General features: G+C 47.2%; 1 protein-coding gene across 1 annotated transcript; it reads right to left on the bottom strand.

Moving 5' to 3' along the window:
- Window positions 1-35,927: 35,927 nt before the first annotated feature.
- ST6GAL2 (ST6 beta-galactoside alpha-2,6-sialyltransferase 2) lies at window positions 35,928-63,460 on the bottom strand. The gene is made up of 5 exons (XM_027128678.1): window positions 62,548-63,460; window positions 54,934-55,031; window positions 53,422-53,523; window positions 50,878-51,052; window positions 35,928-40,725 (listed from the first exon to the last, which is right to left on the bottom strand). Exons 1-5 carry the CDS (start codon window positions 63,413-63,415, stop codon window positions 40,472-40,474), a joined length of 1,497 nt encoding a protein of 498 aa, XP_026984479.1. The 5' UTR covers window positions 63,416-63,460; the 3' UTR covers window positions 35,928-40,471.
- Between the last annotated feature and the right edge of the window lie 7,981 nt (window positions 63,461-71,441).

Genomic DNA, 71,441 nt, shown 5'->3' with positions numbered 1-71,441 from the left:
CGGGGTGTGGGTTTGTGTGGGTAAGGCACATGGAGTGCGGAGGGCGCCTGTGGACAAGCTGGGGGGATCTGCAGGCAGAGTATCCCCTGTGGCTCATGGGAAGGCTTCCTGTTGGAGTTGGCCAGGCAGAGAGTAGGGTCTGCACCCTCCTGACGCTCTCTGGGAGCTCTGGGTGCTGTTCTCCCAGCCTCTCTTCACCCTCGATCACGCAGCACACCTTGGTGTCTGCAAGGGACACACAAGAAAGAGACAGGCCCCTCTGGCGGTGCTGTGCACACATGTGGAGCCCAGGCACTCACGCACATGCTCCCCTTCTCCCTTGGGAGAGAGCGTGCCACCTTGAGGAAGGGGTGATTTGGTAAAGTAAAACTGTTCCTCGTACTCAGTGTGCCCACTGTACCCAATTTTTGCACCAAGGGTGCACTGGAACTTCTCTGCCTGACTCCCACAAAGGTCCTGTCATCAGTGGGTAATTGTTACGATTTGTGTTCTTTGGGGAGAAGATGTTAGAAAATGCCTACTCTGCCATTTTGATGATGTCTGTCTCCCATATATGCTTAGTCATTTCTTTTAAAAAAAAATAAATTTATTTATTTTTGCCCGCACTGGGTCCTCATTGCTGCACGCAGGCTTTCTCTAGTTGTGGCGACCGGGGGCTACTCTTGGTGGCGATGCGTGGGCTTCTCGCTGTGGTGGCTTCTCTTGTTGCGGAGCGCAGGCTCTAGGTGCACGGGCTTCAGTCGTTGGGGCACGCAGGCTCAGTCATTGTGGCTCATGGGCTCTAGAGCGCAGGCTCAGTAGTTGTGGCGCACGGGCTTAGTTGCTCCGCAGCATATGGGATCTTCCCGGACCAGGGCTCAAACCCTTGTCCCCTGCATTGGCAGGCGGATTCTCAACCACTGTGCCACCAGGGAAGCCCTGCTTAGTCATTTCTAATATTCTCCTATGAGAAAGAATGCTGTGCTAAGCCCTGCTGTGTCTAGAGCCTTTCCCTGTATTTAGGGTTATTCCTCTAGAACATTTCCTGAAATGAAACGACTAAGTGCAGAGGAAGAGCAGTTTTAGGGGTGCTGGGATATCCCGCCACATCACTCCCGTAAAAGGTTGTGCCAGTTTTCAGCTCTGCCACCAAGAGGCAAACCTACTTCCTTCATTTCCCTCCTTATCACTGAGTATTACCTGAAAACATTTGCTAATCTATGGGCAGTTTCCTATATTTTCTGATTTCAAGTTTGATTTTCCTTAGCATCCCACTTGTCCCCAAATAGGCGAGCGTGCATATCCACACAGCACGGAGAAAGGACACGTCTCACTTTGCTTTTGTTTAGAAATTATTTAAAAAAAAAAAATTTTAAACACACTCTGTTCCTTTCCCTGGGATGTATAAAACTATTTTTATACGCATTTTCAAATCAAAATCATTAGATGATTATGTTGAAAATAAACAAAACATTCAGTCAGATGTCATTAGTATTCACAATGGAACAACCAGCATCTTCATGGTGAAACACTGAGATGCCCAACCTGCAGGGAGGAGATGGCACAGAGGTAATTACTCAAACTAGGAGCACAGCGCTTTCAAAGTCCCATAAAAAGCACACGTTTCTGCTTCCTGCACACCTGTTTTCACTCATGCTTTCACAGTGAAAGAAGTTTACGGTGAGCCCGGAAGCAGCAAGGGCCGGGTGTGTGAGACAATCGTTGCCTTAGCCTTTGGCTTGCCTGGAAGAATTGTAGTCGATAGATGCCATCTGACAGTCTGCAGTAGGAGGGAATAAGGGCAGCTCTTCTCTTTGGGTGTCTCCTAGGCCTCCCCTGCCCCGGCACCTTGGCCTTGGTATCTACACAAACACGACCTGATAAGTAATCTGGGGAAGCAGGCCCTAGTAAGGATAAGCATATGCTAATGGTTTAAGCCCAAACAGGGGTTTTCTTTTTCGTTTTCTGTTTCTGTAAATTGTCTCCTTTAAGCCTTGCACCAGTCTCTGGGGAAGAAGGAGCCTCGGAGGAGACAGAGGTGAACCCAGGACAGTCCCCTGGTTTGTGGTTATACAAGTTAAGCTCTTTAAACCCAGGGCTCTCGCCCTTCTGACCCCAGGAAGTCTGCCCTCTTTTCTCAAATAAGATCCACCGGCAACGTCTTTCTTCGGCTGCGCTTTCCCTGGCAGCTGGGGGGGTGCTGTGCCTTCAGCGGGTCTCATGACATTTCATGGACTTATACCTCCGTCCAAAGGCCACCTTTTTGCCCACGCAAATGCGCAGCCCAAGGACGGGGATGACGCAGGTGTGCGGCTTTTCATTTTGCGGGGCTGCGTACATCTGACTGATAAAAACGGTGTGGTTTGGCAAATCATCTCTATATCAATTGGAAAGCCAGTTGGCATCTCCTCTGCCAGGATTCAGGTCTGGGTTCATTCTCCTCTGCTCCTGGCCGTGCAGCCTCTCTGAGCATGTGGCCAGCCACTCACTTTGGCCCCAGAGGATGTAACCACTGAGCCTGCAGAGAGAGTAGGGCAGTCAGAGGTGACTTCCACTGGGAAGAGGGCCAGCATCGTGGGCACCTGGAGCTTATCATGGGGCAGAGGGGGATGGCTTCTTTAAGAAACGAAACAACAGGAGTTAGTGATAGGAGAATTCAAGACTGTGTCAAAACGGATGTTGGTCCTGGCTCCGTATTACTTTGCTTTCTGTTCTGAGCAGCCCTCTTAAATGCGCCCTAGATTTTCTCAAGGTCTGTCTTCTTGTCTGGACAACAGCAATAAGAAGTTTGACAAATTGCACAGTTTTTTTGTATCAAACGAGATAATGAGAGGGAAATTCTTTGTAAAATTCAATCTGTGTGCAAGCCTGTCGTGTGGGTATGTTTCCTTAAATCTTATATCCTCAGCCCTCTTCCCTGTGACTCCTCATGTCCCTCCCCCAAGTGTACCATGGAATTCCTTCAGAAGTGTTAGGCGAACTTCTAAATCTTGACAACATAAAATAACAAAAATTTGCAAGTTTGGGAAGAGAAAACGAAAAGAATTTTAAAGGTGCTAATGCCATCATGTTTCATAACAGGGAGTAATTCCATACTCCTAGAATAAAAACCACTAAAAACTACAAAAAAAATAAAAAAGTTTAGGCAAAGGTGATTTCCCTGCGGAGAGCTCCCTAGGGCAAACACTGCTGGGATGGAATGTTCTCCGTCCTGTAGAGAGTGAGTGTCTGAATCGTGGAAACTCACACCCCTTAGCTGCTTCCGTCTCGGACATTCAAGCAAAGAATTATCTCTGCGCTGGTATCAACTTATGGGGAGGAAAGTGCTGTTTTGTGGTTGTTTGGAATTAGGCAGCAGAAAAGAACACATTAGTACCCTGCTAGGCAAGCCATAAGATGGGATTTAGCCCCTCAACCTATTGTAAAATTTGCAGACCATTAAACAGGGAGCAGAGAACACAGTTCATAGGAGGGAATATCAGAGCACATGGTAATGGGGCGAGTGGTGGACGGCAGTGGTGTGGGAGCGGGAATTTCAAGAACGTCTAATTCAGGACCCTGACTGCGCCCTTAGGACTACGTGACTTAAAGACAAGTTTTCAAGCTGGTTTTTAAAATGAACAAGGCAAGAATGATCCTGGAATGGACACAGCGTCATTCATTCCAGCTATCCGCTCAACAGTGCTTGACTCACTTTTAAAGAAATCTTTAAATTTTGGGCTAATTTTAAGCTTGCAGAAAAGCCTAAATAATAGAGGGTTTCTATGTATCCCTCACCCAACTTCCCTAATGTGGACATCTTACCTACCTGTAGAACAATTACAAAACTAAGATATCAACATTAGCATGATAAAGACTTGATTCGAAGTTCATCTATTTTGACTCGGTAACTGACCTTGGCCAAAAAAGGTCGTAGGGGACACTTGAAAGTAAGGGGATGGACGCTCCTCGTTACTGAGTCCAAGCTCTGCTCGCTGCACGACAGGCCCATGAATCGGAGACGAGGTGCTGAGACAAGGAATACGACTTTATTCGGAAAGTTGGCAGACGGAGAAGATCGCAGACTAGTGTCTCCGGTAAACCATCTTACCAGGGTCCGGATGCCAGTTTCTTTTATAGAATCAGAGAGGGGGAGGCGGTGAGGAAGTAAAGTAAAAGGGCCACCAGTCTTGCAAAACACCTGGAATGACCAGCCTCGGGGAGGGGATGTGTTAATGTCTTCTTTTCTGCAGCCATTCACAGGAGGGCAGGGTTCCCTGAAGCAGGCCTTTACGTATGATTATAATAACAAAAGCAACGAAAAGCCAAGGCCATTCATAGTATGGAAAGACTTATTGGTCTATTCAATCCTACCCTCAGCTTTGTAATGTAAGGGACGTGGCCTTGTTGCAGATCTCCTCCTATCTATTTATGTATACATGTGTTTCTTAGAGTCTGCCCAGTGGAGATAGGATTTAAGGTGGAATTTCTTCCACTCTTCCATCTTCCTAATCTTTTCATAATTCTATCCAGAGCACTAGGTGGCGATGTTGTGTTTTTAAAAGCAGTTTTCTTTTTAGAAGCGATCATTGACCAGTGAGATGACACTTAAAAATAACAATTATGTTTTCAATTTTAGCTAATTTTGGAATCGTGTTTCCTCATTGTTTAAAATGCAACAAGAACCTTAATTCTTTTTTCTTTGAATTTTGTTTTATTTTTTATACAGCAGGTTCTTATACATATGTCAATCCCAATCTCCCAATTCATCCCACCACCACCCCTCCACTTTCCCCCCTTGGTGTCCATACGTTTGTTCTCTGCATCTGTGTCTCTATTTCTGCCCTGCAAACCGGTTCATCTGTACCATTTTTCTAGGCTCCACACATGTGTGTTAATATACGATATTTGTTTTTCTCGTTCTGACTTACTTCACTCTGTATGACAGTCTCTAGATCCATCCACATCTCTACAAATGACCCAATTTCATTCCTTTTTATGGCTGAGTAATATTCCATTGTATATATGTGCCACGTCTTCTTTATCCATTCATCTTTCGAAAAAGAACCCTTAATTCTTAAGCTCAGAGGCACTGGGGTTTTTTTGTTGTTGTTGTTACTGTTCTTCAGGATAACTATCCCAATATTGAAGTAAAATAAAATAAAATTAAAATCTATCCAAAGGTAAAAAAGGAATTTGAATTTTCCCTTAAAGGAATTGACAATTTATGCTGAAAATATTTAGCGAATTGACAGAGAGATTTCTATTCTCATGGAAGTCTGTGCCAAACCCAGTATTAGCTGTTTTTCAGTATATCTGTTTTCAGAGAAAAAAGTAAAGGCTATTCTAAGAAGCAAAGATAATTTTAGGTCATTATAATCTTATGATTTGGGGAGAAGAAAGACATAAATCTGACAGATAACTCTTTGCAACCAAGAACAGTTACCCAGGGCAGCACTTTCTAGAATGAGGGTAAGTGACGTAAAGAAAGAGAATTACGTTAGACCAAGAATTTTCTCCTGAACAACGTGAAGAGTATGGACTCACCTCCCCCACAGATACAGGCTCTAGAAACTATTAGTTTAGAGGAAAAGTCATCTGTGTGTCAATGATCTGAGACTGGCTTTCTACAAGTCCAGTTGTGTTGACATTGGGCAGGTAGGGGCCGGAAGGAGGATGGGTGAGGTGATACTAATCTTATTTGCCCCGTCATTTAGGTCACAAGGCCTCATTACTGATAAACACATACCAGTCACAGTTGCGGAGTGCCTGGAGTGCCTGGCCGGACAGTTTACCGTGGGCCGTGCTGGCTGCAGAGCTATAGGGCACCAACCTTTTGGCATTTGGACTCATTCATCTGTTAAGTGGAGACTCCCATCTCTTAGGATTGCTCTGAGGACTCAATAAATGAGGATTAAAAAAATAATAAAGTACAGCGCTTGGGACATAGTAGCTACTGTCATTGTTCTGCCTTTTTTCTAAAGGTTGACCAAAAACGATCCTAAATTCACCCAACCTGAATTACTGGGCAAAGTAAGTAAGGTTTAGATGTCAAAAGCCAACTCAGACCTTAAAAATGGGCATAACTATATTTAAATTTAATGAATGTGTATATCTTTCCCTATTTATAGTTATTTTTATAGCAAATTCAAATGTTGTTTTACATGCAAAATAAGCCCCTGTTCTTTTAAAAACCAAGTGAACCTCTGCCCCACAAATAAATAGCAAAGCAAACAAGCAAACAAAAACTCCCATCTGTGAAGCAACAGACTCTACAAGTGACTTAATTCTGTAGTAAGCGTTTTTAAAACTGCTCTGGCTTAGATGTTCAGAAATTCTCAAGAGATAAGAAAAGGAATACAAATGTGAAAATTTGGTTTTGATTTGATTTCCAAGACTTAATCAATTTTTAGATGTAAAGTCTAGGTGAGCATAGATCATTTCCATTTACTTTGTCTCACTGAACAGGTAAAGACTGAAGTGATCATCTATGGTGCTACACAGTATTCATCAAAATGATTGAAATAATGAAACTTTGTGTCCTGTATCTGTGAATTTAAATTTTTGTTAGATTTGTTAAATTTTGCTTAGCCTATTATTTCATATATACGTGTTTGGATTACTGTTTTTTTAATATGTGTGTGTGTGTGTGTGTGTGTGTGTGTAAATTGATGGTTCCTAGAACCAGCGCCTGTGAAAGAGGTGAATTTTCTCGCTGTCATACAGAAGAAAACATACTCCTTCTAAATCCTTGGTCTCATATACTTTTTTTTCTTTCAAGTGCTGACCCTTGCTCTGGAAAGCAACGCCCTGGGTGATTCTCCCTGTCTGCAAAGAATCGTCTCTCAGATAGACTGATGTCTTTTTTCCTCCTGAAGCATATGACTTGAAATAGTGAAACCTTGAGTTCAGAAGGTGCTTTCTTGTGACAAAAATGCTAAAAAGCATAAGCACCCTAAGCAGCTGGGATGGTAAGATGGAATCCTTTGTTATGGAAGGAGGGGCTGGGAGCAGGGTCGCTGAGGTGTAGAAAAGTCATGGTGATGATGATGGTGACGGTGGTGGTGAGCATGATGGTGGTGATGGTGGTAGTGATGGTAGTGATGGTGGTGGTGGTGAGGGAAGCCAGCTGCTCTCCTGGGGACCCTGACTGTGCCCCTAGCCTGTGCCTGACATCAGGTCTACATCAGTGTTCCTTGGTCAGCACAGTGTTTCTCAACTGGGGACAGTCCCAACTCTTTCCTCCGTGTGACACGTGACAATGTCTAGAAACATTTTTGTTTGTTTCTGGGGGAGGGGCACTGCTGATATCTAGTGGATAGAAGTCAGGGATGATGCTAAACACCTACAACGTACAGGGCAGCCCCCAAGAAAAAGAACTTTCCAGCCCAAGTGTCTCTCATGCTGCAGTCAGGAACCCTGGCCCTAGTGTGGGGCGCTGGCCCCCATTGTGTGGGTTAAGATTGTGAGGTAATAAAAGACATCTGGGCCCCAGGTAAGCCCTTTAGGATCCCTGTAATGAAAAGATACAGTTTTTCACTCTTTGCTCTTTTTATTAGTGTGTCCCCAAGATATGAAAGCTCATAACTTTTAAAGGCTTTTTTAGGGCTGTTTTAGAAGGCATCAACGATCTTTTTAAGAAAATTGCGCAAATGAAACAGTGTGTGCTACTAATGTTATATGACTAACCTAATGTGAGCTGTCATTCCGAGTGAGCCTGTTAGAAATAGTGTTCTCCTGCCCATCAAACAAGAGAGAAGTGTTTTTTAAAACCAACGTTCAGTGGAGGATGTGCTACTTTGCAGGCTCCGGGGACACGCTGGTAGGTGAAAAGACGCGCTCGCTGACTTAGGGGAACCAGTAGTCTCAGTGCAAGGACACCCTTGACTCAAAAACCTTGATCTGTATAAAGTTGCAGCGAGCCAGGTGCTGTGACGGAGAGAACACTGGTCTCCAGGAGGAGAAGGTGGAGAGATTTTGGGTGGAGACAGACGAAAGCACAGGTCAGGAAGGACCAGTGTGGCTGAGGGGGCGGGGAGCAGCTGGAAGGTAGAGCTGGGGAGCAGAGGGGCAGGCCCTGCTAGGACTGGCGATCTTTATCATAAGTAGGAAGAAGCATTAATTTAATTGGAAGCGTGTCATAATTGGTTTTTTCTTTCTTTTTTTTTTTTTAAATCACTCTGGTTGCAGAATGGAGAATAGATGAGGGAAATCATTTTATTGTTCTTATTCCCATTATATAAGTGATATCCAGTGTCTCTCCCCAAACAGGCTTTGGTCAGATGATGGAGAGACCTCGCCTATAATATCCTGGGTGTGAGTGAAGTGGCTTCGTAACTGGTTGACGTTTGGAACCAACGCGCAAATTCTAAACGCAGTGTCCTGAAGAGGGAGCGACGTCTGAGTTGGGGCAAGTGATCCAAAAGCAAAAATCCAGGGTTTAGATGAAAAGCAGAAACCCGGGTGGGCACTAAGGCAGGAAACTCAATGCTGGAGGACAGGAAACTCAGTGCTGGAGGACACATGAACAGCGGAAGAGGAGAGCCTGGAAGGGTCCGACTGTGGCGCGCACGTTCCCCGTGACTTTCCCTGGACACAGCAGGGCAGGTTCCCTTCCCCCAGACAGCCTCTGTCTCAAAAAGGGGGAAACCAGAGGCTCCTTGGGTTTGAGCAACAAATCCTCTTACTTAGTTCTTATAAATTTCCAGCGTGGAGTGTGAATTTCCCAAACCACCATCCCCGCCAGCACCCTCCCCATTGTGCCCGTGCAGGACCCGGCCATGGTATCACCATGTAGAAACAAATAACAGAATACAAATCATGTGAGTTGGGATCCAGGAGTGTGGAAAGTATGGAGGGAAATTATTACTAACCTTTTTGTCCTGTTTGGGAAGACAATAGAGATATTGATTTATTGATTTATTTCCTCTCTGACCTTTATTATTTCCATCCTTCTGCTGACTTTGGGCTTTGTTTCTTCTTTTTCTAACTTTTTTAGGTGGTACGTTAGGTTGTTCATTTGAGATTTTTCTTGTTTCTTGAGGAAAGCCAGTATCGTTATAAACTTCTCTCTTCAAGTTGCTTTTGCTACATCCTACAGATTTTGGAAAGTTCTGATTCCATTGTCATTTGTCTCAGGTATTTTCTGATTTCCTCTTTGATTTCATCATTGACTCCTTGGTTTTTAGTAGCATGTTAATTGGTCTCCACAGGTCTGTTCTTTCCCCCATTTTTCTTTCTGTGGCTGATTTCTAGTGCCATACCATTGTGGTAAAAAAAAAAAAAAAAAGCTTGATATTATTTCTGTCCTCTTAAATCTGTTGAGGCTTGTTGGTGGTCCAGCATGTGATCTATCCTGGAGAGCATTCCATGTGACTTGAAAAGAATGTGTATTCTGCTGGTTTTGGTTGCAATGTCCTGTAGACATAATATTACATCCAACCAGCCTACTGTGTCATTAAGGCCACTGTTGCCTAGATTTTCTGTCTGGAAGATCTTTGATTTCGGTAGTGTGTTAAAGTCCCCACTATTACCCTACTATTATTGTCTTATTGTCAAGTGCTCTCTTTATGTCTGTTAGTATTTGCTTTATTTATATATTTAGGTGCTCCTGTAATGGTTGCATATGTGTTAACACGTGTAATATCCTTTTATTGCATTGATCCCTTTATCATTATATAATGCCCTTCTTTGTCTTTCTTTATGGCTTTTATTTTAAAGCCTGTTTTGTCTGATATGAGTATTGCTACTCCTGCTTTCTTGTTGTTTCCATTTTCGTGAAATACCTCTTTCCATCCCTCACTTTCAGGCTTCGTGTGTCTTTAACCCTGAAGTGAGACTCTTGCAGGCAGCATTAATAACTATTAATGTATTATTATTAATAATAAACACATACCTTTATAATATAGTATATAATTGTATACCGGTACAGTATATACATTTTCTTGAGGGCCTTTTATATGAGTTGGGAGGAATATATCTTTACTGTGTACGTAAAGAATTTGAAGCTACGGATCTAATAATGACAAAGAAGCCGGAATAGGTACACCTGGTACATTCCAAACATGGTCTGTAAATCACTTGTTTAAAATTTAGCATGTATTTTTCCAAAACAAAAATGTTATAAAAAGCTGTTGGGTTCCCCAGCTAACTCAAAGACACTAATTAAGTTGTTAAGTTTGGGGAACTAGAGTAAAGACTTATTAAACCAGACTAGAATGGACTATAGAATTGGAAGTACTAAAACCGAATTACCCTTCACAACAATTTATTTTTAATATTTATTTATTTGGCTGCGTTGGGTCTTAGTTGCGGCACATGGGTTCTTCGTTGCGGCACGCGAGCTTCTCTCTAGTTGTGGTGCGGGGGTTTTCTCTCTCTAGTTGAGGCGCGTGAGCTCAGTAGGTACGGCGTGTGGGCTTAGTTGCCCCATGCGGCATGTGGGTTCCTAGTTCCCTGACCAGGGATCAAACCTGCGTCCCCTGCATTGCACGGCGGATTCTTTACCACTGGACCACCAGGGAAGTCCCACAACAGTGCTTTAGATTCCTGCGGGGACCAGAAATTGATTTCTGCTGACACATCTTCCTTCTTATTTGTTTCCTGATGAAAGGCAGAGACGATCCTTTGGGGTGTATTTTCTTGCTTTGGAAGGAAAAAATGAGACATTCTCAATGTGGGAGAGGGCTGGGACTCTGGCAGCTGGGCTAAGAAAGAAGTACACCTCACGGTCCAAGTGGTAATTTCTCATTACAGGAGTGACCAAGTAGAATAAAGCTGTGGTGAGAATCGTGAAATAAGAAACACCAAAAGAGGACTTCCCTGGTGGTGCAATGGTTAAGAATCTGCCTGCCAATGCAGGGGACACGGGTTTGAGCCCAGGTCCGGGAAGATCCCACATGCCCTGGAACAACTAAGCCCGTGAGCCACAACTACTGAGCCTGCACTCTAGAGCCCTAAAGCCACAACTTCTGAGCCTGCGTGCCACAACTACTGAGGCCCGTACACCTACAGCCCATGCTCCACAACAAGAGAAGACACTGCAATGAGAAGTCTACGCACCGCAACGAAGAGTAGCCCCCTGTGGCTGCAACTAGAGAAAGCCCACGTGCAGCAACGAAGACCCAATGCAGCCAAAAATAAATAAATATCCTTCTGGAAAAAAAAGAAAAGAAAAGAAAAGAAACACCAAAAGAATTGAAAAGCAGTGAAGTGGCTCAAAATGTGAAGTATGAGGAGTAAAAGGTATTGAGCGACTTTCTGGAAGCAACTATTCCTTTCTTTATGAGGTGGTAGAGATTGCCAGTGAAAAGCTCCTGTCACGCAGAATACGGTGTCCGGTCCCGGAGTTCCTGGTGTTATCAACAGAATTTTGTAGCTGCATCACCATTTCTATTTTAGAATGCACACCTGTAGAGTAATTAAATCTTATGAAATCAGTTTGAGATTATTGGCGGTTGTAATTGTTGGTTTCTAGGCACTGTGTAAAGTCTTATCAAACCACAGGCTTCTATAAGTGTGTTTTAGATGCCTCTTTCCAGAGCGCACACACAGAGTCGCCGACACCAGGGTGTTTGGAGCCTCCACTTCTTCTAGGCTTGGTCTTATAGGACCAGACACATAGCTGATTTGACTGTCCAGCAGAATAATGAAGTGAATTCACTTCTGGATGACTAGCAACTTTTTGTGGTGACTATATTGGCTTAACAAGGACGGGAAGCCGTATGTGTGTGAGCATCTGCATGGATAGAGATTAAGAAAATGGGGGAAAGCGAAGGCTGTGTTATGAGACTGGACTGTTTTGAATTCATATTATCTTCATTCCACTCCAAGCAAGAGACTGGGCTTTGAATAGCTCAGCTAATCGGCTTAGGTAATAAAGGTTGTGAGTACTTATCTTACATTTCATTCTTCCAAAACAGAAGTAAACAGCCGTGCTGCACCCTATTGTAATTATCCACAAGAGCCCAAGAATCTGATGCAAGTGAAAATAAATGACAATCAAATAACAATATCATTTTATATTTTCAGCAGACAGTTGGGGAAGACTGTATGGTACATTTTCTCTCAAGTTTCTAGAATTGTAAAAATTTTATTGACTCTTGACGAAGCATGTTGTTATAGACCTTCCATCCTTTGATATGTGACTATTTGATTATTTATTGCCATGTTTGGCTGTGCGTATGTTCTTTTCTTTTGTAATCTCGTGGGTGGATGGGGAATTGGTTATAATTTCGTCACCTCTAAGACCTTGAAACAAAATGGAGTCCCCGGTGTTATAGCTTGTTCTTTTCTTATTTTTTAAAAATTGACATATAATTGACGTATAACATTATGTGGGTTTAAGGTGTACAATGCACTAATTTGATACAATTATATATTGCAATATGATTAACATCTTAGTGTTAGCTGGCACCTTTATGGGGTTACGTAACTGTTATTTCTTTGTTGTGGTGAGAATAGTTAATATAGTCGCTTAGCAACTTTATAGTACAGTATTGTTGCCTGTAATCACTACGCTGTGTTAGCCCTTCAGGACTTATTTTCAACAAACTTGCAACTAGTAGATAAACGAGTCCTGTTTATTTACCAAATAGTACTTCTAGTTTGCTTTTACATTCTTTTTCCTAAGCATTCTTATTTTGACGTGTGTGTGTGTGTGTGTGTGTGTGTGTGTGAGAGATAGACACTTGAAACAATAATTTAGTAGGCTCTGAATACAGAATCTACCTTGTTAATGTAGGAATTTTCTCAATTTCTTCTGTATTTGAGTTCCCTTCATGTTTAACAGGGCTCTAATTGTGCTAAGGCTTTATTTATTTATTTTAAAAATAAACTTATTTTATCTATTTGTTTTTGGCTGCGTTGGGTCTTCGTTGCTGCACGCGGGCTTTCTCTAGTTGCCCCGGGTGGGGGCTGCTCTTCGTTATGGTGTGCGGGCTTCTCATTGCAGTGGCTTCTCTTGTCACGGAGCACAGGCTCTAGGTGCGGGCTTCATTAGTTGTGGCACACGGGCTCAGTAGTTGTGGCTTGCGGGCTCTAGAGCTCAGGCTCCGTAGTTGGGGCACACGGGCTTAGTTGCTCCGCAGCATGTGGGATCTTCCCGGACCAGGGCTCGAACCCGTGTGCCCTGCATTGGCAGGCGGATTCTTAACCACTGCGCCACCAGGGAAGTCCCTGTGCTCAGGCTTTAGAGGAAGAACATTCCTCTGGTACAAGATGAAAGAGTGTGTATTTGTGTTAGGGCTGTGTCTCTGGCCGGGGCCATTGAATTATGCATATCCTGTTACACCAAGGGTGAAAGATTTATTTTTTATCTGTTAAATTGCCACCATATTTCTTTGTGACATATTAAATGTTTAATATATATTTTTGTTTAAAATTTAAATTGTGGCCTGAGTTAGAAGCCCAAAGGATTACATACCCATTTTTCTTGGGGTGGGGGGAAGGCATACATTCAAGTCAAGAAGTAGAATCTCAAAAAAAAAAAAAAATAGAATCTCTCCAGCACCCCCCCCAAATCCACCACGTGCTTTTCACTAGTCACCACACCACCCACCCCTCTAGATGTGACTGCTGTCCTGAATTTCATGGCAATCTTTTCTTGCTTACAACTGGATAAGCTATGTATAAATCTGAAACCAAATAGTTTATTTTGGAACTTTCTATAAGCGGACTCATGCTAGATGTATTTTGTGTATCTCGCTCCTTTTAAAGTTTTATTTGCAAGTTTCACCCATCATTGCATTATTGTATTGCATGTAGCTGTTGTTCATTAAATTGTATTATTCGATATTGTTCCATTCTGTGCCTTTACTGCAACTCAGGGGTTCTTTTGTGGGTGCACACTGGCCTGGTTTCCATCTTTTGGCCATTATGAGCCCTGCAGCTGTGAACATGCCAGCAAAGTACTGGCCCCGGCTCCTCTTAGGTTGAAGAATTGGCAGCCGTGACAACCACTATTTTGAATGTTATCTTTGTCGTGTCTTTGATTATCTCATTACATTTCAAATTTATTTCAACTCCCTATCAATTATGTGATACTGTGTGTTTACCTTTTTTTAAATTAATTTTTATTGGATTCTATTAATTTTTATTGTATAGTTGCTTTACAATGTTGTTTAGTTTCTACTGTACAGCAAAGTGAATCAGCTATACGTATACATACATCCCCCTTTTTTTGGATTTCTTTCCCATGTAGGTCACCACAGAGCAGTGAGTAGAGTTCCCTGTGCTCTACAGTAGGTTCTCACTAGTTATCTATTTTATACATAGTATCAATAGTGTATATATGTAAATCCCGGTCTCCCAATTCATCCTCCCCTGTGTGTTTACATTTGCTTCTTATGTTTTTCTCTCAACTTCATCTACAATGTATACAGTTGTTGTTTTGTTTCCACTGAAATAAGTTATTCTGTGCAGATTACATTTTATGACTACAATACAATTTTATTCTCCTGTCCAGGGACATTTGGATTATTTGCGGGGCTTTGTTCCATTACAAATAATTTTGCTATGAACATTCCTGTACATGAAAACTTTGGCACCCGTTCAAGAGGCCCTCAGGATGGAACTAGGAGGAAAATGGCTTTTCAGTGTAATGCTTGCCTTTCGGCAGCAGCACAGGGTGATGGGCTTAGGTGCTCCGTTATTTATTTTTTTAATAAATTTATTTTATCTATTTATTTCTGGCTGCGTTGGGTCTTCGTTGCTGCGTTCAGGCTTTCCCTAGCTGCGGCGAGCGGGGGCCACTCTTCGTTGCGGTGCGTGGGCTTCTCATTGCGGTGGCTTCTCTTGTTGCGGAGTTCGGGCTTTAGGTGCACAGACCTCAGTAGTTGTGGCACGCAGGCTCAGTAGTTGTGGCTCATGGGCTCTAGAGCGCAGGTTCAGCAGTTGTGGCGCACAGGCTTAGTTGCTCCGCGGCATGTGGGATCTTCCCAGACCAGGGATCAAACCCGTGTCCCCTGCATTGGCAGGAGGATTCTTAACCACTGCGCCACCAGGGAAGTCCCTGGTTAGTACTTTCTTCTGCCACCCTTTATTTCTCAAGTTTCTAGTTACGGGTAAGTTTGTTCCTGGTGCCCATTACGTGCCACTGGTCCATTTTTCTGTCTCTAAGCTGATGTGACACCATTTTAACTATTGCTTTAATACATCTTGGTATTTGGCAAGTTCTCTGATCTTGTTCTCCCTCTTGGTCTGAGGGAGGACATGGCATATTTTGCAACTTTATTATAACTGCTAGCATTAACCTGGCAAGTTCCACGAAGAACCCTGTGTGTCGTAGCTTTCAACATGGACACACCTGACAACAGCATTCTAATTTGAGGTGATGGGTACTGACTTGTACTGACGTCATAACCTCCTGATAGGATGTGCTCTCTGATCCATCAGCCTCCCGTGTTGCCCCATCCACACCCTTCCTTCCCTAAAGCCGGTGGTTCCCTATGGCCTGTTTGGAATCGGTTCAGAATCCTGAGTCTGTCCCTTCAGGCCGTCTGCGGTAGACCTCTGCTTATCTCTCCAGTCTCCCATCTCCTTCCCCCTTCTCCTCTAGCCACACTTTGAGTTCCTTCCACTCCTGCTTGGAGCTCTGTCATGCCTCAAGCCCCCAAGTTCCCCTCTGGAAGAGCTGGGAGACTGTTGGTCTTTCTTTAAAGCACCTCCCGTCTCTCCTCCGTCCTCCTCTCTGCTCCCTATCTCCCTTGTTTCTCACACTACAGCCTTGTCCACCAGCAGGTGCTCTAAGGGTCTCATTCAGTTTGGAAACAGGATTGTAAGCAACAGGATACCAATGAAACGTGGCTTCAACAATTGGGATTTGTTTTTCTCACAAAATTAAAACCCCATAGGTTGGTGGACCCAGGGTTGAATTCAGCTGCTTGATGATGTCAGGGTTACGCTTCTTTCTTTTCACTGTTCCCTCATGGTGACAAGAGGGCTGCCAGTGACAGGAGGGCTGCAGCAGCTCCCTGCATCAAAAAGAGGAAAAAGACCTTCTCTTCACTATAATTCCTTTTATCAGGGAGGAAAAGATTGCCTCAGAAATCCACCACGAGACTCTCTTTCCTGTGCTATTGGCCAGTGTCCCAACTGCAAGGGTGGCTGGGGCAGTTTGTACTTGATATCACACACTGATGCCAGCAGGGAGGAGTGGACATTGGAAATAGTCTGACTCAGGACCTTCCTGCTTATGAACACAAATGGGCCTGAAGTTCACAGGTGAGTTTGCATATTACACACCTTTGGACTTGGGGTGCACTGCATTGAGTGTGTGTCAACTTTGCTGCAGTACAAAGAGCTGTGTGGAACCGTTGAGTTTACTGTTATACAATAATTGAGTTTTACTTCCTTTTTTTCATACTTATACATTAGTAAGGATAACTTCAACTCTATAAAATTTTTCGTACTTTTTTGGGAAAAAATATGTTTTCCTCCTTTTTGCTGTTCTCTTTCTGGAAATCCTATTACATGTTTGATCTTTGGTGTTCATCCTCTATGTCTTATCTGTCTTCTCAAATTTTGTGCCGTCTTGTCTTCTGGTCTATTTGGTAATATGTACTACACTGTCCAATATGGTAGCCATAGACACATATAACTGTCAAGAATTAAATTTAGATTAATTAAAATTAAGTAAAAGTTACAATCCAGCGTCTTAGTTGTAGCAGGTCATATTTCAAGTATCAATAGCAACAGGTAGCTACTGTGTTGGACACCACGGATGAGAAAGATTTCCACTGTCAAGGAAAGTTCTATTAAATATCACTGGTTCAGAGCCTACTTAGAAAAGCTTTCTGAGCACGGATCCAGACAGAGTCTGTGAGAGTTTCTTCAACAAATATTTACTAAGTTAAAAGAAATCAGAAAAATTGTGTAAAATAGATTTAAAACACCGGGGTCCACCGCTCTTTGCTCTACTTCGTTATAGGAAACTTTGTTCTAGTAAATTCCCGTTAATAAGTAATCATAAAATCAATCACATGACATATTTTATATCTGTTTCTTCTACTTTGTTATTTAGTAAACAGCAATTTTAAGTGGTCATACTTTTGAAAGATTTAAATACAAAATTAAATTGTCAAATAGTGGTGACTTGCACTGCAAGCAGAATTACTGTAAAGATATATATATATGACAGTTAATTATTCAGAACACTTAATGGGTTCCATTAATGTGAGCAAATTCAACTCATTATTTTCCCAGCAGTTATCCTTACTAATGTGTACGTACGAAAAAAAGGAAGCAAAACTCAATTATTGTGTAACAATAAACTCAGTGGTTGCACACAAGCTCTTTGGACTGCAGCAAATTGACACACACTCAATGCAGTGCACCGAAATCCAAGGGTATGTAATATGCACGCTTTGCGTCTTCATTATTTGTTTGACTGTTTTACTTCTAAAAACCTTAGTTTTAGGGACTTCCCTGGTGGTCCAGTGGTTAAGACTCCATGCTCCCACTGCAGGGGGCATGGGTTCAATCCCTGGTCAGGGAACTAAGATCCCACATGCTGGGTGGCATGGCCAATAAAACAAAAAACAAGAGACCCCCAAAAACCTTAGTTTGGAATCATTACAGATTCACAGGAAGTTTCAAAGACAGTACAGAGATGTCCTATGTACCCTTCACCCAGATGCCCCCAATGGTTACCTCTTATAGAACAGTATCAAATACTGGTAGTTACAGCATCACAACCAGGAAGTTGACATTCGCACAATGTGTCATTTCATCCCATGTCTAGTTTCACGTAGTTGCTATAATCAACTATTGTACTAGATTACACATTATACTATATTAAGGCTACTCCATCACCACAAGACTCTATTGTGTTAGCCGTGTGTGGTCCCCACTGCACCCTGACAACCGCTAATCTGTCCTCCGTCTCTGTGACTGATCTCGAGAATGTTACGGAAATGGAGGCTGACTGTGCAGCCTTCCATATTAGCTGTTCACTCGGCATACTACCCTTGAGATTCGTTCAAGTTGTTCCTTCTACAAAAGTTTCTTTTTATTCCTGAGGGTCACGGTATGCATGTCCTACACTGCGCCTAACCTTTTGTAGGACGTTTTAGTTGTTTCCGGTTTTGGGGCAATTACAAATAAAGCTGTGGTGAACATTCTGGTAAGGATTTTGTGGGAGCCTAATGTTTCAGTTCTCCAGGATGAACGTCAAGGAATAGGATTGCTGAGTTGCGTGCTAAGTGTACATTTAATCACTAAAGAAGCTGCCAAGCTATTTTCCAGGGTCGCTGTACCATTGTACGGTCTCAACAGCAAGGTGTGAGAGGTCCGGTTTCTCCACATCATTGCCAGCGGTAGGCACTTTCACTGTTTTTAATTTCAGCTACTCAGTGGGTGTGTAGGATAGCTTGTCATGGTCTCTATTTGCATTCCACTAAGGGCCAGATGTTAAACATCTTTTCACACGGTTCATTTGCTATCTGTACGTACCCCTGGTGAAATGTCTTTTAATGTCTTTTGCACGTTTTCCAACTTGTTTGTGTATTTGGTTTTTACTGTTGAATTTCTAGATTTCTTTATATATTCTAGACGCAAGTCCTTTGTCAGATATGTGGTTTGAAAATACTTCTTTCACCTTCTTAACAGGGTCTTGACATAGCAAAACATTTTAATTTTGATGAAGATCAATTCAGAATTTTTAAATGGAGCATTCTTTTTGTATCGTGTCTGAGAATTCTTCACTAAGCCCTAGGTCCCAAAGCTTTTCTCCCATGTTATCTTACAGGAATTTTTTAGTTTTATAGGTTGATATTTCATATTTTAATCTATGATCCATTTTGAGTTAATTTCTATATAAAGACTAAAATGTATTGAAGTTCATTTTGGTGCTGATGGAATTACTCTGGCACCATTTGTTGAAAAGACTATCCTTCCTCTGTTGAACTGTGTTTGCACATCTGTCAAAACTCAGTTGACCATACTTGTGTGGGGCTATTTCTGGGTTCTCTCTTCTGTATCTTTGATCTGTGTGTCTATACCCTTCACTAATGTCACACAGTCTTGATGACTATAGCTTATAGTAAGTCATGAAATTGAGGATACTTTCTTCTTAGATCAAAATTGATTTAGTTGTTCTAGTTCCTTTGCCTTTCCATACAAATTTTAGAATAATTTCGTCTATATCTGCAGAAAGTTTTGCTGAGATTCTGATAGGAATTTCATCAAACCTATATATCATCTTGGGGAGAATTACCCTCCTTACTACATTGAATTTTCCAATCCACGAACATGGCTCGTCTTTCCAATTATTTAGATTTGGATTTCTAAATTACTAATGGATTTCTTTCATTAGTACCTTACAGCTTTCAGCATGCAAATACTGTATGTGTTTGGGTAAGTATTTTTAAGTATTTTAAGTATTTCTGAGCAATAATAAGGTGTGTTGTATTTTAAAATTCCACATGTTCATTGCTAACATATAGAAATACAGTTGAGTTTTGCATATGCTGATCTTCTGCAAGACTTGATGAATGCACTTACTAGTTCTATGAGTTTTTGTAGATTTCTTGGGCTTTTCTACACAGATCATGATGGCATCTGCAAATGGATATCTCTTATCTGTACACCTTTGTTTTATGTTTTCACCATGTTTCCAGACCTATGTTGCGTGTGGGTGGGAGAGCGGACACCCTTGCTTTGTCTTGTTTTGGTATCAGGGTCATACTCACATCACAGAATGAATTGGGAAGTGTTCCCTTTTCTTCTCTTTGCTGGAATACATCATGTAAAACTGGTGTTAATTCTTCTTTAAACATTTGGTAGAATTCTTCATTGAAGCCATCTGGACCAGGAAATTTCTTTTTTAGTATCTTAAATTATGAATTCAATTTTCTTAATAAGACTCTTCAAATGATTTCATATTGGGGAAGTCATTCTTTCCAAAAACGTGCCTCTTCCTCTGGCCTCTGTTGCTTCCAACAGGAAATTTGCTGTCATTTTAATAGCTTTTCTTCTATAGGTCAGGGGTCCTTTCTCTCTCACTGTTTTCTTTATCTTTAGTTTTCAGAAGTTTGACTGTGATGTGTCTTGTGTGGATTTCTCTAAGTTTATCTTGCTTGGTAATTGCTAGGCTTCTTGAATCTATAGGATTTTGGCTTTTATTACATTTGAAAAAATTTCAGCAATTATTTTTTAAATGCTTTTCAGCCCCAACCTATTTCTCCTCTTCTTCTGGGGCGTCAATGACATGAATATGAGACTTTCTGTTATCAATCTGCAGGTCTCTGAGGCTTTGTTCAGTTTTTTCAGTCTACTTACTCTGTGTTCTTCAGATTCGGTCATTCTTATATCTGAACAGACAGCAAGGGTCACCAGACATAGGCGGAGGTCTGCAAAATGAGAGAAAAGCGAACAGAAAGAGAAAAGCAGAAAACTAGTAAGAACTTAAGGAAATGATTAATGAGTGAGGGAAATTCCAAAAGATATTATGTCCATTCAGTAAGCAGTGGGCGCTATAGAAAGAAAGGACAAGAGAAAACTCATAGAACTTAAAAATATAATGGTCAAATAACCAAATTCAGTAGGAGCCTGGAAGGTAGATTTAAGGAACTCTCTCAGACCAGAAGATGAGAAGGTACAAAATCAGAGAAAGAAGATAAGACATCAACACCAAAGATCAAAAGTGTGATAGGATTTCTGGAAAGAGAACAGCAAAAAGGAGGAAAATATATTTTTTCCAAAAAAATAATACAAACATTTTTATATAGTTGAAAGTAGCCCAATTTCTCAACTGGAAGGAACCTACCATGTTTCAAATAGAACAAAAAAGCCACAGGCTTAGGCGCCTCAGAATTTGACTATCAGGATAAAGGCTTTTTCAGGAAAGAAGGTCACCTGAGAATCATTTCTGACAAGAGTTCTCATCAGGACATTAGCGGCTAAAAAAGGGAGGGCGCTTCCTTTTTGTTTATTTCAAGATTTTGCTGGTGTTGTTCACTGTTTTGTCTGTTGTTTCTGAACTCTGAGGAGGGTCCGTGAGTACTTGAACGTCCTTTTAACAAACAAATGAATGCAGGAGTTGAGTGAGGGCGGGAGAAGTGTACACCTTCCCATCAGGAATGAGCTTCTTTGTCAAGCCAGCGTTCTTTAAGACATGTTGCTCCCATGGTTCCCCCTCCTGTAACAGGGTGTGGGTCTGGCTGGAGTTCGCTGCTGGGTGGCTTGATGGGACAGTGGTGCCGGTGTCCGTCCTGCTCTGAGTGTAAAGTGAAGAACCTTTGTATCCTATTACCAGTTAATCACTAAAGGGATGTTGCCTATAAGCTTAACTTCTACACAATGGCCCATCTCTCCGATCCCTGCCTCCGAGAGATTAAGGTAATGAGCATTCAGCTAAAATACCTGTGTTTAGTTCCCAGGAAACCTCCTGAGCAGGCCCACCTGTGAATGACTGCACGAGGGAGAAATTAACACCTCCCCTCCGGAGGCTGCCGGGAACCAGGAAGTGCTTGGCTTTAGTCCCGCCCCTTTTGGTATAAAAGGAGCCTGAATGCTGACTCAGCAAGACGGTTCTTTGGGCGTCCGGCCCGCCATCTTGCTCTGCTGGCTTCCCAGGTAAACTCACTCTTCTTTGCCCCAGCAGCTCGGCTCTCAATTTATTAGCCTGTCGTGTGGCGAGCAGTACAAGCTTGGACTTGGTAACGAATTTTGATGAAGCCACCCAGGAGCCTTGCTGCTCGTGGCCTGCCAGCCCTGGCTGGGGAATTCTGGGGTAAGACCCTAGCAGCTGCCGGGACCCCTTGTCCTGGGGATCTGCCTTCAGAGTTCTCTGAAGCAGCACCGGCCGCCCCAGCGCTGGGCAGTGGAAGGAAGGAATCGACGTTTGGGAGCCGACGGGCTGCGTACGGTAGGGTAAGTGGCTCCGGTGTGTACAGCCGGGAACTTGATTCCTCTCCGTTTGGGGCGTTTTGTTTTGTTTTGTTTTTGCGGCGTTTGGGGCTTTTTCTCTGGAACAAGCCAGTTTGTTTCGTATTGGAGTGGGGTGTACCCTGTTGGAGAGAGGAAAGAGTTGTTGGACTTTGACCCGATTCGTGAACTGGTTCGTTTGCTTCTCTGAAGGCTAGCACTTGTATGTGCTGTTTGTGTTTTATCTTGAATTTCTGTCTCCAAAAATGGGGAATGTTTACTACCAACTAAAGATTCTAAAGAACATCCATCGCCCCCGTTCAGTAGGAAATAGCCCGGGCAGCCTTTGTGCCTCTTCCCACAACTGTGGACTGGACGTTGACAGTGGGTAACGGTAATCGGGAAGAACCTCTGTATCCTGTTACCAGTCAATCACTAAGGCGAGGCTGCCTATAAGCTTAAATTCTCCATAACGGCCCATCTCTGGGACCCCTGCCTCCCAGGTAATGAGCATTCAGCTAAAATACCTGTGTTTAGCTCCCAGGAAACCTCCTGAGCAGGCCCACCTGTGAATGACAGCAGGAGGGAGAAATTAACACCTCCCCTCCGGAGGCTGCCGGGAACCAGGAAGTGCTTGGCTTTAGTCCCGCCCCTTTTAGTATAAAAGGAGCCTGAGTCTGACTCAGCAAGATGGTTCTTTGCGGGGACGAGCCCGCCATCTTCTTGGTCTGCTGGCTTTGTGGATAAAGTCACTACTCCTTTCCCCAGTAACTTGTCTCTCGATTTATTGGCCTGTCGTGCGGCGAGCAGTATGAGCTTGGACTCGGGAACGTGAGGTCTGAGAAGAGCGTCTCACGGCAAAGGTGAGAACCGAGCTGAAAGGGGGCTCAGCAGAGAGGCACACCTTGGCCCCCGGTGCGGTTCCCACAGCTGGGCCAGTGAACGGGAGCTGGCCGCAGGGAGAAGGCAGAAAGGACCCCAGGGGTTCCTCTTGGTGCGGGGAGGTGGTTGCAGGGGGCTTCCTTTCACGAGGCCCTTTGCATTTTAAGGGGATTGGAAGGCGGTTTTAGGGGGTCGTGTTTGTTCCACGTGTCCACCCGTCACACAAGGGAAACGCTTCAGGAGAAGAGCAGGGATGCTCGGCTGAGGCTGCCGGAGAGGAGGAGCTGAAGCCAGTGTCTCCCGGCCAAGAGCCGTAACATCCAACCAATGAATGACAGGCACGGGGCTCTGATGCCCACGTCTAAGTCTTTCCAGTGAAGACCTAGTGCGGCCTCAGCAGATAGTGATCCCTCTTCCACTTCAGTGCAGATTTATTTTATTACTGCGTAGTCTGGGTTTTGTTTTGTTTGTTTGTTCCTTTTTTTTCTGTACGCGGGCCTCTCACTGCTGTGGCCTCTCCCGTTGCGGAGCACAGGCTCCGGACGCGCAGGCTCAGCGGCCATGGCTCACGGGCCCAGCCGCTCCGCGGCATGTGGGATCTTCCCGGACCGGGGCACTTACCCGTGTCCCCTGCATCGGCAGGCGGACTCAACCACTGCGCCACCAGGGAAGCCCAACTTTGCATTTTTATGTAGGTCTGTGACCCACTTTGCACTAAATTTTGTGGAAGGTGTGAGGGCAGTGTCTAGATACTTACTAATAGTTGTTTGGTCCGTGGATATCCAGTTGTTCTGGCACATTTGTCGAGAAGCCACCCCACCCCCGCCTTCTCATTCTGCTGCCTTTGCTTCTCAAGGGTCAGTTGACTACTGCTTGTCACTGGGTCTGTGTCCAGGCTCTCTGTCCTGTCCTGTCCATCTGTTTGTTCCGTTCACGATTATGTAGCTTTACAGGACATCTTGAAGTCAGGTCCCACTGGTCCTCGTTAGAAGCTTTGGTTCCTCCTGTGTAACTCTTGTTTCCTTCTTTAAACTCTGAGATGACCACAGGGTGCGCGGTGCGGCTTCTTTTTTCTTAGCTTATTTCCCACTGTTCATTCCATAGTTAAATTCCTTGTAGATGTGTTGTTGCAACTTTAATTGTGGTACCCACCCCTGCCTTACTGCGTGGTTATTTCTTCACGGTCAGTGCAGAAGGTACGTGCGTTTTCGGAATGGACATGTCTGAGCACGGCTGTCGTGAATGGTCTTGGACAACCTCAAACAATTTCCTGTGTTTGCAGAGGGCCAGCGTGAACGTGGCGGTTTAGCATAACCAAGTGTAAATCGGCAAACTTCTGCAGATGAGCTACAATATATCCTATTTCCTCTTTGATAGTTGTGTTTCATAATATATAATACTATTATAATTTAAATGACATCGTACATGTTCATAAAGTACTATTGCATACCTAATGTTAATATAGACAAAAATCAATGATGTATTCAAATTTGAAAGGGATGGAATATGAATCTGATTTCTGGGGCGATGACAAGATGGATCAATAAAAAGTTCCAAAGATGGCATCACTTCACTGATACACTCCATGTTACTCAGAATAGGTCCCGCAGTTTTTGAGACACAGATGCAGATGCTAGAAAAGCCTGCTGAGATTTGCATTTTAATATTTCCTGAAGATTCAAGTACATCCAGCTAGAATTTGCAGGAAGAGACTTTCATTCGAGCTATGCTTTATCCGAAGGTCCCTAGGCCTTCAGTGTTAATAGTTGCTTTGAACATCGCTGCGCTCTCTCCAGTTGCCTTTTAAATCACCGTTTGTGCAGCTGCATCATCATAGCTATTTGTCTGCTGCTCTTTCAAGCTGGAACACTTCAGGCCCTCTCTCTTTTTATTTTGTTTTTCAGAGTCAGCTTTGTGTTTGCAGTGTCAAGATTTACATTTGAAAGAGACAGGCAGGGAAAGGAGAGAAGATAAAACCCTCTTTTCAGAGACCCCTCTTTTATTTTAATTGAAGTGTAGTTGATTTACAACGTTGTGTTAATTTCTGTTGTACAGCAGAATGATTCAGTTATATATATATATGTATATTCTTTTTTGTATTCTTTTCCATTATGGTTTATTTCAGGCTACTGAATATAGTTCCCTGTGCTCTACAGTAGGACCTTGTTGCCAAGGGGGAGGGGAGGTGGGGGAGGGACGGACTGGGATGGTTAGGGGTTAGCAGATGCAAACTATTACATAGAGAATGGATAAACGACCTCATTTTCTTTGCGACGAATTTCACAGTGACAAGGATGTTGGGCACTGCTCCTTTTCACGTCTGGAAGCTTTCAAGAGTGTGATTTTAACAAGGTCTCGTTTTTCTTATTGTCTTTTCCTTTTTTATAAACATGAACGTAGCCGGATTAATTATTTCATTCTGTCAAGTGAACATGCAGGACCAATGCCTGGATAACATGCTGCAGAGTATTTTCACAGGGCTGTCACCTGTCTTTCAGTCCCTCAGGGTGACAGGTGTGCTTTAGCGAGTGATGGTGTTGCTTCTAAAGGATGCCATTTATACCACTGACAGCGTGGATTTTCCTATTTTTATAACAAGAGTTTTCCAGCTGGTGGAGGTAGTGTTTTATCCTAATAAAATTAATATATCATGGGAAGTTTCCAATTGTGGGAGTAAAGTGTCTCGTGCAAGGGGCACCTCTTTTTAAATCTGTGCAACTAAGGGGATGATTCTGGTCATCAAGGTGAGGCTTACTGGAGGCAGAACAATTTTGGAAAAAAGGAAAGTTCTTGGGTTCAATTTTTTTGAAATAAGTTTTATTTATTTAATTTTGGCTGTATTGGGTCTTCGTCGCTGCACGCGAGCTTTCTCTAGTTGTGGCGAGCGAGGGCTACTCTTCGTTGCGGTGCGCAGACTTCTCATTGCAGTGGCTTCTCTTGTTGTGGAGCACGGACTCTAGGCGCGCGGGCTTCAGTAGTTGTGGAGCGCAGACTCAGTAGTTGTGGCTCGTGGGCTCTAGAGCGCAGGCTCAGTAGTTGTGGCGCACGGGCTTAGTTGCTCCGCGGCACATGGGATCTTCCTGAACCAGGGCTCAAACCCGTGTCCCCTGCATTGGCAGGCGGATTCTTAACCACTGCGCCACCAGGGAAGCCCGGGTTCAATTTTGATCTGTTAAAATTGTGCAGTGGCAAAGTCAAATTGAATATATTCAACTCAAATTCAGTTAGAGATGAAGATATAGGAAGAAACAGCACCTAGACAACGACACTGATGTGGTAGCGGATGAAACCCCCCAGGGGCAGAGTGTAGAGTCGCAGGAGAGGTCCAGCATTGGAGGAAATCCAGAGTTTCATATGGGCCAGAGGAGAATCAGCCAGAAGACTGGGGGGGGGGGGGGGACCAGGGTCAGGAAGAAGGGTGCAGGTGTGTGATTTCAGGAAAGTCAGGGAAGAGCGAGCTTCCAGTGGGAAAGAGGCATCCTAAGTGTGAAGGCTGCTGAGGGGCCAGGCTGAGAATGGCAAAGGGTCCCCAACATTCAGGAGCCGCTGTGAAAGCCAAGATGCAATGTCCTGGGAAGTGCCTGAATGGTGGACAAGGGGAAACTCTCAGAGACAGTCACGTGCGGGGGAAGGAGAGTGAGGGGTGGTGACTGAAGGGGGAAGGGGGTCAGGGGAGTGGGTTTTCTAAGCGATGAGAAAGATTGAAGTAGCTGTTGGGAGACAGCTCCTTACGTACGGCTCTCTCAAATGTCTCATGTCTGCAGGCAGAGGCGTTGGCTGCCTTTGCTCTGAACTGAGTAGTGAAGAGCTTTGCAAGGTGCAGCATTTTCCTCTGAGCCAAGGACAGATCTGTCCAGTGTCCACTACAGAAGGTAATGTCTCCCTCTGGGACAAAGCTCAGGCAGGCGTCATGCCCATCATAAAATACCTGGGCTCCTGAAATGCATCCTGGGATGAATGCAGGTATTACTTGAGCCTCTTCACCTGGCCCTGTGAGAATCGGGGTTTGGGGAACAAAGGCGAGTAGGCCAATGTTTACGTTGCTTGCTGTGCTCTCAGTGATAAAATCGTTTGTCTTGGACCCAGGAGTTTGTGTCTTCTTGCATCATCTGTAAAACTGTGGTAAGCTCCTCGTTTGTTTGTAAGACGGTTCTAGTTATAGAAAGGGTTTGGCATTTACTACTTCAAAGAAATAATTTTCCCTCAAAGTCTTATGTCAGTATTTGTGTGTGCACGTGAACGTCTCATTCTCCGCCAACCGGATTACTCGGAAGGAGGCGCTCTTTCATGTATTGCACATTCTGCTCTTGAATTAACTCTTCAGCCACTGTAGAAAACAGTATGGAGGTTCCTCAAAAAATTAAAAATAGAATTACCACGTGATCAAGCATTTCCACTTCTGGGTTTGCATCTGAAATAAACAAAAGCACTAGCTCAAAAGGATCTCTGCGCCCCCATGTTCATTGCAGCGTGATTCATAATAGTCAAAATGCAGAAACAATCTAAGTGTCTACCAGTGGCTGAAAACACACACACACATATGTATAGATATATAACATTTTCTTTATATATATGAATATTATTCAACTATAAAAAGGAAAAAGTCTTGCCATTTGTGACAACATGAATGGAACTTGAGGGAATTAGGCTAAGTGAAGCAAGTCAGAGAGAGAAAGGCAAATACTGTATGATCTCACTTTTATGTGGAATAAAAAAGAAAGAGTTCATAGACACAGATTGGTGGTCGCCAGAGGCAGGGGCTGGGGGAAGGGGGTCAAAAGGTACAAAATTCCTGGGGCTTCCCTGGTGGCGCAGTGGTTGAGAGTCCGCCTGCTGATGCAGGGGACGCGGGTTCGTGCCCCGGTCCGGGAAGATCCCACATGCCGCGGAGCAGCTGGGCCCGTGAGCCATGGCCGCTGAGCCTGCGTGTTCGGAGCCTGTGCTTCGCAATGGGAGAGGCCACAACAATGAGAGGCCCGCGTACCGCAAAAAAAAAGGTACAAAATTCCATTTACAAAATAAATAAGTCATGGGGATTTCGTGTACATAGTGACTATAGTTAATACCATCTTACATATTTGATATGCTAAGAGAATATGTTTTTGAAAGTTCCCATCACAGGAAAAAAATGTCTAACTATTTGTAGTGACAGCTGTTAACTAGGTCTATTGTCGTGACCGTTCTGTAATATATACAAATATCAAATCGTTATGCTGTGCATCTGAAACTAGTAATCCTGATCCTGCAAATTCATTCCCCCACAAAATTTATCATTTGCCTTGAACTGAGAAGTACTGTCATAATTTTCAGAAAAATAAACTTTTTTGTTCATTTTCAGTCAGAAAAATAAACCATTAAAAAATTTTTTTGCTTTCAATTTGGAGTTTATTTATTTAGTTATTTAGTTATTTTTTGTGGTACGCGGGCCTCTCACTGTTGTGGCCTCCCCCGTTGCGGAGCACAGACTCCAGACGCGCAGGCCCAGCGGCCATGGCTCACGGGCCCAGCCGCTCCGCGGCATGTGGGATCTTCCCGGACCGGGGCACGAACCCCTGTCCCCTGCATCGGCAGGTGGACTCCCAACCACTGCGCCACCAGGGAAGCCCTTAAGTTGATTTTTCTTACTTGTGAAAAGTATATTCAGTCACTCAGTAATACTGATTTCTGTTCAAGAACCCTATAGTCGAGTTGGAGAGAAAAGATGAACACACAGGAGGAGAGGCAAAGAATTTTCCTCTGAAAACTGGTTGGTATAGCGTGCTCTAGGATCTCAGGGAAAAGAATCAACAGAGGGTAGTCCTGGAGGGCTTTACGGAGGAGGTGGGAATTGAGCTTGTTCTTAGCGGATGGTTAGTATTGGAGCAGCTGGAGAGAACAGAGGGAAGGTGTTGTAGATGTGGAACAAGATGGATAAAGCGTGGAGGTGAGTAGAGGGCTGCGTGCTTGTCCCAGCCAATCCTGATGAACTCAAGTGATTAGTTCAAAACCGCTCCCATGGGGGTGTCATCTCCATCCTCAAGGACCCCAGGAGTGGAGGCAGAGGACAGGTGGTGAGGAACGAGCGCAGCCCTGTGCCACGGGAAAGGTTCACCCACTGCACCCGGATTCCGAGGGGGAGGGGCTCCGTGGAGGGAGGGATGCTCAGGCGGGGACAGCGCCGCCGCACAGATGCAGGGAATGGGGGGCGGGGCTGGTGTGAAAGCTATTAGAGCTCAGCCCCGCGCGTGCCCGCACAGAGAGAGGCGGCCCCACTTGGGTCCCTGCGCAGGACAGGCAGGTGGAGCGGGCCAAGCCAGAGACGCACGCCCAGTACTAGGGCGCGCCCCTGTATTTCATTAATCCTTTAGCACTTCCCCTAAACAGGTCAAGTCCCTCTCCCCCAGTCTGCGGGGTTTACCGATTTTTGTGGTACAGAATTCTGCTGAGTTACTAAAAATCCATTTCCAATTTATAGGAGCAAGATACGAAACAGCTGTCACTCAGCGTTTCTTTATTGACCGAGGAAGTGGAAAAAAGGCTTCAGAAAACAGAGGAGAAAAGGAAGAAATTGCATGAATTCTTCAGACCGTAGCCCCTACAGAGAAAGCCTTTTTCCTGCTGCACTTTCCAGGTGTTTGGTGGAGGGCCAGGAGATGAGGTTTCGTCTGCTTCCATTTCATTTTCCCTGAGTCTGTTTGACTCGGGTGCTAGAGGTGGGCTGAGCTGGTAATTTATGCTTTTGGAAGAACATCAAACATCAAGTAGCTCGTTCCCTTCGTCTCTGAAAGGACCAGGCAGTTCATTAGGATGGGCCTGTGGCTTTGATGTGAAGCAGGGAAATCTTAAGGAATTCAGGACTGTTCAATACAGAGAATTTTTCAGAAGGAGATCTGGTTCACAGTTGTGCTGTGAGTGATTCTAAATAGCAAAACCAGCTGGACCATCAAGGCCACTGGATCTGAGAAGTGCGGCTTTAGATGTGGATGGCGGCCTGAGCGCTCATCCCTAAGGCTCCCTCCACCTCCAGCCCCCTCCCTGTGCGAGCCTGTGGTACTTTGTGTGTCGGTGTGTCGGGCTGGTCGGGGCTGGTACGTACATCACGGGAGAACTGGACACCGAGGCGCTTCCTTGGAGGCCCACAGCTTGGGACAACCGCTTGCCCACGGGCCGGCTTGTCCACTGCGGCTCGTAGAGTGGAAATCGCCTAGCCTCCCAGCACTGGCTGGTTTCTTGAGAGGTGGTAACAGCTGAGACTATTAATTCAGGGCTACATCCAGCTGTGAGTAACAGAAATCTGATCTAGGGCGGCTTAAACCAATTAGGGGTTACATTTCCCCTGTAACGAGACGACCAGAGGCAGCATCCCAAAGCTAGCCCAGAGATTCACGATGTCATCAGAGACTCAGGCTCTTTCCGTTGCTCTGGTGACCTGCGCAGAGCAGGTGACGGGCTTTTTCCCTGTGCTTAGAATGTGGCTTCTCTGCCTGCAGCATCGGGTACCATTCCTGCTGGTAGAAAGAGTAGGGAGCCAGCACCTGCCAGCGATCTTGTCCGCCCAGCACTCCCACTCTCACCCGCCGGCCAGGACGGCGCCTTCCCTCCTGAGGCAGGCTGGGAAACTTGGTGCCTTGGGGGCGCACACCAGTGCCCCCAACAAAACGAGGCGGACACAGGGAAGGCAACTAGCAGTGTCTAACCAAAAAAAAAAAAAAAAAAAAAAAAAGAACTCACAGAGCCAAACGCAGGCAAGAGGGAAACAAAAAGCAAAAGCACAAAACCCTCACCTAGCAGATGTGGCCATCAGAGGGGCGAGGCTGGGTGAAGCACTTGGGCGGGGCGAGGGCTGCCACTGAAACTCAGCCGGTAAAGAAGTTACAGCTTTCGGGCAACAAGAAGGACCAGGAGCAACTCAGGGGGGTTTGATTAGGTCAGAACAGAGGGTTCTCGAGCTAAGACACATGATTTTTAAAGGATTTATTTCATAAAATGCAGGAGAGGCTATTCACGTTACTCAGAAGAACTGGCTAGAATTTGAGTGTTCCAGAAGAGAAAAGAAGGACTTGGGGTGGCGTGTGGAAAGGGCTTATCAGCTCCCAGTAGGATGAACTTCTTTGGAAAATCCTGCATCACAAAGAAAATCTTATAAAAACAAAGATCTGGACAGAAAAAGTTACTCACCAGGACAATGGCCTTGGGGAAGCATCTGCAGGACCGGAAGCCAAAAGGTAGTGGGTTCACACCTGCAGGCCTCACCCCCCTATCCTGGCGGGAGTGAAAAGGGCTTTTGCAGATGTGAAAGGATTCCAGGAGGATATCATGGAATATATTTAGGGAAGTACACTAATCAGATCAACTGCTTGTTTCATAATTAGGAGAAACTAGAAATTATGAAGATTTTGAGTTTAAACTAGCAATTACAGTAAAAGTAAATCATTGAGGGACTTCCCTGGAGGTCCAGCGGTTAGGATTCCACGCTTCCAATGCAGGGGGCACGAGTTTGAACTAAAATCCCACAAGCTGCACAGAGTGGCAAAAGACAAGAAAAAATAAAGAGAGAAAAAAAAATATTTAGAAACTTCCGTTGATCATTAAAGGGGAAATAAAGTGAAAATTTCAGTATTGCTCTGAGCTGTTTTTACAACCAATTCAGTTGAAGCTTCCCACCTAAATTAATGGGACCGTTTCTTCATATGCTCAGATAAGAATTCTAGGGATTCACTGTGACAAACATTCAAACAGAGGAAAAGCCCTCAAAGTCAAGGTGAATGAAGAGCACTAGATTGCAGAGGTTCGTGGGAGAAAATGCAAATGCAGAATTTAAAGTAGGTAAAAGACGTAAGGGAGAAACATAAGGGGAAACAGTTTCATATTCATCTGCTGGTCTTTCCCGAAGACCTGGTCCATGTGAGGCAGGGAACGGGCAGGAAGGGAGAGGTTGAGGATCAGGGGAATTCAGGGGCTTGTTGATGGCTAGTCACCCTTGACGCGGGGTTCTGGAGATCCCAATTGGGGGGTTGCATCTGAGGAGCTGAGAATAGGAGCAGTGATGGCAGAAGATGCAGGAAGTGTAGGCTTTAACGCACAGACGATGAATGGCAAGTGTAGGGTACACCCGCTACCACAGCCCGCACCAAGTCCAAACGACGCTAAGAGATCACAGAGCTCTTTCCGCTGAGCCCAGTCTTAGCCTCAAAGTCCTTTGAAACACGTGTCTCCAGGCAACCCCTACTAATTGGTCAGAATTGGCACAGAAGATGAAAGATTGACCACAGTTGCTATAAATGATGGGCAGCCACTGAAGATGAAAAGTGACACAAACACATCTTTGTCTTCACTATGTTGGTCCAAACTCATGGCATCCAACTTTCCCATCAAATGCAGATGTGCTGGCCCTCTGCCTGCTCGCCCTGGGACTGGGCCACCCCCTGCTCTGCATCCCAGGGAATCATGTTCCCCAGGTCTCCCTGCCTCTGGCATTTATGCAGGTTCAGCCAGTGGGAGGCACCTGCCCGAGACTGGAGGGCAGGTGGGGGGTTGGGCGTGATGCCGGGGTGTTTTCCCTCCTCCCCTCGGCTTTGTGGCGTTCCTGGCAGGACCAAGTCCCCTCGATGGGCCTGGGCGCCCCGGGAAGGCCCCGGCTCTGTGGGCTCAGTTCTCACCTGCTGGCTGGCTGCAGTTCTGGCCTCTGGATCCTGGACCCCATCCGTTTCCCTTTGGCCCAAGGAGGGACAAACCGCCTGGTTTGTCTGACCACCCACGCTTTGGGTCCTCAGCTCTTTCACTGCCCGCGCAACTGATTCACAAAGTTCAATGCCTCTGTTTGAAACGTCTTCTCGATGACCCCTGGCTGATTCACCTGTGTCATTCCTCCCCTGTCTGGATCCACTGTCCTCTCTGCTCACCGGCAGGTGACCTCCCATCACGCGTCAATACTGAGTCTATCAGTGTGTGCAGTTGTGGGCCCAGCAGAAGAGGGATGGATTAGGGACAAGAACAAGATGGAGGCTGGACTTGAGAGAAAAAGACTTTTCCATCCCCGTTGACATTCCAGGCAGTGGCTCTGGACAGCGTCCCTCCGTGGAAGTTTCCTTCTGAAGACACGACGCTGTCACCTTCCCCCACTGGCCCAGGCAGGCTGGAACTGTGATTAGTGCTCTACATGAGCAGAGAGAGCTAATGAAAATCTAGAATGTACTGGGGAAAGGACTTTCCATTCCTCTACTTGATGCCCATTTCACAACTTCTTGGAGAAAGACAGAGTAGTGGGGACCATGGTGTCAGCTCAAAATTGAAAACTGTCTTTCTGTCTCTCTCCCTCCACCTCCACCCGCTTATTCCATCACAGCTGGAAAGGGTCCGAGAAAAAGGTAACAAAGACAATGGCCTAGACGTTCTTCAAGTCCACCTGGAAATTTTCCTTCTGGTTAAAAAAGCCCACAGGAAGGGCGATGACCTTCTTCTGGTATCGTGTTTCCTTCTGCGTCTCTACACGGTTCCGATTGTGTGAAGATAACTTTTTAGTGGGTTTTGAGGCACCTCATATTTTATTTGCTAACATATAGAAATGTGGTTTCTAAAAACTCATTATCCCTAAAGGATGAGGTTGACGATGTCAGCTGACTTTGATTTTAGGCAACAGTGAGTAATTCTGCTACCTCAGCTTCTGGAATGATCCTTCACATCTGCAAATTCTCTTCTAAATCAGTTATTCTCCACACAAGAATAAGTTTTGCTTTATTTTTCATTTTAGGAATAGCATTTCTCACTTAATAGAGCTTTCCTTTCCTTTTCCCACGCATTCTTCCCCCCCCCCCACCCCGCCCCAAAATCAGAGGGACTAGGACGCTTGAAAGAGGAAAATCGCATTTGTCTGACTCGTCTCCTGAGGGCGTTTCTAGCCAGTGTGGCTCAAGGACGAGGGAGCTCCTGCACAAGGTCTTATTGGGCTGAGGAATCAAAGGTCAGAACTTGAATATTGGAAAAAATTCAGTTTATGTTTGCAAAATTGAATTTGAGATACTTAAAGCTATTAAATAACATGAAAGAAGTAACTTTGTATATGTTATGGTTAAAAAGGTCCCGAGTTGTGTGTGTGTGTGTGTGTTTTGTTTCGTCATTGGGCTTTTTTTTCTTTTTTTAGTCAAACTGATCTGGTTTTGAACCCCAGTCATTTTGCCAACATCTCAAACATCACATATGTGCTTTTCACACTCATTCTGCTAAATTCTTCTGGGATATACAGCCAGGTGTCTGTGGGAATTTGAATCCAGAGGGAGCGGGGAGCAGCTTGTAGGAGCCCTTGTAACTTTATTAGTAAAGGTCTTTCTCCCTTCTGTTCTTTTATCCACTTACGGGACATTAAAATATTGACATATATCATCAGCTTCAAAATAGCTGATGATAGTTTCCAAACAGCTTTTCTAATGAGTAACGTGACCCCAGGTGCTTGCCACAGGGCGTGATGGCGGCTGGCGCTGACAGCGCTGGGTGCCGGGCGCTGAGCCAGCCTGTACTGCTGCGAATATCTGGGGGCTCTGACCCCCTGGCATACCTGGATCACATAAACGAATAAACACAAAGCAGGACGTGGATTTTCTTCTCTGCCCAGCCACTCTGTCAAAGCCCGTCTCTTCCCACTAGAGCACAAGACCTCCTAAATACTTTTAAAATTTGCTTTTTGTAATTATATTCAATAGATCTTTTAAAAATGTGTAAAATTAAGCACAATTAAGATAAGTAAGGTAAAATCATAAGATATAAACCACCCATTTTCCCACCATGCAGAGATAATCGCTTGTTCTACTTATTTTGGCATATTAAAGTATTTTTAAGTCATCTGTGTATTTACGTATGGCTCATATGTGCATATGTATATAAATGTGTAAGTAATATATGCGTGTGTGTGTACATACATGAGAAAGAGATTTTAATTATAATATACAGTTTCTGTCCTATTTGTTGATCTTAACATTATACCATGAACTTTCTCCTATCTTATTGTGTTTTTAGCCGTGGTTTTCATAGCTGTGTGGAATTCCCTGAGGCTTTGTACTCGATGGTGTGTCAGCAAAGTTGGGTTGTAGAAGAGTGAAGGACATTTCCTTGGAAATACTGTGAATTCATGGTGAATGTCCCCATGTCTTCTGCATAGGGCAAGCCCCAGTGTTTTTCCTTGGAATTCATTTTGTTCCTTAGACAGAAAGGTTAGGTGAAACAATTACAGACTTTGGGTTGAGAGGACCTGAACTCAAACCCTGCTCTGTCACGACGAGCTTCGTCCAAAGTCTTCTGGGGCCTCAGTTTCCTTGTGTATCAAGTGGGGGTGAGGATGCCTCCCAAGGGTGTTGTTGAGGATTCCCGGGATCACACTGGGCCAGCATCTGCTACACAACGGGCGCTCAGCGCCAGCTTCAGTGCTGATTCCTTTTTCCAGATTTCTTTTTCCTTGGGGAAGGGTGAGGGTGGCTGGCTTTCAGAGTCTGATTATTTGTCTCGTGACGACCATTAAGTGTGGTGGTCCAGTGGGCCTGGCAGCTTAGTGGGGCCCTAGTGGCCTCCTTCAAGCAGCCAGTGACACAGAAGCATCCCAGCAACATGAGTAAGGGCTGTGGAACCAGCTGCTTGGATTAGATCGTGGTCCTGTCATGGACCAGCCTTCTAATTCTTATTAAGTTATTCTGCCTTCCAGTCTCTCGGAACCATGAGTACCCCTTCTATCTCAAATTTCATTTCAATGTATCAATATAACAAAATTATTGAGATATTTTACATTCATTTTTTCACGCTAAGTCTTAGAAATCCAGGGTGTATGTTACACTCCACGTCTCAGTTCTGATGAGACTCAGCTGTTCAGTATCCTCCTGTGGCTTGTGGCTGCTGTGTTCACAGCACACGCGGAAGGGTCCACTAGTTTAATGACAGCATTATTTTTTTTTTTTTGCGGTACGCGGGCCTCTCACTGCTGTGGCCTCTCCCGCTGTGGAGCACAGGCTCCGGACGCGCAGGCTCAGCGGCCATGGCTCACGGACCCAGCCGCCCCGCGGCATGTGGGATCTTCCTGGACCGGGGCACGAACCCACGTCCCCTGCATCGGCAGGCGGACTCTCCACCACTGCGCCACCAGGGAAGCCCTGGTGTTACTCTTTTTTACAGTCTTCCAATTAGGTCTCAACTTTGTGCCGTTTTTTTTCTAGGGGTGGCTCATTATTTTGTGCAACTTCTACAAATTAAAACAGAAACTTCTAGACAAATGAAAACGTTTTATTTACAAGAAAAAAGTCTGTACACTGTGTACACGTAAAAATATACAAAACCAAACTAGAAAATATCAAAGTGTTAAAATGTGTACAAACACTTTTAAAAGGTGACTCCTGGAAAACCTCAAGCCTTAATTCGTTTGAAGAGTACACATCTCAATTTTAAAAATTATACAAAAAAATTCCCTAAGCTGTTAAAAAAGTTCACTGGTTTCCACCGGAAAAGCTTCATAAGGATTTTATCTAGAGTAAAACAGGCTGTGTGGTATCATAAATGTTAGGTTTTAACAGTTCCGATGCAGTTAATTTGTGTGAAACCTACCAAGTAAGAAGACTATTTTCCATAGAACCAAATAAGTGTTTCTTCCCCTAATCTTGCAAAAGCCATGAACTCTACATCAATTACCCATCAAAGGTCAGAGTTCAACTAGACTTCTGGCAATGATACAACCTTCAGGTCATAGCTCTACCCTCAGCACCTTTTAAATATTTCTGCCAGACCTTTAAATGTAGCCGGAATGTGTGAAAGACACTGCGTGGGAAGACTGGATTTCTGTTTGACAGAAGGACATGTAACATTTGCTTACCTCTCTTAAAAAATTGGTGTTTGCATAATTAAAACAAAATTTATTGTAAACGTTTCAGAAATAAAATTTGATGAAAAAGACAATATAAAATCAACCATGTGTGTAGATATGTATATATACAATTATATAACTATATCTACATGCACACTTTTTATAACAAGAGTAAGAACTCTATCAACGTCTTTAATTCTTTAAATTCCATTAGCCCAAAGCCTGTAGAGAAATTTGTTGGATTTCCTCTTACTAAAAAGTCTTCACTCACTTAATAAAGCAAGAATCAGAACTTACAGTTTATTTCCTTGAAAGATAAATACCTTTCATTTACCAATTGTGTAAAATAATGCCCGAGAGATAGAAACATGCAGAATAATTTCACAAAGGAAATATCTGGAGTACAAAGCATGAGCCTGGACTCAGGTACACTTTCCCTAAGCACTGAATTCCTACACTCAGCTGCCCTCGTCAGCTGTGGAACCACTGGGCAAGAGTCCTAAAGGATCAGAAAGTGAGAAGTCGACACAGACAACCTGAGTGAATGTATTCAGACCCCATCTGGCCTGTGCATTCAGTCACGTGTTCCTCGATAGTCACCCCACCTCCCAGCTCCGTTTCTTCCCACAGCTAAGCAGCAATGAGACCAGGTCACTTTGGCTACCCGTCTCAGCCACGCACGGTGCCTTGATCTCTAAGAGAAAGGCTGGAGAGAGAGCGCTTTCATTATGTCATTTGTGCACACGAAATCCCTCCATCACCTACCATTACTCACGTGAGCCCGATCCCACTTCCGCAGCCAGATGGGACCTAATTAATTCAGTGATTGTAAGTGGTCCTGCCCGGAAGGGTCAGCCCACAACAGCAGGTATTAATCTGTTCCACCAGAATGAACCGGCTCATGATCATGTAACAGAGTAACCCGGGGCGGCTTTAAACCCTTGACTTCATTTCCCGATTTGGAAAAGGCTAACGCTCGTTTCAGCATTGCCTTGTGCAGATGCTACGGCTACCATGACAGAGGATTACTGGGGAGCCCAGGGGGGATTGAAGGTCGGGCTGCCGGCCGAGGGCGAGGGACACGTGGGGAGGAGGGGACCGAGGTTCCTTGAGCCCTGCGTCCCGCAGACGAGGGTAGACCCCGGGACGGACCGAAAGGTGAGCCTAAGCCCCGCGCGGGCTCTGAGGGGAGAGGATGCTTCCTTGCAACTCCTACCCGCCAACCCGCGGGCCCTGTGCCCTGTAAGGTGACACACAGGACCAGCACGGGTGTCCCTGGGGACAGTGAGGGCGCCACATCTGTTAGACCTTCCGCTTGTACCTGGGCAAGGGCTGGGAGGAAGGGCCTGGATGCAGGCGAGTTGTTATTCTTGGTCCATGTTTGTTTCATTGTGGCAGTAGCAGCAACAGAAGATCGAGTGAAGTTGCCTCGAGATGTGAAGCAACGTGACCTCCTTCAGTCCTGAGAGTGAAGGCCACCTAACGGCTTGGGCTTATCAAACATCCCTCCTCAGCAGAGGGTGAAGGGCCTTGGAAGAGGCGAAGCCTGGAAGAAACGCAGCCGGGCGCCGTTCCCTGTAACTGGTCCGCGGAAAGCCGGGCGTGTATTGCCGTTCGTGGCATTTGAGGGCTTCGTCAATGTCTGGGAAAACACTGCCTCTTAGGGCCGATTTCATTCATTCTAGAAGCAGCCGGCACATCAACTAAAACCTCCTAACACTTTTAAGGAGTTAAACAATTTAAACTTTTAAATAGGAGAATGCCCAGCCCGCGTTGTATTAATACGTGTACCCCATTTTCTCAATGTTTAGCAGACCTTGGTTCCCAAGGGTCTTTAAGGCCATAATAAATCCAAAACTTTTAATAAAATTTTCTTTACTCTCTTCAACCTTGTAACCTTGGTGACACTGAAAGTACGTTTTAAAAGTACATGTGTTACAAAGGGTATCAATACTTAAAGATCTTTGCAGTGTTTTCTGGGGCTTTTGAACTTGAATATTTACATTGACCCCCCATAAATTTTCTTCTACCCATGATCTCATGCCACCAGAGGGGGCTGCCCTGGACATAAGGAGGCCGGTAGGGAAATCCAGTAGGAAGATTATTACAGAACCTTCAGCGTCATGGGCCTCTGAAGGCAGAGCCTGGAGGGTCTGGGGGGGAACAAGGGTGGCTGGACTGCTCACCCCGTATCAGCCACTTCCCAGTGCCCAGAGTCACTGAAATGTTACTCACCGGACACTGGACAGGAGCATGCTCTTTCAGGAAACCAGGAAGAAAAGTGGCCTGGCCACATCTCAGACGTAAGCCAACGTGCTGAACAGAATTACCATCCCTCCTCACAGATCCAGAAGCAAAGCTCGCAAAGTGGGCTTTGGTGGATATAGTCACGATTGAAGTTTTTCAGTGACACCCTCCTTCACTGTAACAATAAGCTGTAGGAGATGCTTGGGACCCAACCCGATTGCTGCTGAGTCTGGTTTCTGTCAGCCACGGTTGCTCAGGAAAAAAACCGATCCTGGAACAGAAAACCCTGCGCAGTAAACTCTCCTGACGTTCACACAACTGCGAAAGACGACAGATTTAATTAAGCTGCTCTCGTCATGGCCAAGAAGTCTTAACTGTACCACTCAGATAGGTTTTAGTTATAGATTGAAATCGCACGTTTCACTAAAAGGTATTCCAAAGCGTTTCTGTTTCACTACATTTACAGCCAAAAAAAAAAAATTGTTTTTTGATGTATCAGTGACAAAAGTTGAGATCACAACAAAAGCAACTGACCCAGCCAACACACTGGGATGACACTCCTCCCTCTCCCTGCCTCTCCCTCTGAAGCGTGTATTAATACTTATTTTCCTATTTGTTAAAGAGCAATGCTTTCACACAACTGTATTTAATTACATGGCTTTGTTATGTTGCTGACATAAAACAGGTAGGTGAAAACAAGGGTGGGATTCCTAAACATCTGTCTGTAGGAAGAATTAGTGAAAAACCGGTGTATCACCGTCAGGATCCCAATAGCTGATATTAACCTGCAAGAAAAAAGCATGAGAGAGACAGGTGTGCATCCCCAGAAGCACAGGGTGAAGCTAGAGGCTGGAAGCCACCTCCCACCTCCCCCGGAGGTGTCCTAACCGTCAGCACCTGTGGTTAGAAGACTATGGGGAGGGCTGGCAGGTGAGGCGGCCAGAGAAGTGGCGGCCCGGGGCCGTCCTGCCCTGGGCTACCCTGCAGCCCCCGATTTTGCATTTACCTGCCAGGGATGTTCCTGTCCACCTGGGGGCGTTCCTAGTCAAGAAAGGAAATATTGCAGGAAAACAAAGTGCTTCCCCTGTGCTGCTCTTCCGGGTTGGCTTTTTCTTGGATTGCGCAGGAGGAAGGCTTTATGGTTTTAGAAATGTGTCTGATACACAAAGAGCAAAGCCTTCGGTGGCAGCTGGGAGCAGAGATGGGGATGCCGAGGGCTAGAAAGCCCTCAAAGGATATACCGCGGATTCTGCTGTTAGTGTAAGCATGCCTGGGCGCTAATCCAGACGTTCGTCAGCAACTCTAGGCTCTTTCGTGACAAGTGCACGTACACGTGGCACAGTTGATGGGACATGTGCTGTCCCTCAGCATGGGTGCTTCCAGGTACAAACTGTGTCATCTATCAGGTGTATCCCTGACACCTGCTGAAACCAGCCCTAGTAAAGAGAAGACTAACATTTTCGAGCTATTTACCCATTTGTTATACATTTGCTTTTTTCCTAGCTATTCTTTACAAAAGTTTTTTGCAACTTTCTTGAGTTTATTTCTTTGAGTTCCACTTCTATATTCAAAGCAGTCGTAAATACTCAATGGCTTAGAAAGGGAAGGACCCCCGTGGCCATCACGAAGTCACAGCTGGCGACCGAACGCTGCGCCACCTCCAGGGCACCTTCCAGCATCTCCAGGACTCGGAGCCCGGCCAGCCCCTCAGGCTCCCGGTGGGCAGCGCACGGCCCGCAGCCCGGGCAGCACGACCTTGCCCTTGCGGTGCAGGTCGCCCTGGGCGCCCGTGTTGAGCCGCTGCACCAGCAGCTTCTCGTAGAGCAGCGGGTGGTAGGCGCCCAGCGTGCAGGCCGCGTCGTAGTAGGGCTCGTGGTAGTGGCACAGGTCCGTCTGCCTCACGGACGGGATGTACTCGTACACGTGCACCTCGCCGCACAGGCTCATCATAAGCAGGATGCCTGCAGGAGAGACCGGAGCCGTGAGCAACGCAGGATCCGGATTCCGCGCTCGTGTCTTCCCTGTCTGTCTACACATCTCTGTGTCCTTCTGACCGTGACACTGGAATTGTCTGTTTACAGTCTGTCTTTCCCACCAGACAGCAGAGGATCTGAGGGTTAGGGCTGGGCCTCATCCATCTTTCTGTCACTAGTGGCGAGCACAGTTACCTGGTGGAGAGTTGGGGGCCCGTGCTTGTTGAATGACTATATGACCTGCTTTCTTGCTTTTTTAAAGGTAACGAGGTGGGGGGCGTCTTTGAAGGGGCGGGGGCGGAGGGGCACGGCTGGGGCAGGAGATTCCTGCTCTGTGCCCCCTTCCTTGTCGGCTTCACTTTATGGCTCTAACTTCCAGTGAGGGGCGTGCGTGCGGTTTGGGGGCTGGAGGCGTGTTAAGACGTGATGCTATGAAACATTCACTCGTCCACTTGACCGCTGGGGGCCCAGGAATGTGAGAAGAAAAGACAAAGTGATCAAACTTAAGGAAAGGACAGTCAGCGCCAGATCTGCTTCCCCAAGTCAGAATATCATGTACCACCTTCGACATGCAGGTCCAACTAATGTGCAGCAGGACTGTGATATAACAAAGAAACACATGTTATAAAAAAACAGATGCAAAAATAGTTGCTTCAACGGAAAGAGATGGAGATACAGAGTTCAAAATTAATATTAAAATTATTTTTCTCACTGGAACTGTCAATATTAAAGTTGCTTTCTTTTTTTTTAATGTTCAAGATAGCTATAAAACCATATGACCATTGAGCAGATCTCGTTCTGGATCTATACTAAAGAGCTTTCTTTTCCTAGCTCCACCATCATCTTTGTTAACATTCTTTAAACCAAAAAAACATATGGACTTCCCCGGAGATCCAGTGGTTAAGACTCCACGCCTCCAATGAAAGGGGTGTGGGTTCGATCCCTGGGTGGGGAACTAAGATCCCACATGCCGCGTGGTGCGGCCAAAGGAAAAAAAAAAAAAACACGCCAAGAGGAAAAGAAAAGAAGAGAGTAGCGCTTAGCCCTTTTATGAGAGGATATCCCTTGTTATGAAAAACACGTGAAGTCACACAGCTCCTGTTACAGACAAGGCCTCTCTGCAGAGGACGATTGTATTTCTAATTAATCAGCTGTGCATGCAGCATGGAAATCCCCACAACTGGAGAAAGTGCGGCACGAGGGGCCCAGGGGAGCAGTGGGAAGGGCCTGGTTTTGCCTGGGACTCCAGAAAGGTCCCCAGGGAGGTGAGGCCTGAAGCCGCAGGGACCATGTTGGGCGGGGCGGGGTGGGGGGAAGAAGAGGATGGGAAGCAGAAAGGACGACAGAGGGGACCCTGGGGTCCCGCTGAGAAGACGTTAGGATGCGCCTTGCGGGCCACGAAGCTGCTGTGGCTGAGAGTAAACCACGCTCCTAACGAGAGATTCTTCAGGTCAAGGACTAGGAAGTGACGCTGTTCCCAGCAGCTGCGTCGAAACTTCAAGCCCCTGCTCAGTCCCCCTCTTCCTCCCAGCTCTGCGGGCTCCCTTCCCCCCTCCTGCGTCCGTGGGCCCCGCCCACCGTGACCGTGACCCAGGAGAAGCCAAGAGAGAACCGAGGACCAGCGCCTGCTTCAAGTCACCGAGGGGGTGGGCACCAGCCCAGCCTCGCACAGGCGATAAGATCTCTGCCTCTTTTGTTTTTTTAAATTCTTTTTCAAATTCTTTTCCCACTTAGGTTATTACAGGATACTGAGTAGAGTTCCCTGTGCTCTACAGTTGGTCCTTATTGGTTATCTCTTTTAAATATAGCAGTGTGTACCCGTCAATCCCAAACTCCCGAACTATCCTGCCCCCTCCTTCCCCCCTGGTATCCCTGCTCTGTGTACGTTTCTCTTCATCATCACAAAATCACCCGTGAGGAATTGACACAGTGGATGAGAAAGCCACGTGCCCGGAGAATTACATTCGTTTATTCCTGTGACTGTAAACCTTTGATGAGCAAGGCCGCCTCTGCCATGTGTGTCTCTGGGTGAGAGTCACAGGCCTGTGTCTGTGGAGCTGAGGACGCTTCCGTGTTTGCCCATCAGGGCTCGCGCTGGCCGCCCGCCCTCCCCTCCCTTCCCTGGGCGTGGCGTGTGGCCAGCTGTGCCCGAGGAACCACATCAAAGCATCCCAGAATCCTTCATGAAGGATTCATCCCTGAACGTCCTCCCTCCGTATATTTATTACAACGGTTTTCCTGCAGCGCAGTGAAGAGGCTTCAAGGGTAACTTTTTAAAATAAATTTATTTATTTTTGGCTGCGTTGGGTCTTCATTGCTGTGCACAGGCTTTCTCTAGTTGCGAAGAGCGGGGGCTACTCTTCGTTGCAGTACACAGGCTCTAGGTGCGCCGGCTTCAGTAGTTGTGGCACGTGGGCTCAGTAGCTGTGGTTCGCGGGCTTAGTTGCTCCGTGGCATGTGGGATCTTCCCGGACAAGGGCTCGAACCCGTGTCCCCTGCACTGGCAGGCGGATTCTTAACCACTGCGCCACCAGGGAAGTCCCCTTCAAGGGTGTCTTTTGCACAAAAGCTTCTGATAAATGAGCGTGGAACTGTGTCTGGAAACCACACTCCCGTTACTGTCAGCCCAGAACACAGCCTCATCCACGGGGGCTGCGACCTGCGTGCACTAGCCGTCGCCTTTGCAACTCTGGTCTCCAAGTGGGAGAAGCCACTGTCATTCCTGAGAGATGCTGTTATCCTTCCTCGAAAGCAGTTCTCAGCCTTCAGCGTGAAAGGACGACCTGGCAGCTTGTTAAAATGCAGATTCCCGGGCTTGTCCCCGTCCCTAGAGACCTGGGTTCCCTGGTGTATGTTGGGGTCCAGGAAATGGATTTTTTTTTTTTTTTTGGCCATGCCTCGTGGCATGTGGGATCTTAGCTCCCCCGACCAGACCAGGGATCGAACCCATGCCCCCTGCATTGCAAGGGCGGAGTCTTAACCACTGGACCACCAGGGAACTCCCAAGGAAACGGAATTTTTTTTTGTGGTACGCAGGCCTCTCACTGCTGCGGCCTCTCCCGTTGCGGAGCACAGGCTCTGGACGCGCAGGCTCAGCAGCCATGGCTCACGGGCCCAGCCGCTCCGCGGCACGTCGGATCTTCCCGGACCGGGGCACGAACTGTGCCACCAGGGAAGCCCCGGAAACGGAATTTTTAACAAGCATTCCTAAGCAACCTGTGGTGAAGGGCCATTAAAAAAATTCCCATCCATCACAGACCAATACTTCTGTAAAATACACGAACAATGAACTACGAGAAGAATGATCACATATTAGGTTGCCATGCTATGTCAAATTGCTATAAAACCTTCCAAATACTTTCAGTTTCTACACTGATCTAGTCGTAGACTAATAACAAACGTTCCTGGACCAGTGCTGGTCTGCTTACCATGCTTGGAGGACCGGGATGGTCTCACACACGTGTTCTTTGAAAAACTCTGCTGTAAGGATCCCGGAAGTGTCTCCTTAGTAGCTGACCATTCTGCATGTTAGACAACTAACCTGGAGTTGAACTGCTACTCCCACCCAAGTAAGAAGAAGTCTGAGTAATTTCTCTAGGTGTCCTTGCCATCTACTTGGCCTCAAAGGTCTACTAAGTGCTCGAATCTGGTTACTGTTTTCTGGAAAGTTTTCCAGAGACAACGTTTCCTCTTACTGCTAGTGAACTACTATCAATACATTTTAAATCACGTATTTATTAAATAGACAATATAGATTTTGTCCTATGACTGGGCAAAAAGTTATGGTTTCACTGTGAGTAAATAGGTATATTTTTGCATTTTCATATATACTTTATATTTTAAAGTGACTACTAGAGCTTCAGAAGTACTGACATTTGCTAGGTAGTTCACAGCCGTCCAAACTGAAGGCCGACAGAGGTTCAGGAAGTGTCTATTTTGAGTCATCTGTGTGCATCCTCCTGGCTTTTGCATCTCATTTTGTGCTTCCGTATGAACTTGTGGGCTCCTATAACCATTAGCCTTGGTCCAGAGCATCCTAAAATTTAAGTTAGAGCCGAGTCTGCTCTAAGTGATCAGGTGACGGCCAGCTGCAGTACTGACAGCAGAATCGGCGAGGCAGCACCTTCCAAGGGAAGGGAAATCAGTTTATAACTCATTGGTGCATGTGAAAGGGGGACAAGGTTTATGGACGCAGAGGTGGAGGATATTTTCTCTTATTTGCGTTTCTGTAGACGGCGTGGTCATTGCATCTGGCACACGCGTGCTCTGCTGATTAATTTATTAAGGCCGACATCACACATAAACTTGAGTTTAGGTTCAGACTCTGCCATATAATAAATACTGAAAATCATTATTAAATGTGGTTATATCTGCACATCACTTTTCCTAGGAGTTAAGAGTACTTAGTCACACACAGAATCCTGAAGATGAAACTTCTTCATGTATTGCAAAGGGGGTCTAGGCAGACCTCAGTGTCAGGAGGGGTGTAACAGTCCTGGCACAGCTCGGGGCATGTGTGTGGGGAGGAGAGACTGTGGGACCTATAGGGTTGGGACCAGACCGGGAGAGACCAGAGCTGTCAAGCACGGTTAGAAGCCTCTTCAGTTAAACTCACACATGTATTCAACTGGGCACAGTGCTGAAAACTGGGAATTTGGAGAAAGTTTCTTTAAGGAAAAAAATAAGTAAATCCAACTAAAGAATGAAACTTTAAGTTTCACAGTAGGTGGCAAGCTCATAGCCTACAGTTCTTAGGACAACTTGAAGAAAGCGTCTTAACTACCGTACTGAGAACAACGTCTGACGTGCTGTGATGTTGGGCCCTGTCATCCACAAGTGACGTCAACACGTGGTCCTCAGATGTTCTCTGAGGTGCACTGACAAGGTGCCGTGCTGGGAGGCCCCAGCTCACTTCTGGGTTTGATGATTCGCTAGGAGGCCCCACCAGACGCAGCACACAGCCGATGATTTCTTACAGGCCTGCTGTGCCTGGCGCACACCAGCATTCCAGACTCCGGAAGGAAGCAGGTGCTGGGCATGGACCCACTGCCGCATAAGCATCTGGGCACAGTGACCCACCCTGGCACTTAAGGGGGCCTCCCCAAACCCAGGCTCCCAGATGCCAGCCAAGGGCCAACCCTGCAACCCTGCAGGCAGTCAGGCCTGCCATGTGGCTCTTTTCTGCACAGATGCCGTATATACCTGGAAATTCACAGTGTCACGTTAGCTCCTAATCATTTCCCCATGCCAAGCCGACACGGGGAATTCACAGCTGGTTATGCTAAAAATGTTCTTCTGTGTGTTTTTCATTTCCTTTCTTAGGACTGCTCAGGATTACCCAAAAAGCGAAATGAATACAAACTATCTAAGGCTGTGCTATTCAGTAAAGGATTTTTTTAAACCATCACTTAAGGAACTTTTATGTTACATAATTTTGTTTATGGACTACCAAAAAGTAACTGCTTTCATCACTAATAAAATTTTACTGCTTTCAATGCAGAGCCGGACTTTTTGATGGGCGGATCAATACTGAGACACTTTCTAATGTATTTTTCGAAGCCAATCAAAACGGGTGTGCAGCCAGTTCTTAAAAATCTTTGAACATAATTCGTAATTCAATTAATGTTAAGTTTTTACAAATGAGGAGGGATTCATTTGAAGAAAAAAAAGTGCAAATTTTCCTGGGCAATTATGACTCAAGAGGCGTTCATTTGCCAAGTTATGGGTTTTAAAATATTGTATAATTCAATATAATTATCAAACCAATTAAAAAGCATTTCCACTGGTCTTAATAAAATGTCACATGATATGACTCAGCATAACAAGCAGTATGTACACTCATTTATTTGTCCAAAACCTGGATAAAAAGCAAACTTCCACCCATGTTCAGATGATCACAGATCCTGAATGAATGAGGTTCCCTCTAAAACTCTACTTTGCACATATAGAGATGCCTTTGATATGCGTCAGAGTCCAGCAGAGTTTAATCACTGAGCCTTTACCTTAATTGTGCTCAAATGAAAATTGTCTTACTTTGCACCTGGCAAAATATTTAAAGTAACAACACCCCAAATCGTTCACAGTAAGAGAATTTTTTCCTTGATGAACGGATCCTTTTAACGTGGAGCAAAATAAGCTATGGATATAAACAGAACCTAATGCAAGTGACGGGAAAAATACTGGCTTTCATCCATTCCAGGTAACACTTGAACATAATCACGTGTGAGGTAAACTAGAAATTTCTGAGACTGTCCAATAAAACACTGCAAAATATGTTTCTGAATGAGGGGTGAGGGTGAAAGGTTAAGCGTATCGAATATGCTGATCTAATGGAAATCTAGCAGGTATTCTGTGGTTTCCCCATAAATTCATCATAAGATGGAAAATTATGAGAACTATATTTAAGATTATTGAAGGAGCACAAGTGACATTTTAAGTGATAATTCCAGAAAATATCTGTAATTAAAAGATGGTTTGGAAATTTGCATTTCATGGAATAAAGTAATTCAAGAAGCATCTACTACATTAAGTAAAATCAGATAATGCATAAATAATACTGGAAAGCCAAGCTTTTAGCTCATGTATATTGTATTATTCGATCAGGATTCACTGTTTAATGTGAATAGTGAATTTAAATGTAAAATGTAAAACATGTAAATAATCAACTTCCTGAGCACCATATGTGATCGATTTGACACACTCACAAATATGGATGTTAAGTGGCTTATTAGTTTGGGTTAATGTGTTACTATTTTGTGTTAACATCTGAGTTTGGATGATATATTGGAAAATTAGAACCCCAAACTCAAAATGGAAAGGAAAGGAAGTTATGACTGGTTTTTAAGCATATTATTCTTGTGCATGTATTAACTAGGCTGAAATTATAGCGTTTGCATCGGTGAATTCTAGAAACACCACTTATGATATAATCAGTAGAGGCAGGACGAGGCGTTGGTGGTTTGTATAGTAAAGGCCTTGTCACCTGTAGGCTAGAGGAATCCCTTCTCTATGCTGCTGGTCGGGCCGGTGCACCAGGCCCGTCTGCCTGACGACGCTCAGCCCCGAGCCCCGGGGGGGTGAAGCTGGGCCTCCTGCTTGGCTGGAGGCCCCACCACCTCAGGTGGCAAAACCATCCGGCCAGGCTGCAGGACCCCAGACGAGCTCACGGACCTTCTAGGACAACATCCGTCTGGATGAGAGCTACACCGCAACAATGGGATTCCAAGGAAACGATTCCCTGTCCTCAGGCCACGGTGCGGTAAAACCCACCTCCTAGTACCAAAGAACGAGAGAAAACCTCCAGTATCCAACTGGGGATGAAAGAGAAATGTCCCTCATGTGTGAACAAGCAGCTCCCAGCGGGCTAAGGGTGAGGGTCCTAACAACGTGAAGGAGTTGCTCCAGAGAAACTGGTCCCACGGAGCATCGAAATCGCCTGGATCCGCGCTACTTCCTTCTAATTTAAAAAATACACGTGCAGTGCCAGAGGGGTAAGAATCCCTTCACTGCTGCTCTGGAGAAGCGGATGGTTCACGGCATACGTCTCTGATGCACTTACTATTGTAAGGCTGTCTTCTGTGACCCGGAAGGGCAAATATGGCCTCTGGTCAGAATTCAAAGAAAAAGCGGTAAGTCGGCGCTTCCCAACGATGATCGACACGCCATACCCTTTGCTCAGCACTCATACCGCTGGGAGTGTATCTTCAGGAGATCTGATTGATGACAGCAAACATCTTCTATCACGTGTGTCCCCGCCCACGGGGCAGTGTCCAGTGGGAGGCTGGTACCTTCTCCATGAGCTCCCTTTCATCTTTTTGTGGTCAGCAGGACGCAGCGGTGCTGTCCTTTACAACCTTCCCTGTGGTGGAGACGGTCTCCGTCTACACTGCCTAGGACTGAGCCACCGGGAGCACGTAGCTTTGAGAGTTTGAAATGGGGCTCGTGCACCAAGGAAGAGAAGTTTTCCTTGTATTTAATCCTAATTAACTGAAATCTAAGCAGCCCCCTGTGGCTAGTCGCCGCTATACTGGACAGGACGGTGCTAGAAAATAACGATTGCGAACGGCCCGATAGAAAGGTGGTGTTATGACTCCCTTTTCTCCCAGGAGCACAGGGACTTTCACACGAGTAAGTGACTCGCCCATGGTTGGAAACCCAGTGACAGCAGAGAAGGACTGTCGCTCAGCCCAGCCGCCACCCCTGCAGTGACATCCGACCGCAGTCCCCTTCATCCCGGAAAAGATGCCACCCAGGCAAGCAGCAGCCCCTGAAAACTCCAAACAAACGCTCAGCAAATAGCTGTGAAAGGAAGCTGTCCACAGGTGGCAGGATTTCTTTCAACACGTGAGGAAATAGTGTTCTCCAGCTGCGACTATGTCAGTGGAAACTTGCAAACTGCAGGTCGACAGTAAGGGTACCTGACAGCCCTCACTGGTCTCCCAAGCTCCTGCTGTAATCAGATATCGGCCACAGGAATTCACGGGGAGGCACGGATGGGAAAGAGGCTTGATCAGGTGGCCGCGTCCTGTTATGCTGTCTCAGCCTCATTCCACCCCCGTTACACGCGCTTCCCGAAGTCCGCAGGAGTCCGTGAAACCGCACAAAAGATACAGCACTTGGGCTTCCCTGGTGGCGCAGTGGTTGAGAGTCCGCCTGCCGATGCAGGGGACGCGGGTTCGTGCCCCGGTCCGGGAAGATCCCACATGCCGCGGAGCGGCTGGGCCCGTGAGCCATGGCCGCTGAGCCTGCGCGTCCGGAGCCTGTGCTCCGCAACGGGAGAGGCCACAACAGTGAGAGGCCCGCGTACCGCAAAAGCAAAACAAAACAAAACAAAAAAAGCTCCAGCACTTAGGGTTTCGCAAAGTGACTTGGAAACAAAGCATCTTGACGGCATGACATAAAATGGGTGGGAGGAGCTACGCTTGAGGAACACAGCACGCAGCGCCGTTAATCTGTCTCGAATTCTGCGTAAAATATTTCACATTATTATAGTACCTCGAACCCGCTTCAAAACCCGCATGCCTCGCTTCGGATACTCCGGCGCCTTGCATCCCTCACCACCCCGTGTCACCTCCACAAACGCTCCGTTAGTCATGGGGACCTACTGTGCACCCGAGTTAAGGGGCAGGGTGTAAATTCACCGAAGTTAGGGTGGAGAACATTAGCAGTGGTTTATGGACAAAGTTACTACCCTCTGGTTCCACTGTAGCTTTCATATGGCCAAGGGGATCTAAGACCTCCCTTAATATTACCTATTCGGGTAAAACCAAGGAAATGTTGGGGCAAGAGGCTGAAACACAGGAAGAGAAGTGGGTCAAGACCACAAACTTGTGGATTGGAGCCTGGCTACAGAAAAATACACAAGAGCCTAGTGTGATGCCCTCGTTACAGGAAGTCCGTTCTCAGACTGCAGCTGGCGGGTCTGCTGGAGACAGTGGGACATGGCTCTAGAATCCGGCTACGCAAAGCCCAGACCTACCAGGAAACTTGCAACGTCTGGGGTGTGGTCCTCTGGCCACAAACTCCCATCCTTCATCCGGGCCCACATCAGCGATGTGCACGCAAGTGGGTGGTAGGTCCCAGGTGGCCCTGGGGTCTCCGGCCCTGGAGTCTCTCGGTGACCCACAGAGAGTCCCCAGGCCTCCACCCTGAGAAACCGCAGCTTCGACTTCCTGTCATTGGAACACTTGCCAGGAGCCCTGAGCTTCCGTCAAGGGTCCAATTCCCGCGAGGCCACCGCCTGCAGGCACACGGTCACCAGTCCAGCTGAGCTGGCCTCCCAGCTGTCCCCGCCGAGGGGCCAGGCAGGGGAGTGAGGCCACCCCATGACACAGCTGAATACCTGCAAGTGACCCCGCGAGGCCTGTGGAACGATGGGGTCACCCAGCCGGGCCCATCCTGACCCACCCGTCACGAGGGAAGGTAAAGCAGTCCTCGTTTCACCCTTGGAAATGTTGGGCTGGGGGGCGTGTTACATGCCCACTGGGAACTGGGACAGTGTCTTTGCGCTGTTTTCAGTTCATCTGTTTTCCCTGTAAAGCCACCTTCTAGGCGCTCTTATCATCTAACGTGAATGTATACTTGTTAACCCCTAAGCCTCACCCCGCTGCCCAGCCATCCCACCTTCCGGCATCCACCTACCAAGGAAGCCCGAGGACGGCGGGTTCGGCTGGATCTTCTCCTTCGTGTTCTCCTGGATGATGTCCCAAAGCTGCCAGATAAACTTGGGGTGGAGAATGTAAAACGGTTGGTTTGGGTTTCTCTGCCGGTGCTGAACATACGGAGTGAACAGGTTGTAATCCGGCTTCTTGTACCACTAAGAGGAAAAAATAACAGAGGACCACGCCGTGAAGAGCCGGGCAGCGCCCACGTCGCGGGGTATTTAGAGGCTGAGGGGCCGGGCTGGGAGGGGATGCGGACCCCCTCTTCTGCAGGCATTTCCACACTGGATGAGGGGGTGAGTACAGAGGTGAGGTCTAGCCTGGGGGACTGGTGCCTTATTCTTTAGTAAAATGAGGGAGAAGGGCTAGGGCGGGGTCACTGGACTTTTCTGGAAAGGGCCAGATAGTAAACACATCAGGGTTTCAGAGCCATAGAGTCTCTGCTGCTACTACTGGGCTCTGCTGTGTATTTACTTGGAAAGCAGCCACCGAGGGTACAAGATGAATGGGCGAGGCTGTGTTCCAATAAAACTTTATTTACAAAAACAGGGGCACACCCCCCAAAAAAAGAAGAAAATAAAAAGAAAAAACAAAAAGAAAAAAAAGCAAGAAAAAAAAGAAACAAAAACAAAAAAACATAGCCGGATGGCCCATGGCCATAGTTTCAATCGCTGTATTTCAGAAATATGTTTTCCCAATCTAATCTCCAGCGCAGAAAGATGTCAGTAATTGCCTGGGTCTCGGGTCGGGTCTGGGAGACGGATGGGTGGGCGCAGGGGACTCTGCAGCAGCGGAAAGATTCTGTTCCTTAATTGTGGTGCTGGATACAGGACTGTATACACTTGCTACTACCCATCAAAATGTGCACTTACATCGGTTACACAAAAATTACTGTAAGGAAAAAATAAACAATAAGGTTGATTTAAAAAACAAGGCTTCAGAAGTGTCTCAGGCGCCACCGAGAAATGGGATTTGGAGGTGTGTGGGGAGAGGCTCAGCTCACGGGGCTCTGACAGTCCTTTCAAACAGACACCTCGGGCAAAGATGGGCTTGGATGAAGACCGCAAGGCATGGCCCCTGGTTGAATGGGGTCTGTGGCTTTAAAAAATTTTGACAAGGACGGGCCAGATCATCTTTAGTGAACTGTGCCCCCAAACCCGGGGGCCGGGAGAGGGAAAGCAGGGGCCAACAGCCACAGCCTCTCGTGGGTCCACCAACAGCAAGAAAGCTGTCAGAACTTAAAACCACAGAACCTCAGGCTGGAAGGAAGCTGACAAGTGCCAACACCCACTTGATGCTGGTTCTCAGTAGACGGTGTGTAGGAGAATCAACCAGAGCGCATTCTCGGAAACACACGTGGGGGCCTTCCCTGGTGGCGCAGTGCTGAAGACTCCGTGCTCCCAATGCAGAGGCCCCGGGTTCGATCCCTGGTCGGGGAACTAGATCCCACATGCATGCTGCAACTAAGAGTTTGCATGCGACAACTAAGGAGCCCGCCTGCCGCAACAAAGACCCAGTGCAACCAAATGAATAAATAAATAAATATTAAAAAAAAAACCAACAAAAAAACCCACACATGGAGGCTGGATATGCCCGGATTCCTGGGAAATGGGCTCTGACGGATATCCTGAACAGTGATGATGCTGATGTGAACCCCTGGTTGAGAAGAGTTATAATCACGCCAGGTATGTGTCCAGCCTCTGTCTTAGGCTGCACGGTGACAGAATGCTCCTTCCAGAGGGACCATCGACTGTGGGAAGCTCTCCTGGATAGGTACCCCCTGGTGGGGTGAGCTCTGTTCCCACATTCATCTTAGGAAGCTGGCATCCTCTCGGGTCACGGCAGAACGAGTCCACAGACACTGGCACAGCTGACAGCCTCGCTCACGGGGCTAAGCTGTAACCGATCTTCCCAGCCCCCTTTCAGAACAAGTGCGCTGGCTCTCCATGCCAGGTTTCACCAAAAGTAGAGAGGCCGTGAATGTATCGATAACTTGCTTATATGTTGATGGCTAGTAATAACCTTCTTTACACTGTATCGTGTAAGATTAAAAAGATTTGGAGGCAGAAGCCAAGAGTGGCACACTCAGGGAAAGCCTGTGACACGTTCCATTTCAATAGTAAGGATTCACAAAGGTTAGCCTTTCTTGCCAAGAACTTCCCATGTATTTCAAAAGGTCTTGTAACTACTTGAAAGGTGATGTAACCATCTCACAATGGAAAAATTTGGAGTTTAAGCAGCCCAAGCTCTGGTGTCGCTAGGTCTTTCTGAACATCTAGACGTTGTACATTTGTTTTTGTTTTTTAAATCCTCCAGAAAAACACTTTAGCATCAGAGGGACTTCGCTCAGCAAGGGTGCTACTGCGACCGGGACTCAAACCGTGTGAACATATGTGAATTTAATTCGCACCCACAGTTGGTTTCATTCTGCCCGTCAAAGTTTAATCCCTGACTTACTCCCATTACGTATCGGTCAAAGGCGCTGTCTGACCCTCAAGGGTGGGGGCACCAAGGAAGTACTCACCAGGTGAAGATTTGCAGAATACGGAGCTGGGTCCCAGGCCACCAAGATGACATCTTTATACAACGAACTGTCAGTGAAGTGATGCCTGGGGTTGGTCAGAATCTGCAAATACGTAGCAGAATCATTTCAAAACGAGGCTTTGGGCCTTCACAATTACATTTTAAAAAGGCAAAAATTTTAAAGAGGAGTTTTGGAGCAAGAAAAAACAAATGTTCCTCAGACTTTCTGGGGGAGGGAGAGAGGGAGGCTTTACACGCTAAGGCACTCAGGAGATATTTAGACAAAGGAGGGCTTTCTTTTTTAAGAAAAGAACCAGGGATTTCCCTGGCGGTCCAGTGGTCAGGATTCTGGGCCTTCACTGCCGAGGGCCTGGGTTCAATCCCTGGCCGGGGAACTAAGAGCCCGCAAGCCGTGCGGCGCCACCCAAAGCAGCAGCCCTGGAGTCACCTAGAGGCACCAGCTCCCGATGCAGCTCCCGGCTGAGTAGCCCCCGCCAACGACAGCTGCAGGCCTGGAAGGCCTACCGACTGCCAACCTCAGGACAAACTGGGCCCAGAGGCCAGGAGACGTGAATCCACCCGGTATGACTGTCCGCTCTGGGGCCCTCTCTGGTCCTGAGTGAGTCCTTCAGTCTCACCTGCCAATCAGCTTTCATCAACTATAGTCTGGGGGGAAAAGGATGCATTTGACTTGCTTCCTTTTTAAGATGGAATTTTCCCACACTGTTTAAGATGCCCTCTTTTGCTTCGCATTTTAGTATCTCTGAAGTTAGGGAGTATCTCACAAGGGACCTGTATTTTAGTATCTCTGAAGTTAGGGAGTATCTCACAAGGGACCTGTATTTTAATTTGCTGGGGCTTATCACCCCCTCTCTTAAAAGCTGTCATCAGACAGATGAGGAATCTTCAATCAGTGGCGTCTCTGAATTCAGGAAACCGGGGCCTGTTTCTCACCTCTGTAGGCTGTGAGCCCAGAGCCCGACGAAGAAAGCTGATCTTTGGTTCTGCAACAAACTCACCCTAAATCGCTCATCACCCCATTTTTTTTATACCGTTTGAAACTCTAGAAATTGTTGTGGTTTGTTCTGAGGCTAATTTTGCTATGAATTTTGGAAAACATTGAGAACATACAAAAAAGAGATATTTTCCTTTTTAAAATGTTCAATAACAAAGTTTCTGAGCTGCTCTTCTGACCCTTGAATTCTGTTCCTTTGCTTTTCTCCCCTCCATCCCCATGATCTACTCCGTTTACCTTTCTTTTCCTCAGTTCACAAAATGCAATATGCATATATATATTTGTACCTCTACTCTGATTTTTCCTTTTGATCTTATTTACTCTTTTTTCCTACTCACAGCACACATGAATTCCCATTTCTCTGCATTTTTCCTCACTAATTCTTTATAATTACAAGACTTTTAGAAATAAGCAAGGTCGTGGTCATGGATAACTGGGTGATTTCTCGTCATTCACCCAGTTAAGCTATTTACCTATAAAACAGTCCACCCATCTTACCTGGGAATTAATGATGCGGACGGTGGTTTTATTTCCAACATCCTTCTCGTAGCCACGTGTAGGAGCAGAGTTAAATCTCAAAACTGCATCGTGGGAATCTGAGGGCACATAAGTGACAAACTTACTTCTTTTTTTCCCTCTGCATAAAAATCAGCATATAATCTAGGAAAATATCTTAAAGCAACCTTTCAATACCTGAAGCTAACTAGACCCCAACAAGATTCAGATACCCACACACACACTGTTTGGCATCCTATTTACTTAGGATGAGATCCTGGCTGGGGGCAAATAAACATAAAAACACATCAATCCGTTACAAGTGGCCCTATATCCTCTAAGTTATATTTAGATACTTGGTATGTGCTCACGGTCTTTAAAGACATGCTTTACACAGGAAATTTCGAGACATATGTGTGTATCTAGACTGCTTTGTGGAGTCTAATGTGTTTCCCAGAAACAGGGCTGAAAGCAGAGTTAATCAGCGATAGGGAATTTCTATGCGATTTCTTCAGCTTCAAAAACCCCTTGCACGTTCCTAATTTAACTTGGAGCAAACAACGAGGCCCGTCTGTGAGAGAGTGAGAAGTGAGATCACGTATCTCTGATTCGTCAAACACCCAAAGCAGCGGTTCTCACTTTTTGGTCTCCGGACGCCTTTACACTCTCGAAAATTACTGACAACCCAGAGGCCTTTTGTTTATCTGGATTACAGATTTCAGAATATATCACATTAGTGAGTAAAATAGAAAACTTGTAAATGTTTATTTATTAATTTATCTGTAAAATACATTTTTATGAGAAATAACTACATTTCGAAAAATAGTGAGAAGGGCACTGTTTTAAATGTCTGCAAATCTCTTTAACGCCTGGCTTTTTAGAAGATAGTTGGTTTCATATACCTGTTTCTCTATTCAATCTGCTGCAATATATTGCTTTAGTTGAAGTATATGAAGACTCAAGATATATCGTTGAAAATGGTGGGAGTATTTCAAGAGTCTTTCCAGATGACTAGGAATATTCTCCTCTGATACTTCATCGTAACTCCACAAGAGCTAGTTTCTGAAAGGTTAGTGGCAGTGTGGAATGTGAAACAGTATCAATTTTTGTGCTGTTACATTAAAATCCATTAGTTAATCTTGCTCTTAAAATGGATGATTCATCAAAAAAAAAACCAAAAAACAAACGACCCAGTCAAAAAATGGGCAGAAGATCTAACAGACATTTCTCTAAAGAAGACATACAGATGGCCAACAGGCACATGAAAAGATGCTCAACAGTTGCTAATGGAGAAATGCAAATCAAAACTACAACGAGGTACCACTCATACAGGCCAGAATGGCCATTATGCAAACGTCTACAAATAAGAACTTCCCTGGTGGTCCAGTGGTTAAGACTCTGTGCTTCCACTGCAGGGGGTGCAGGTTCGATCCCTGGTCAGGGAGCTAAGATCCCGAGTGCTGCACAGTGCGGCACGGCCAAAAGTTAAAAAAAGAAAAGTTTACAAGTAATAAATGCTGAGAGGGTGTGTTGTAAAGGGAACCTTCCTACACTGTTTGGTGGGAATGTTAAGTCGGTGCAGCCACTATGGAAAACAGTATGCAGGTTCCTTAAAAAACTAAAAATAGAGTTGCCATATGACCCAGCAATCCCACTCCTGGGCATTTATTTGGAAAAGACAAAACTCTAATTCAGGAAGACACACGCACCCCAATGTTCACAGCAGCACTATTCACAACAGCCAAGACATGGAAGCAACCTAAATGTCCATCGACAGATGAATGGATAAAGAAGATGTGGCACATATACACAATGGAATACTACTCAGCCATAAAAAGAATGAAATGATGCCATTTGCAGCAACATGGATGGACCTAGAGATTATCACACTAAGTAAAGTAAGTCAGACAGAGAAAGACAAATATATGATATCACTTATATGTGGAATCTTTAAAAATGATACAAATTAACTTACAAAACAGAAATAGACCCACAGACAGAAAACAAATTTATGGTTACCAAAGGGGGAACGGGTGGGGGAGGGATAAATTAGGAGTTTGGGATGAACATACACACACTACTATATATAAAATAGGTAACCAACAAGGACCTACTGCATAGCACAGGGAACTATATTCAATATCTTGTAATAACCTATAATGGAAAAGAATCTGAAAAAGAATATATATATATATATGTATGTATAACTGAATCACTTTGCCGTACAGCAGAAACTAACACAACATTGTAAATCAACTATTGCGTTGGCCAGAAATTTCCGTAAGATGTTGTGGAAAAACCCGAACGCACTTTTTGGCCAACCCAATATATTTCAATTAAAAAAATAAAGGATGATTCATCCATGTGTATTTTGTAACACTGTGCAGCGGTCATTTGGAAGCTATCAGTTCAATAAGTAATGCAGATCTTTCAAATACTGAAGCATTTCATTATAAAGTATCAAATATCATTAATGTCGCCACGGATCTCATCACTTTTTAAGTTTGGGAAGCCTCCAAGCTCATGGTTGAAAGCTTTAATTTTATCACTGGCAACAAACACGGTCAGTTATTTTCCAAAGTCGAGGCTTCCTTCCTTCCTCCTTGAGAAAATGCCTGCCAAATGCCTAAGTCTAATTTAAGTGCGTCCATCAGTCAGTCTGTTTCAAGTATGGCTGTGTTTTGTGACAAAAGCGCCTAGTGCCGCTCGCAGCTCAATCACATCGGTGCCCTTCCGTCGGGGGTTGGTTGGCAGAAATGCTTTCATGTTATTTCCCATTTGGTCTTAAAAACACATGTACTTCAAAGGCTGAACTCTCATCAAACTAACCATTTGTACTGCTTCATTAAGGACATCCATACGTGGAGCTGGCATGCTTTGCTCTCACTGCTAAGCTTGGCAGGAAAACATCCCGTGAGGACTAGTATAGTGGGTACCACTGCCTCGATCTGTGCTAAGAAGCAGTTTTATCCACTGTTGCTCCTGCATCATCCGTTCCGATGTCAACAGTTAAAAAGACCTCCGAGTACTATGATGAAAATTGTTCTCACCTTGTGAGTCCCCGAAAGGTCAGACACTATGTGACCTGCTCACCTGGGGCAACTCTCCCATAGGCAGGGAGTGAGGGGGGCCCAGACAGTGGGGTGGCCTCCCGGCACTCAGAGGTAACCAGGATAGCACCAGGGCAGGAAGCAGGATGCTGGCACTCCTGGACCAGTGCTCCCACCGAGCCACGCCACCCTTAGATACAGCCTCCGTCTAGAGGTAAGGTGAACAAACTGAGGTTGCCAAGCAGTGGGTGCATTTCTAATTGATTATGTAGAAATTCCTAACGAATCGTATCACCCCGGACAATGTCCCAGCTTTTAAAAGCTGGTGTTCTACACCGAGGTGTGTTTTAAGCCTTAGAACAACTTGACAAAGGACAGGGCGCAGAAAGGTAATCTAGGTTCACTCCTTTGGAAGTCGCATGAGGCTGAAGAGTTAAAAGGTCCGTTTCATGGAGGACACAGAGAGGTAGGTAGGGACGGGGCTGCTGTGGATGAGACTGAACTTCCCCCAGCTGGCCGGGAGAAGGATGGACCAGGATGGGAGGGGGCGTGTGGGGACGACGAGCTGAGAGAGCCCGTCACGTGGACACATTCGTAAATGTGCACCTGGGTGTGCTTCTCCCAGATGACCACCTGCGAAACTAAGCTGTCGGTTCACATTTAGAGAGGGAGGAATGATCAGACAGCCAGCACAGGGGAGGAAAGCAAAGCGTCATTTTTGGAGACGGCATCTCCAGGCTAGAGCCATTTCCCGTTGACCTTGAGAGCAGAGCCAGGCTAAGAGCATCACTGAGGAAAGATGAAAACCCTGCAAGGAGCAGCCAGCCAGAAGGCATAGCACACGAAATCCCTGCCCAGCCCTGGGCACTGCGTCCCCACCGCTCCCTTCCCTTCCCGAGCTCAGGAATCTGTAAGGGCAGCCAGCGCCTTGTCTTTGGGGAACGGGGAATGGCCTGCCCAAGAGATGATTCTCCTCTCCCCCAAACCCACCGCCCTGGTCTGTCTCACCTCACTGGGGCTCCTGCAACGTGCTTACTCCAATCTAGGCTCTGGAGCAATCTTTCCAAAATGAAACACTGACCCATCACTCCTCTGCTTCAAAGATTTCAGTACCTCTGCACCGCGAGGCCAAGGGGCCAGAGCTGGAGTTTCGGGGACCCAGACTGGAGTTCAAATCCGGCTCTACCCTCTGTGTCTCTGGGTACCTTGGTTTCCTTACCCATAGAACAGGAATAATCGTGTCTGTCACTTGGCATCGCAAGGCTTGTTCACAGATAAAAGCACTGAGGATGAGAACTTCCCTGCAGTAAACACCCTCTAAGTGCTATCTATTATTACAATCATTACGAGAAGTCTAATTTCTGGGGAATGACATCCAAGAGCATGAAGTGGCTGACCTCCTGCCCACCCGTCCAACTTACCTGTCTGCTCTCTACCCCCAGCCCATAGTGGTCCCCAGCCCTTATCACCCACACACTGCGCTGTTTCTCATCCAACTGCTCTGCTGACCTTTGGCCTGGGTTCCCCTCCTCAGACGTCTGCCCTCGCGGTGGGGTGGGATTCCGCGGTCATGTCTTCCCTGTCTGTCTGTGCATCTTTCTGTCCTTCTAACCGTGATATTGGAATTGTCTGTTTACAGTCTGTCTTTCCCACTAGCAAGCAGAGGATCTGAGGGTTAGGGATGGGCCTCATCCATCTTTCTGTCACTAGTGGCGAGCACAGTATCTGGTGGAGAGTTGGGGACCCGTGCTTGTTGAATGACTATATGACCTGCTTTCTTGCTTTTTTAAGGTAACAGGACGCCAAATCCCAAGCTCGCTACGGGAAGATGCCCCCTCCCTACACAGCCTCCTCCCTACCCTCCCATTTCCCACACACTTCCCAGGATCCTAGTTTCAGGTAACAGATCCTGACCTCCCATTCAAGGTGACAGCTGTAAGTTCAGAGTACTTTTCTCATCTGCAGTGTGTTTCCACGGGATTGCTGCTACTGATCTCACTGCCAAATTATTATTATTTACAGGAATGGCTGAAAAAAGATCATCTCACCACTCTAGAAAAGAATGTTCCATGCTTCCAAAACAGTTCAGTTTGCTTTTCAATAACATATTCAAAGTGGAGGTGTTTAAACAATTACAAGGTATGACTCAGTCTAACAGAACTGGGAAACAGGACGGCACTGCCCAGGCAGCAGCCAGCAGAGCCACTTGCAACCCTGGCGCCTCCCTGGTCCCCTGGCAGGAGCGGGGGGGCAGGGGCTGAGCCCTCAGGCAGGGAGGGTAGGGGGGGCAGACAGGGGGCCACCCGCAGGAACTTTTCTAGCTCTGCCCCCAGTTTTTCATAAAACCACGACCTCGTGCAAGACTTCTAATCTTCACTTAGCCGATTCACAAGTAGATGCTTAGGGATGAAGACAGATTTAGCTCAATAGTACAGCATGCCCGCTTCCGTGCCTCCCGAAGGGCTCTGCTATGCGAATTTGTTCTCACTAGGAGAGGTGTTAACAACTGTGTGCTGATAAGCCCCTGTATGTTCAGGAAAGTCGGAAGGAGAAATGTCAGCACACGGCAGGCACAAGGGCTGATGCTGAGAGATGCCAGCTTATAAAAAAGCGAGACTTCTTGTCTTTACGAGTTGAACAGTGTTACGTTACATACTCTTAAAAAGGTATCGATGGCTATAAAATTGGACTCAAAGGAACTGAGGCAAAACAATAGAGAATTAAAAAAATTTTCTGAGTGTGTTGGTTCTTCGGTTACCTTTCTACGATTCTAACCGTGAACCTTTGCATAAGTGCAGATGCTATCAATTAAATGCGGATACTAGAAACTAACAAAGATATAACTGACGTGTCACGTTCCCCAGAAATGGGGAACTCCCAGTCTCTTTCACACTCTCTTCCAAATTCTGAATAGAGGGGAGTTTACAAGACGCCGGTCAGGGATATTTACAGCAGAATAAAGAGCAAGGGAATTCTCCCAGGCAGGTGAGCGCAAGGCAATGTGCAGCTATGATGCAGTGGGGCTTCAAGCAAAGCAAAAAAAAAAAAATCCCAAAGCAAGTCACCACCTGCTTTAAAGCTGCTTAAATTCCTTCTGCCATGATTAATCATGGTCTTCGAAAACCAGGGAGAAGTGTGGCTTTACTTGGCCCTGGGGGCCTCTGAACCAATGCTCCTTCCTAATTGGTAGCAGCCGCGACTCGGCCTGGCCGCAAGCTTGTGTGACACACACACAGCGTGATTACGAGTCTACTTAACGTCAGCTCGGGGACACTGACACCCCAGGCTGCAAGTCCAGACCTGGGCCTCGCTTTTTCAACTTCTTAAAAATTTCACATTCAGCCTCATTCCCAAGAGCCAGTGGGAGGAGGTCTGGGCTGTGCAACCTGATGATAAGGGTGTCGCCCTATCTCAAGACGGCTCTGGAGTATCGGCTACTCCTCGAGGACACGGAACAACGATTCCTTTCTATCAAGTGGGCAGTGCCCCCGGAAGGTCACGGCCAGGTCAGCTACGAGCTAACACCATCCACCTGTGAGGATGTGTGAGGGCGCTGTTTTACATCTGGACGCGAGGCAGATGCTGTGTCTGATCCGCGCTTGTTTCCTTGGTACCCAGTACGGAAGCCGGCACAGAGTGGAGGCTACGTGCGTGTTTGCTAACTGAGCCTAAGGGGTCACGGGGGCAGCACCAGGGTGGGCCGGGCACTGAGGGGACTCAGGGGCATTAGACTAGACTGCAGGTTCCCGGGGAAGCAGGGCTTCTGCCTCCAGATGCAGGGGCCCTCCCGAGCTGCCAGCCCCGCAGATGTGGGGCTTCAGGCAGCAACACCAACTCTCATCTGCATCTCCAGCCAGCCTACCTTCCTGCCCTGCAGACTTCAGATCTGCCAGCCGCTAGGACGGCAGGGGCAAGGCCTTAAAATAAATCTTTCTCTCTACACGTATCCCACCGGTCTGTTTCCCTCGAGAGGCCAGACTAACAGGGTTGTTCTCCAGGGCTCAGGAATGGATTTGAAGACAGTACAGAAGGGGAGATGGAAGCCCAGGCTGCAGCTGGGGCCCAGAGGCTGGGTGTGTGCCAACCTTGGAGGTGACGGTGCCCATCAGATCAATGCTCTCACCAGCTGGCGGGCTTTCCGCAGAGCCCAGGGACAGGGATTTAGTCCTTGAACGAGTGACAATTATCATCCTGCAAACTCCTGTTTGGAGCTGCCCCCTAAGGCTCGTCGCCCGGTGGGGTTTCCCCTGCTGTCCTTCCTGCTCCTGCCACATTAAGTGGTCATCAGGGGTTCAGGCTCGGCTGGGAGCTGTCAGTGCACAACGTGGGCTCTGCAGGAGGTGGGTCCTGAGACCGGGCCGGTGAGAGGGCCGCGGGCTTCCCTTTCCCGGGCCCCCAGCTCCTCGGAGGATGCCTGTCTCTGCTCTGAGTCTCTGCAAAGGAGACCTCTGCTGGGATTCCACCCGCCGGGGGTCATTCAGTCCCAGGGAAGGAAGAAGACCTAAGACTTTCCGGAAACACAGTGCAGGAGCGGCCACCCTGGGGGCGGGGGGCCGCGGGGACCCACCTATCTCTTCGCCCAGGGACGAGTTGAGGATGGCGCCGGCCGACGTGACCACGGCGCAGGTCCGGAGCCCGCGCGGGAGCAGCCGGCCGAGCGGCACGGCGGGGACCAGCGCGCGCCAGCCGAGCGCCGAGAAGGGCGGCTCGCTGCCGTCCAGGGTGCGCACCCGCACGCGGCCCCGCAGGGCGCACAGCAGCTCGGCGCGGCTCCGCCCGGCCGCCCGGCGCCCCCGGAAGTTCACGCCGTGCTTGTTGGCGCGCAGGTAGGCGCCCATGGCCTTCTGCAGGCGCGGGTGCAGCATCCGCGCCGACGCGTCGCCCTTCCAGAGCCGGCGCAGGAGCGCCCGGGACGTGGACGAGTACAGTCGCTGCCCGTCCTCGCCCACCCCAGGCGCCGCGCTCCGGCTCTGCCTCCGGGCCCCTCGCTTCAACCACCGCCCCCGGGCGCGGCGCGCAGACAGAGCCCCCTCCGGGCCCCCCGACGTGCCCGGAGCGGCGTCCTCCGGCGGCAAAGCGCTTTGCGATGTTCTCCCCGTCTGGGGCGAAAGGAAGTCGTCTTCATTTTCAAAGCCGTCTGGGGCCCACGCCCGCAGGTCGCCTGGCCCCGCGTACAGGGGGCCATACGGGTGTCTGCGGGGCAGCCCCCTGCGAGCGTCCGCGCCCTCGGGCAGGCCCTCCGAGGCGCCCATGATGGCCCGCTGCCTTCCCTGCGCGGGCAGCAGCCTCCTGGTCTCCAGGAAGGAGAAGGAGCTGGGCGCGGGCTGGGCAGGGTTGCTGTCGGTGAAGTACAGGAAGATCGCCAGAAAGAGGAGACCCCAAGCGAATATCCCGCAGAGCATTCCTTGTCTCCATTGCTTCAAGTGTGGTTTCATGGCAGGTCTGCGGGGTCAGCACCTGGCGTCCCGAGGCGGCGGGAGGCGGGATGGACCTGAAAAACAGCCGGGTGTCACGGTGAGGCGCGCGGGACAGCGCTGGGGACAGTCTCTTTAGAGGGTCTCGGGAGGGCTAGAAGGGGCATCAGAATCCAGGGTCATCCGGAGCTTCGGCCACATTCGGGGGTCACACGCCCCCCACCCGCACATCTGCAAGACAAGGGGTCCCACTGAGGCAGGACGTAGATGCCGCCCCCCAAGGTAAGCAAGTGGAGATTTGTCCCCTGGGGCCCGATACTCCCAGACGAGAATAGCAGGACAATCGAGACAGGAGGCTGGGCCCTGCCCAGAGAGAAGGGAAGAGACCACAGATTCCTCATGCTGGAAGTCAGGAGACCTCCCTGACTAGAAAGCTCCTTGGAGGTCAAAACGGGAGTGATGTCAAGTCTACCCATAGGCCTCTCCGCTAGAATCCATCTCGGCTAAGAGATGCACACACACACGGGGAGGACCCTGAGATAAACCAGATACGGACTCAGAACCAGGCAAAGCAAGATGACCGGCCAAAGGAAACCCGGAAGAAATGCCCCATATAAGTGATTCAAACTGCCACGAGGGCACGACTCTCTCTCTGAGTCCGCCCGTGTGTCTATCCATGCGTACTTTACCCTCTTCCTCCTAATAAACACTCTACTTGTTTCACTACTTTCTGTCTTTGTGGGAATTCTTTTCTGCAAAGCCGAGGGGCCAGGGCCTTGTCACTGACCACAGGTCTCGTGGCTTGGAGTCCGTGCTCTCAGTGCCGCGGCCCAACCTCGGTCTCTGGCTGGGAACCGAAACCCTGCTTCAAGCCGCTGCCGGCCGAGGCCAGCCGAGGTCACCGCCGCCTCAGCTGAGGGTCTTGGGAGAGGGGAGATGCGGTGGGTGTACCTTGGAAAACCTCTGGAGGCGCCTCAGTGATGTGTCCACCTCCCCACCGAGGGCTGCTTAACCCGGGCCCATCCCAGCAAGTCCCATCCCGCAGCTGGGTTACAGATTCCAGTTTGGCGAAGCAGGCAGGAGGGCTCAGCGGAGTCCGCCCTCTCGCACCTCTCGTCAGACCACCACAGGCTCACAGCTCAGATACTGTACAGCAGCACGGTGGGCTCTGCGTTTCACGGGAAACTTCCAGAAGGGCCCCAGTAAGCGATGACCCAGGGACTGCGGCTGCAGGGGAAGGTGATGTCGAGGTGTCTGTGAACCTCAAAGCAGCCCCCAGATAATCGCCCTCACCGTGAGCCTCTGATGGAATAAAAGGGACAGATGTCAAAATTCTAAACAAGGGAGGAGACGAGAGAGCTAGGCGAGCCTCCAGCTGGGAAAGGGTGAGGAAGGAGGCTGAGATGAAAGGACAAGATACAACAGAGTCAGAGAGAAGGACCCTCTTCTCCACTCAGTGGCGCAGCCCACGATGATCGCCTTTTTGTTACTCAGGTAGCAAGCACAGTGCTTGGCGCTAAAGGAAACGACAAAATATCAATAAGAAACGCACCTAATGCGGCTGAGAGCAGATCACGGAGTCGTCATAGTGGCCCTCGCTCTTTCCCCCGTCCCTATATGAGCCAGTCTTCACAGGGGGCCTCTCCTATCAGTATGGAGGGTCCTCAAGAAACTAAAAATAGAGTTGCCATGATTCCGCAATTCCACTCCTGTCAGGAAGAACTCTACTTAGAAAAGATACATGCACCCTTATGTTCACAGCAGCACTATTCCCAATAGCCAAGACATGGAAACAACCTAAATGTCCATCAACAGAGGAATGGACAAAGAAGATGTGGTGCATGTATAGAGTGGACTATTACTCAGCCATAAAAAGAATGAAATAATGCCATTTGCAGCCACATGGATGCAACTAGAGATCATCATACTAAGTGAAGTTAGTCAGAAAGAGAAAGACAAATACCATATGATATCACTTATATGTGGGATCTAAAGTACGACACAAATGAACTTATCTATGAAACAGAAACAGACTTGCAGGCATAGAGAATAGACTTGTGGTTGTCAAGGCGGTACGGGGAGGGAAGGATTAGGAGTCTGGGGTTATTAGATGCAAACTATTATATACTGATCTACATATATAGTAATGCAAGCAAAGCCTTGGAAAAGGACAAGCATAAGGAATACTAAGTGAGCTGCGGGAGCTTTAAGCTGGACAGCCCAGAGCGCAGCACAGGCCGGCCCTGAATAAGTACTGGCTGAAAGAATGATGTGTGTGTGTGTGTGTGTGTGTGTGTGTGTGTGTGCGCGCGCGTCGAGGGTGGGAGCTGTGTGTCTGCAGGTGTGCATAGCTGTGTGTTGGTGACGGTGTTGGAAGAAGTGGGGAGACCATTTGGGGGGAAACCAGGCTGGGAAGCTGCCCTTCCAGCCTTGGGGGTGGGGATGGGGGCCTACTGGCAAGTCGGGGCCACGTGCTGTGTGAGGTGCTGGTGGCAGGGGCTTTCAGGGGAGTGGGGGGCAGGGAGGAAGGAGGGAGGAAGTGGAGTAAGGGGGGCCTCAGCAACAAGCAGACACCCCGGAAGCCCGTCTGATGGGAGGGGCTCGTAGAGGGGACCCTCCCCCACCTCCAGGCCTCCAGGAAAACCAGGAGGCAGGTGACGACAAGACCGTAATGCAAGGGCAGGGGTTTTACTCACATAAGAACTGAAATCAAAGTGGGTGATCCCTAGGGCAGTGTAGTCACCTGGGGACGCTATACACCGTCTCTGGTGGAAAAGAAGATGTGCGAAAGTGAGAAGCCCACATGCCTGTTACAGACGGACACGGGTCCTTTGCCCTCTTCCCATGGAGAGGTGAGTCTGTGTCTCCCCGCCTTGAGCAGGGGAGGGGCTCTGACCGGGTACCAGGCCCAGGTGCAGCAGCTTCCACGTCCTGCCTTTAAAACGCTCACGGTGGGGGAGGTAGCCACCAGCAAAGACAGACGTCTCTCTCACCCGAGTCCACCATGCAGTGAGGAAGCCCGAGCTAGCTGCGTGGGAAAGGCCACGTGGACCGAGAGAGGTCCAGCCAAGCCCGGGCTGCCCAGCTGCCCCAGCCTCTCAGTGCCTCGGAGTCCAGCCCAGTGGAGCGTTCAGATGACTTCAGCCCTGGCCAGCCTCTGGCTGCAGCCACACGTCAGACCCCAAGTGAGAACCCAGCGGAGCCCAGTTAACCCACAGGACCAGGAGTGATCGTGACAGGTCGCTGTTCTGAGCCGCTAAGTCTGAGCTGATCTGCTGCATCAGAAACGACGACTGGAGCAATGCCAGATGAGGGGAACCCAGAATGCATCCAACAGTCCAGCCCCTCCGAGGGGTTATGTGAAAGCAACATTCAGTGACCTGTTTCAGTTGTGGCTACTTAACAAGTGTTTGCTTTACCCCGTAGTCACGTGAAAGCAAGCCTGTAGATTTCCCTCGCAGTCATACATCAAACCCATATACAGAACGTGGTCTCACGAAGCCAGAAACAACGATGCCAAAAAAAGAACGTACAAGAAATAATGCCAGGGACTTCCCTGGTGGCGCAGTGGTTAAGATTCCACCTGCCAATGCAGGGGACACGGGTTCGAGCCCTGGTCCGGGAAGATCCCACAGGCCGCGGAGCAACTAAGCCCGTGAGCCACAACTACTGAGCCTGCGCTCTAGGGCCCGCGAGTCACAACTACTGAAGCCCGCGCCCCACAACTACTGAAGCCGGCACGCCTGGAGCCTGTGCCCTGCAACAAGAGAAGCCACCGCAATGAGAAGCCCACGCACTGCAATGAAGAGTAGCCCCCGCTTGCTGCAACTAGAGAAAAGCCCACGCGCAGCAACAAAGACCCAATGCAGCCAAAAATAAAATAAATAAATAGATAGATAGATAAATAAATAAAAAAGAAAGAAAGAAAGAATGCCAGCAGTTTACTTGCTCCGTGCCAGACCCTGTGCTCACTTAATACTTCTTCTGGATTATCTCACTTGGTCTTCCCAGCACCTAGTAAGGTAGGAAATACGGCGATGTCCATTTTATAGATGAGGAGGTTGAAGCCCAGAGAGGTTAAGTAACTTGCCCAAAGCCACAGAGATAACAAGCAGCAGATAGCACATAAAAACCCATCTGCTCACTTTTTTTTTTTTTTTTTTTTTGCGGTACGTGGGCCTCTCACTGTTGTGGCCTCTCCCGTTGCGGAGCACAGGCTCCGGACGTGCAGGCTCAGCAGCCATGGCTCACGGGCCCAGCCACTCCGCGGCATGTGGGATCTTCCCGGACCGGGGTACAGACCTGCGTCCCCTGCATCGGCAGGCGGACTCTCAACCACTGTGCCACCAGGGAAGCCCCATCTGCTCACACTTTTAACACTAAGTTCTGATTCCATCTGACTGTACCAGACGAGGCCATCTATTCTAAATACGCCTTCTTAAACTGTCTGTGGGGAAGGATCATTCTCGCCCTAAACTGTCGCAATCTGAATACTTTCGCATTTCCATTCCTGACCGTCTCGGCAATGTCCCCATGCTGGGAAAGCTTCTCAGGGCTCACCAAGTTCTGTCCGTAGCTCATCAATGAGCAGTATGCAGGCGGGCACTGCCTGGGGACCACACTTTGAGCAGAATCTGCTAAATGATCTTCCTAAACCTGTCCATTGAGGAGCCAGTGCTTCAAACTGTGATGCTCCAGCCTGACGATCTAAAAGCTGTTTCCAGGATTTCAACGTTTGTATTAGAAAGCACAAAATTACACTTAATAGCAGTTATCCTGCTTCCCCCGCAGCTGAGTGCCGTGCAACACAGCTCTGACACCAACCACTGCAGTTAGCGGGCACCCCACGGGGAAAGGACTCAGTCCCAAGAGACTGCCCCCCCACTTCCGACACCAGCCTGAAGCAGGGTCCCCAGGCCACCTGCGCTTCTTGCAACGGGGAAGAGTCAAATCTGACTCCATGTTGGCTCTGTTTCTTTTACTTTCATCTTCGCTTTCTGCTGCCTTTGTTCACTGAAAGGAGACTGTACACAGTGGCCTGCCTTGGGGAACCCCGCCCCTCTGCCTGAAGGTTAAACCAAAGTGCCTTTGTTCAGGGAAGCATCCGGACCCTGTCCACCTGAGGATGGCGGCAAGGAACAAGAAATGAACGCAAATGAACCCAGCCTCCCCGAGGCTGGCCATTCCAGGGGATATCTGCAAGTCTTATGGCCTTTTCACTTTACTTCCTCATCTCCTCCCGCTCTCTGTTCTATTGAAGAAACTGGCATCCAAACCCCGATAAGATGGTTATTTTGAGACACTAGTCTGCTATCTTCTCGCTCTGCCCGTTTTCTGAATAAAGTCGTATTCCTTGCCTCAGCACCTCGTCTCCCAATTCATGGGCCTGTCGTGCAGCGAGCAGAGCTCGGACTTGGTAACATTCTGACTGTGTGGTTACCAATTTGGGGGCTTCCCCATGACACCCTCAGGTTTGAAAACTTGCTAAAAAGACTCGCAGAACTCAGGAAAGCGCTAAACGAATGATCACAGTCTTTTGGGAAGGGCTACACAGAGTCCAAGGTCTGGGTGGGGCTCATCCCAAGGGCAGAGATTCCATGTCCTCTACCCTTGGTGTGGAGGGATGTCACCCTCTGGGGACATGAATGTGTTCACCAACCACAAAGCTCTCCTGAGCAGTGGACCCCCGAGTTATGCTGGGGTTTCGTTAGGTGCACATCACGGAGCTAATCGTTGGCCATGTGACTGAATTCACACTCCAGTCCCCCTCCCATCCCCAGAGGTCAGGCTGGCCCGAAGCCCCTCATCACAGGGTTTGCCTTTCTGGTGATCGGCCCCCATCCTGGGGGTCACCAAGAGTCACTTCAGTAGCATAACAAAGACACTCCTGTAAGTCAGGAAATTCAAGGGTTTTAGAAGCTCCATTCCTAGAACTGGGACAAAGACCAAATCATTACAGCACAGCAAGGTTGTAGTAGCTAATTTAAAAGGCAGTCTTTTCTGGCTGGAATCCTTCTTACCTGGCTGCCTGCACTGAGAACAGCTCTGAGGCTCATCCTGGTGGATCACTAAAGAATAGGAAACAGAGGTGTCTTATTCCAGCATTCGCTTCAGAGACTATTTTTAAATCTCAAAGTGGGGCGTGTACCCAGGGCTGCGGTGGGGGAAGCCTTGACCTGCCGGGAGGAGCTGGGGGCCAGCGCACCCTAGGCCAGCCGACCCCCAGCTGCCTCCCTTCAGTGGGGTCAGGAGGCCACGGGAACTGGGCTGGGAGGGGACCCGCCACATCTCAGGGCAGGGCTCAGAGCCTCACACACAGAGCCTGCTTTATACGGAAATGCCTGGCTCCCAGCCGAAGGCTCGAGAAGCTGTTTCCTTCGTGGGGGGATGAGAGACATGAAAGGGAGCGAAGTAATGAGCGGAGGTACGGGGACTCAGAGGGAGGAAAGGAAAAGCCCTGCAGGACGGATGGGGCTGTGAGGGGCCAGGACTCGGGGAGACGGGGTCCCCTCCACCTGGTGCCCTGAGAGATGGAAAGGGCAGGGTCTGTGAGGCCTTGAACGCTGAGAAAAGAACAGCATACCAAGGCACAGGACGCCTTCTCATCAGGTGAGACCTGCCTGATGCTCGGTAATAACAGAAGGCGTGGGCTCGCAGCCCTGCTCCGGGTGAGGCTTCAACTGTTAGCAGCACCCTCTGTCACTGCAAACCTCTCCTGTCAATTAAGGGAACATCCTCCCAAACGATGAAATCTCAAGGCAGCGCAGATCCTCTGCTAGCAAAATGCTGTAGGCATCATGACATGCATCATGGCCCCAGCCACCAGCATCTTTGCAAAAATCCAGGACACAGAGAGGTGGAGGATGCCGTCAAAGTCCGAGCCGTGGACCAGTCTTTTCCTTAAAATAACCGAAGAGCCTAATAGGAAGACACGTTGGATAAACAACAGAAAAGACACACCTTTCCCCACTAGCACATTACATCTGAAATACTGTAATGATACAGCTCAAACAGGTAGCATCTGTTACACTTGCCGCTCCATTCCGTCATGAGCAGGGGGACATAAATTGCATCAGGGAGATACAAATAGAGGCCCCCAGGCGATGATGAAAATGGGCCCCCGATCACGGGTTCATGCAGCCTCGTCGGGGATGAAGACAGTGACTGAGGCTTCCGAGGTCCTGCCAGGTTCCCGGGAAGAGGACTGGCAAGGTTAGATGCATCGTCTGTGCCGTGTGGCTTTCTCTTCTCTCCCATAGCAATTCCAACATTACCACCCGGCCGTGCTAGGGCACAGATTTCAAGTGGATGGTCTCTGCCTACTTGAACTAATTTTCTCTGATCCCACCTTTCTCCCACTTTCTGTCGCCTTTCTAGCCAAGCCTCTAGGAAGCCTGTACGATAACACAGAGACAATGATTAGAGACAAAACAAAAAAGTGACCCACTGTGAGAAATCATTTTGATGGTTCTACCTGCTCCGGAATTCCGCTGCCCAAATCTTAGCTACTAATTCTCAAAGAAACGCGTCCCACTGCTGCACAGATGTTAGAGGAGCATGAGAGCATTTAAGTGTTTCTTCAAGTCATTCAGAAAGAAATCACATTCCCCAAAAGGCACAATTTATGACAAGCTGTCCAATGAAATTATGAAATGTAAGCACCACCACAGACAGACATTACGTACGATGCAGCTGTGGATTAATCCCTTCTTATTTCGTTAAAGGTTAGGAGAAGTTACTTCCGGGCTGCCCCGTTTGAATGATGTCCTTCCTACACCCTGAGGTTGACAAGCTTGGTCACTGGTTTTCTTGAATGTAGAGTTTTTTTTTAACACACGTTGATTGATGTGTCTGCTACAACTGCCATCTGGCCAGCTTTTCTCTTGGTTGGAGAAACACTCGTGCCTTTTTTTGTGTATAGAAGTTGTCTCAGTTAAATCTAAGTATTTGTTTTAACTCTGAAATAATAATAAAGAAGATTTAGTGTGTGAGCTATAGTGAGGCACTCATGGATCTTAATAGCCTTCAGGAGTCATTTTCTTTCAAG

The sequence above is a fragment of the Aethalodelphis obliquidens genome, unplaced genomic scaffold (assembly GCF_003676395.1).
Source record: "Aethalodelphis obliquidens isolate GAN/ISIS:26980383/991018 unplaced genomic scaffold, ASM367639v1 scaffold35, whole genome shotgun sequence".
Classification (NCBI taxonomy): domain Eukaryota; kingdom Metazoa; phylum Chordata; class Mammalia; order Artiodactyla; family Delphinidae; genus Aethalodelphis; species Aethalodelphis obliquidens.
This window is presented reverse-complemented; position numbering and strand designations above follow the sequence as displayed.

Coding starts and splice junctions, on each gene's coding strand:
- ST6GAL2 (XM_027128678.1), bottom strand. CDS start 63,415: ATGAAACCACACTTGAAGCAATGGAGACAAGGAATGCTCTGCGGGATA. Junction 53,524..54,933: donor TCCGCATCATTAATTCCCAG/GTAAGATGGGTG, acceptor ACGTATTTGCAG/ATTCTGACCAACCCCAGGCA. Junction 51,053..53,421: donor ATTCTGCAAATCTTCACCTG/GTGAGTACTTCC, acceptor TTTTCCTCTTAG/TGGTACAAGAAGCCGGATTA.